The sequence below is a fragment of the Bubalus bubalis genome, chromosome 2 (genome assembly GCF_019923935.1).
Source record: "Bubalus bubalis isolate 160015118507 breed Murrah chromosome 2, NDDB_SH_1, whole genome shotgun sequence".
In the NCBI taxonomy this organism is placed as follows: Eukaryota; Metazoa; Chordata; class Mammalia; order Artiodactyla; family Bovidae; genus Bubalus; species Bubalus bubalis.
In genome coordinates, this window is record NC_059158.1 from 37499231 (window position 1) to 37570524 (window position 71294).

At 47.8% G+C, this 71294-nt stretch overlaps 1 protein-coding gene, 1 long non-coding RNA gene and 1 other non-coding gene across 4 annotated transcripts; 1 reads left to right on the plus strand and 2 right to left on the minus strand.

Moving 5' to 3' along the window:
- Positions 1 to 2937: 2937 nt before the first annotated feature.
- LRFN2 (leucine rich repeat and fibronectin type III domain containing 2) lies at positions 2938 to 44908 on the plus strand. The gene is made up of 2 exons (XM_025270474.3): positions 2938 to 4356; positions 43624 to 44908. The coding sequence occupies exons 1-2, from the start codon at positions 2957 to 2959 to the stop codon at positions 44585 to 44587; spliced, it is 2364 nt and encodes a 787-aa protein (XP_025126259.3). The 5' UTR covers positions 2938 to 2956; the 3' UTR covers positions 44588 to 44908.
- LOC112583059 lies at positions 28321 to 28423 on the minus strand. Its single transcript, XR_003107420.2, has one exon. It is a non-coding gene; the product is annotated as a U6 spliceosomal RNA (small nuclear RNA).
- A 13656-nt stretch (positions 44909 to 58564) lies between the features above and the next one.
- Positions 58565 to 60971, minus strand: LOC102395053. 2 transcript variants are annotated; one of them, XR_006543230.2, is made up of 4 exons: positions 60745 to 60971; positions 59881 to 59963; positions 59625 to 59694; positions 58565 to 59176 (listed from the first exon to the last, which is right to left on the minus strand). It is a non-coding gene; the product is annotated as an uncharacterized LOC102395053 (long non-coding RNA). The 2 variants fall into 2 exon arrangements; XR_328502.4 differs by lacking the exon at positions 60745 to 60971 and having other exon boundaries at positions 59881 to 60086.
- Between the last annotated feature and the right edge of the window lie 10323 nt (positions 60972 to 71294).

A 71294-nucleotide genomic window follows, 5' to 3' on the forward strand; every position in this document is an offset into this window, starting at 1 on the left:
GGAGAAGATTCCTGTTTGTGTTATTAGGACTAAGTTAAGTGTGAACCTAGAAGGTCAGACATATTTGCATGTTGAGGAAGTGGCAGGCAGACACCTCTAGCGTGGATGTGGCTGGGTGGTATCAGGGTCAGGGCAGGCTGGTACCCTTCATGGAAGAGGTCAACGAGAGCAGGGACTGGAAAGGTGGGCAGTTGCTCACGGGACTTCAGAGCAGAGTTGCATGGAATTAGGCATGTTGACAAAGACTTTTAATGAGGGTGACCATAATGAAGATGAAAAGGAGAGATATCCTGTGGAACAGAGGTAAGCAAATTTTTTCTATAAATGGCAAGACAATAAATATTTTAGGCTTTGCTGGCCCCATTCTATCTGTTGCAACTACTTACTCCCACCATTGTAGCATGAAAAAAAAAGCCATAGACAATATGCAGATGTGTGCAAGGCTGTGTTCTAATAAAACTTTATTGACAACAACAGGTGGCAGGGTATATTTGGCCCTTGGAATACACTTAGCTAACCCCTGCTCTAATGGTCCTGTCCAGTGTGGAAGCCCATAGCCACATAAGGCTATTGAGCGCTTGAAATGTTCTCTAAGTGTTAAATACTCTTAGATTTTGAAGACTTAGTACAAATGAAAAAGATTGCTACACACCTCATTCATAATTGTTTGTATTGATTACACATTGAAATAATATTTTAGATACAGTAGGCTAAATTAAATACCTGATCAAAATTGATTTCACTTGTTTCTTTTCACGTTTTTAATATGGGTGTATAATTTAAATGTAATTTAATATGTATGTAATTTAAAATTACATTTTTGGCTCACAGTACATTTCTATTAGACAGTATTATTCAGGAATAATCCTACAGATGAAATGTAGAGTAAGTTTCTAGCCCTAAAGGATCTCAGGTGGGAGATTTACCTTTAAGGAGATACAATGATGGAATTCAAATCTTCACAGTAAAGTAATATTCAATTTGAATAGGTTTTTTTAATTTACAAAGCATTTTTTAAAGAAAACCATAAATATTTACTGAGATGTAAAAAAAAAGTCTTGCTATATAAAGAGATGTCTCATATTTCATAGAAGATAGACTGACAAATATGTTAATTATTCTAAATTAATTTAGAATGGGTTTTTAAATTTACTATATATCTTGGTTTTTTTGTATCAGCTAGTTGTCTGCATCTGTGCTCCTCAAGCAGAGCAATGGAGCTCTGTTTTCTCAAGATATTAATAGTTGTTATGCAAAAAAGGAGTATATTTAACTAAAAAAAGAAGCCACACAGCATTAAACATTAATCCAAATTTCTTTACTGCCACAGAATTTCTCAACCCTTCTGAACTTGCTAGTGTGTAGAGAGCTTTCGCAAGAGAGGGTGTACTTCCCAATTCACTGGCCTTAGGCATCTTCCTTGTAGAACCCAATTCACACTCCTAGAAGGCAAATTGAGACGTGCTGGTCTGTGTGATGCAACAAAACCAGTGTGCACGATTTTCCAAAAGTCCAGCTCAGTGGATGTTTTTAGCACCACGTAAATACAGCCACACTGCATGCAACATGGAATAGTGAGAAACCTATACTATTCGAAGGTTCAAAGACCTGAACCAAAGCCCCATCCCTTCCTTCCCTGGTTAGCCATTCTTGCAAAAGCACATTCTATGTGCCAGGCGGCGCTTTAGGCCTTTTATTCAGTGGTGAATTAAAAACAAGTCCCAACTGTTTGGAGCTTTGTTGTCATTTAAGAAGACAAACGGTAACAAGACACATAGACTAAATATACAGTAAGGTAGATAGTGATTGATTCCAAGGAGAAAGCAGAGCGAGGAAGAGGGATGTGCACAGAGGGTAAGGCCTCGGTGAGAAAGTGACTTTTTCATAAGGACCTGAAGGAGGTTCTTAGGCTCCTTAGACAGACAAGTCCTCATCTATATACACTGATAAGTCCTTCCCTGTGAAGGGTGCTCCCAAAGCCCAGATGAGGTGATCTATACGAAGATCTGGGCAGGGGACCAGTATGTACTGAGTGCTCAGAAGAAGTTTATGCCTTGGTTTCCCATCCCACCCTCTTCACTCCCCTAAGCTCCCAGAGACTTACCCACTCTGTGGATTCTCCATGATAAAGAATTTATCCAAAGCCAGTTCCCCATTTACCCTGGCGACTCCCAGGGATAGCTCTCTCCTTGTTCACCTTCTTGTTCTTAGGGAATGCTGGTCCAATCTGATTTCACAGTGAGTCTAATCCAGTTAAGAAGGCAAAACCACTTCAAAAGGCTGCTATAATGTACGTTTCAAATCCAAAGATTACTAAACAAACCACTGGTATGGAATTATCCATCCATCCATGCATCCAACAAGTATTGAGCACCTACTGTGTTCCAAGCACTGTGCTAGATGAACTGTTGTGGTTTAGTCACCAAGTCATGCCCAACTCTTTGTGACTCCCAAGGACTGTAGCCCTCCAGGCTCCCCTGTCCATGGGATTTCCCTGGGCAAGAATACTGGAGTGGGCTGTCATTTCCTTCTCAAGGGGATCTTCCCAACCCAGGAATTGAACCTGTGTCTCCTGCATTGGCAGGCAGATTCCTTACCACTGAGCCACCTGGGAAGCGATTAGAGCGATGAACAGAACAGACAAAAGGGCCTGCCCTCCTGGGACTGACATTCTAGTTGGGGAGATAGAAAATATTCCATAAACATAATTAATAAGAAAATCAAGTAGGCTGTTCCAAGGTGATAAGAGCTAAGGAGAAAGGAAACATTAGAACTGTTATCAGCAGGATTGCTAGAAGAGATCACTCCTGCATGAGCTGATGCCATTCTCCACTGCTCCCTAGGGCAGCCGGTAGGTATGAGAGTGGGCGCTGCGGGTGAGGGTGTTAAGAAGTCGCTTCCCAACCCTGACCTTGTGTCCCTCCCTTCCAGGCACCACGGCCTGAGTGACCAGACCATGGAGATCCTGCTTGGTGGCCTGCTGGCGTTTGGCATGGCGTTTGCTGTGGTCGACGCCTGTCCCAAGTACTGCGTCTGTCAGAACCTGTCTGAGTCACTGGGGACCCTGTGCCCCTCCAAGGGGCTGCTCTTCGTGCCGCCAGACATTGATCGGCGGACAGTGGAGCTGCGTCTGGGTGGCAATTTCATCATCCACATTGGCCGCCAGGACTTCGCCAACATGACGGGGCTGGTGGACCTGACCCTGTCCAGGAACACTATCAGTCACATCCAGCCCTTCTCCTTCCTGGACCTGGAGAGCCTGCGCTCCCTGCACCTCGACAGCAACCGGCTGCCCAGCCTCGGGGAGGACACGCTGCGGGGCCTGGTCAACCTGCAGCATCTCATCGTGAACAACAACCAGCTGGGCGGCATCGCGGAGGAGGCCTTTGAGGACTTCCTGCTGACCCTGGAGGACTTGGACCTCTCTTACAACAACCTCCACGGGCTGCCCTGGGGCTCTGTGCGGCGCATGATCAACCTGCATCAGCTGAGCCTCGACCACAACCTGCTGGACCACATCGCCGAGGGCACCTTCACCGACCTGCAGAAACTGGCCCGCCTGGACCTCACCTCCAACCGGCTGCAAAAGCTGCCTCCGGACCCCATCTTCGCCCGCTCCCAGGCCTCAGCTCTGACTGCCACGCCCTTCGCCCCACCCCTGTCCTTTAGTTTCGGGGGCAACCCCCTGCACTGTAACTGTGAGCTTCTCTGGCTCCGCAGGCTGGAGCGGGACGACGACCTGGAGACGTGCGGCTCCCCGGGGGGCCTTAAGGGCCGCTACTTCTGGCACGTGCGCGAGGAGGAGTTTGTGTGCGAACCGCCACTCATCACCCAGCACACGCACAAGCTGCTTGTCCTGGAGGGCCAGGCGGCCACGCTCAAGTGCAAGGCCATCGGGGACCCCAGCCCCCTCATCCACTGGGTGGCCCCCGATGACCGCCTGGTGGGGAATTCCTCCAGGACCGCCGTGTATGACAATGGCACCCTGGACATTCTCATCACCACGTCTCAGGACAGCGGCGCCTTCACCTGCATCGCCGCCAATGCCGCCGGGGAGGCCACGGCCACGGTGGAGGTCTCCATTGTCCAGCTGCCGCACCTCAGCAACAGCACCAGCCGGGCGGCGCCCCCCAAGTCCCGCCTCTCGGACATCACCGGCTCCAGCAAGACCAGCCGCGGAGGTGGAGGAAGTGGGGGCGGGGAGCCTCCCAAAAGCCCCCCGGAACGGGCTGTGCTGGTGTCCGACGTGACCACCACCTCGGCCCTGGTCAAGTGGTCGGTCAGCAAGTCTGCCCCGCGCGTGAAAATGTACCAGCTGCAGTACAACTGCTCCGACGATGAGGTACTGATTTACAGGTGAGCCGGGGCTGCCGCAATGCAGGGAGGTGTCCAGATGGGCCTGGAGGAAGTAATGGGGAGGGTTTAGAGCTGTTCCTACCGATGCCGCCCCCCCATCCCCCCCACCCCCCCAGCGGTGTTTGTGCGATTCCAGGGACAAACTGTGCCATTTGTGCAGGTGAGGGGAAATAGAATGAACGTTATGCACAAGTTTAAGGAGAGGGTGCCCTACATGTGCAGCCTGAAGAGATGTGTATGTGGGAGGACAGTGCCTCCCAGAGGTCTGGCGGTGATTGGTGGTCTCAACGACTATGAGCTCCGAGTTTTCTTCTTCTTTTTTTTTAATTAATTAATTTTAATTGGAGGATAATTATTTTACAATATTGTGATGGTTTTTGTCATACATCAACCAACATGAATCAGCCACATTTGAGCCTTAGATGGAGGACACACAATAATAATAAGCAGATCTCTTGGCCAGAAGATCTGACTCCTCCAACAAAGGATGAATCTGGCCTTCACCTAGATTCATAGGCAGTCATGGCTAAGGTCAGGAAGTGTAGAATTCAGATCATCACTCTGCCATTTGCTAATCATTTAATTGTCTTGTCCTGCCTCAGTTTTCCTCATCTGTAAAATGGGGATAATCCACACCTGACTTAGTCTGCAGGTGAAAGTGAAACTGTCAGTTGCTCAGTTGTGTCCAAGTCTTCACAACCCCATGAACTGTAGCCACCAGACTCCTCTCTCCTTGGAATTCTCCAAGAATACTGGAGTGGATAGCCATTCCCTTCTCCAGGGGATCTTTCCAACCAAGGGATCAAACCTGAGTCTTCTGCACTGCAGGCAGATTGTTTACAGTGTGACCCACCAGGGAAGCCCACACTGGCTGAAAGAAGAAACAGGCAGAGGTAACTGAAACTCAGCATCCTGCCTCAGACCCAGCTAGATCAAAGGGCCCACAAGCATTCTGCACTCAGTTTCTTTGCTTCCCTAAGTTTTCTTTTCTTCTGTGTTTGGCTTCACCGTCACACACCTCTTTCCTCTGGGCAGCCCTAGAAGAAAAGCCTCCCTGTCCCAGTTGTTCCGTCAAAGTCCCGGATGAGCTCTGATTAACCAGAGCAGATCATGTGAGCCAGTGGATATTAGGTCATCCTGCCCAGCTGTCCTGACCTCTCCGGGTGTCAGTCTTTTCATCTGTAAAATGGAGACAATAGTGTTGACTTTGTCGATCTGCTATGAGGATCAAAGGGTCATTTCTTAGGCTGGTAGAAGGGAGGTGAAGACTCAAAAGCTGCAACAGAACTGTTTAAGTTGTTCAGAAGGAAGGCTCCATCAGATAATGGATCCAAGCTAAAGGGTCAGGGTCTGACCACAGGTGTGTTTCCTTTGCAGCCAGATTCCTGCTTGTGTTAAACATGACAGATGTGGCTTAGAGTCTTACAGCTCAAGGAATGTATGGTTTCCTTTGAAATCCTGTGTGTTTTATCTTATGCATTCAAAATGATTATTCTGAGAAGGGATCCCATAGACTTTACCAGACAGCTGAAGGGTCCATGGTGCAAGAGAGCTCAAGAACCTTGATCCATTGATGAGGTTTCTTCCAGCTCTGATTTTCTCACTTGATGAATAGGTCTCTGGATGGGAAGGTATGGGCAAAGAAAGGCATTTATTCACCAAATGAGATGGAGGGTAGGAGCCCCGTGGACTTTGGTGGAGCCAAGGAACTTCCCTTACCTTGCGTCACATATGTGGCTTGTCTGGGGGGCAGTTTCCTTCTCAGCATGTAAAGAAAATAGCAGTAGAACTTAACTGAAGTATATGCATTCATATTATATATATATGAAATTAAATAATACATATTGTTATATATGTGACATACATGTAAAATTAAACAATATGCATATGTATTTTTCTGCTTACAAAAGTAACAGTCTTTGTAGAAAATTTGGAACATTGACAAAATGATAAAGAGATAGAGAAAAATTGCCTGTAATCCCACCACTCATAGTTAACCAGAGCATTTGGTCTCTAAGTTTTATTTCAGTTTAAAACAATACTCATGATCAATCTAATGTGTCCTTTTGTTTCTTAATTCTTTCCACTCAGCATTGTACCTTGCTTATATCTCACAATATTAAAATATTTTTCATTTGGCTATAACATAATTTATTTAATCAATCTTTTATTTTTCAACATTTAGGCTGTTTCCATTTTTCAGTATTAAAAGCAAAAAAGCAGTAAAGCAGCAATGGATATATCTTTTTACATAAATATAGTTATGCAAAACTTCAGTGATTTCCTTAGCCTATTTTCCTAGGGGTTGAGTCACTGGTTTCATAGGTAAATAATGATCTTTATACATTGCATATAAACACTTAGTTATCCTCTCACCAGTGAGAGGTACCCATTTTGACCATACCCTTGCCAATTATAGATATATAATTACTTTCATTTTTGTCAATCTCATAGGTGAAAAATGGAACTTGTTTTACTTTGCATTTCTTTGATAGTGTGTAAGGTTGACCTTTTGAAAATAAGTATATTTCTTCACTTGTGAATTTATTATATGGTTTTGACTTTGATATAAACTTTAGTAAAGGCGAAAAGCTACCAGCTCTGAGGCCTACACAAGCATAGGATGAAAGGAAATGCAGTTTGCAAGGGAAGAGATGCTGGCATCAAGGTGGCAAAAAGCCAAGACAGCCAAGATAGAGCCCCTCCCTGGGGCATCTCAGAAATCCTGGGAGGACCCCCAAGAGGGGTCGGAGTTATGCTTCTGAAGCCACTCAAAGCTGAATTCAAACCACTTTTATTTGGTGATTGAGATCTTGGAGACACTAGGTTTATAAACAGAAATACAGGCAGACTTTGGAGATATTTTGGATTGGGTTCCAGACCATGGCAATAAAGCGAATATTGCAATAAAGCAAGCCACATCAATTTTTTGCTTTCCCAGTGCATATAAAAGTTATGCTGATACTATACTGTAGTCTGTTAAATGTGCAATAACATTATGTCTAAAAAAACAATGTACATATTTTAATTAAAAAATACCTTAATGCTAAAAAATACCAGCCATCATCTGAGCCTTCAGAGAATCATAGTAGTAACACCAAAGATCACTGGTCACGGACACCATAACAAATATAATAATGATGAAAAAAATTTGAAATTGTGAGAGAATTACTAAAGTGTGGCACAGAGACATGAAGTGAGAAAATGCTGTTAGAAAAACATCACCTATAGACTTCTTCAATGCAGCATTGCCTCAAATCTTCAATTTGTAAAAAATACAGCATTTGCCAAGTGTAATAAGCAAAGTGCAATAAAGAAAAGTAAATGGAAGCATCAGGAAGCTTAGGGAAAAAATGCAGATAACAGTGCTGACTTCCCCTTATTGAGGTCTTGAAGATTAGAAGAGAAACATCATGGAAAGCTTTCTGAATCGTGCAGGCACGTAGTAAGTGTTCAGGCAATATAAGTGATTATTGTTGTTGTTATTAGCAATTGGGGTAGGAGTAACAGTAATGGTGAGAGTGAGACCATTATCTTGTCTGCCATCTTGGGGGGCAAAGGGAAGAGGAAGGTTAGATACGCAGCTCAATCTTTAAGAAGCCAGATTTCCAAAATTTAAAGGAAAAGGACAGTGTGAGTCTGTAGCTAGTTAATAGTAACGGCAATCTACTAGACAACATTTTTGCCAGCTTACTGTGGGTTTTACACGTAGCTTTCCAAGAAGTAAGCATCTCATTTCATTCTCCTGGACATACCAGGAAGTATAAAAGACCAAGAGAATTAAACTCTCCCAAGGTCGCGCCCCTGGCTTCAGTTCCGAAATTCAGCCACCGTGGCCATTCTACCTTCGTCCTTACAGTGCAACTGGCTGTTAAGACAAATAGGAGACTCCAAGGAAGAGCAGTAGGTTTTTAGAAAGCGAACTGTCCCCACGGGAAAGAAGAGACACCAACCGGGCTGCACAGTGGCTCTGTGATATGCTCAGCCTTCAACAGCGACGTGCTCACACGAGGGGCAGAAAGGTTTCTACCCGAAGATGAATATGACAGCCCTCAGAAAACTATGATCACGGCGTCCAGGCCATCACTTCACGGCAAATAGATGGGAAGAAGTGGAAGCAGTGACAGATTTTATTTTCTTAGACTCCAGAATCACTGTGGATGGTGACTGCAGCCATGAATTTAAAAGACACTTGCTCCTTGGAAGAAAAGCTATGACAAACCTAGACAGCATGTTAAAAAGCAGAGACATCACTTCGCTGACAAAGGTCCGTGTAGTCAAAGCTATGGTTTTTCCAGTAATCATGTATGAATGTGAGAATTGGACCATAAAGAAGGCTGAGCACCAAAGAATTGAAGCTTTCAAACTGTGGTGCTAAAGAAGACTCCTGAGAGTCCCTTGGACCGCAAGGAGATCAAACTAGTAATTCTAAAGGAAATCAACCCTGAATGTTCATTGGAAAGACTGATGCTGAAGCTGAAATTCCAATACTTTGGCCACCTAATGGGAAGAGCTGACTCATTGAAAAAGACCCTGATGCTGGGTAAGGTTGAAAGCAGGAGGAGAAGGGGACGACAGAGGATGAGATGGTTCGATGGAATCACTGACTCAATGGACGTGAGTTTGAGCAAACTTTGGGAGATGGTGAAGGACAGGAAAGCCTGGCGTTCTGCAGTCCATGGGGTTGCAAAGAGTTGGACAGGACTGAGCGACTAAACAACAACAATATACGATACAGAGATGCTCACGGCAGGGCTTTTAATCCATGTTTGTCACAGGAAGGACAAACCTCCTGGCTGAGAAGGAGGCTGCGGGAAGACTAGACAAGAGCAGCAGGCAAAGCCACAGTTTCCAAATTGCCTCCCTTTCCCTGGCAAGAACAGCCACAGCAATAATGTTACAAATTTGCATTGAGAGCTTGTTTGAACCAGGCACTATTCTGAGGACTTGATACATACGAACTCAACAGTTTTCCCAAAACCCTGGGGTTTGAGAACTACCGTTATTCCACTTCCCATATAAGAAACTGGCTCAAGGTTTCAGAGACAGAACTTGAATCCAGGCCATGTGGAAAGGGCAAGACCAATACTCAGGGAGGGACCCGAGGACAACAGAGACACATCATACTGCCCTGTGTTTGTTCTGGTCCCCAAGCCCCAAGGGTCACGTCCCAGGACTAGAGGATACAAGCCAAGGTTCCAAGCCCATGGGAGTGAGCTTGAGACAGCACGGACAGAAAGAGGAGTGCCCAGGATGGGAAAAGTGCAGATACTCTGCTTTTGAAGACTAAACTCTATAAAGCATAGGATGCTAGGCTGGGCGTGGACAGTCCAAATTCCAGAAAGGATTGCTCAACAGATGTCTGTAAGCCCTTGGCAAAGAATGCCGATTGCCAGAATCCCATAAGGACTCCCAAGGGGCCAAATCATGCCCAGGTATTGAGTTGTCTTCAGGGGACACTGTGACCCAGTTCTTTTCTTTTTCATGTTTTAATTGAAGTATAGTTGATGTACATAATTTACAGATGTACAACATAGTGATTCACAGTTTTTAAAGGTTATATTCCATTTATAGCTCCTGCAAAATACTGGCTATATTCCCTGTGTTGTACAATGCATCGTTGTCGCTTATTTATTTTAAACGTTAATAGTTTAAATTATTCTTAATCTTTAAATCTTTAGTCTTCTTAATCCCCTATCCCAATCTTGCCCCTCCGCCGGACTGGTATAACCACTAGTTTGTTCTCTATATCCATGAGTCTTTCTTTTGTTATATTCACTATTTTGTGACCCACTAGTTCTTTTCATCTACCTCCCTCATCATTCACAAGGACAGCCCTTCGCAGTGACATCCCTCCTGACACGAGATTCTCTCCATGAGACGTGTTCATCCCCATGCGTCTCCATGGGGCAGGTGGACCAGAACCTCTGGGGTGGTAGATGCTGTCGGAAAGCATCCTAGCGGGTTTCCCGTGGCTGTGACTCAGCACCATAAACAGAGTGCATCACAAGTGTCGCGGACAGCGGACAAAAACCCCACCCTGAGTCTGGGCCAAAACGGAGATGTGTAAACTATGAAATGAACTTGTAACTGGTCAACCAGATTATTTTTTAGTTCCTTTTTTTCCAAAAATTTAGTTTTAATTGGAGAATAATCGCTGTACAATGTTGTGTCAGTTTCTGCCACGCGACAGTGTGAGTCGCCTGTAAGTATACATATGTTCCCTCCCTCGTGAGCCTCCCTTCCACCCCACCCCTATTGACACAATACACACTACCATGTGTAAATAGACAGCTAGTGGGAAGCTCCAGAGAGCTCAGGCTGGTGCCCTGGGGCCAGATTGCTTAACTAATTGCTGTGCACATGGGAGAAAGCCTCTGGCTTGTACCTCCGCACCTGCCCCATTCTGCACTGCTCAGTATATTTTCTTATTGACATGGATAATGACACAGAAAACATGTATTCTCTTTGGTTCAAAAACTCAGCTGCCATAGTTCAAGATGAAGAAAATCTGGCTTGATGGGAGTTTTGTGTGGCATCAGCTCAGAGTTTTAGCTGATCTCAAGGATGTTGTGGCTGAAAAGTGATGGAGCTGCCAAAAGACTCCTGTAATTGGGGGCTGTGTTAACAGAAGTCAAGTGCTGAGATCATCGGAGGTTGCGGTTTTAACCACTGAGTCATTTTGAGCTGGTCAGAGCAGAGCTGTAACACATTTACTATAGGAAGACACAGTCTTCAGAGATTATCTTCGCCAGTGGCAATATATCCAGAGATCCACTGATGAGAATGGGATTCTAGAATCTTGTGAGAGGGACAGAGGTTGGTGATGACAGGATTTGGGAAAGAAGTCATATATCCTTTAATTTATTCACAGAATGTACGAGTAGAAGAGAACACACACACACACTCTAAAGCAGGCATCGGCCCATTACAACAAAAAAATTCCAATAGCAGAACCTGTACATACCTCTCTTGTTGCTCTCCATCTGGCTGCAGAAGGACTTGGCTTGTATCTTTCTTCCTGTCTAACATGTGCCACTCATGCATACTCATCTCCGTATCCCCCGCTCCTAGCGAGACCTGGCCCACGACGGCTAGTGGGTCAATATCTGGTGAACTGAACAGAATGGAAGTGAACGTCAGGGCTGCCCGACAGCAGACAAAACAAGGGCTGCCACAAGGTAGTGAGCTGCCTGTACCAGGATGATTCAAGCTGATTCCACACCAGGGATGCCCAGTGGGCAGCCTGACTGTAACATTTGACTTAAACGATCCCACCCTGATGGTCTGTGACTCTGTTTAAGGCTTATTATCCCATGATCAAGACAATATGCTGACCAGTTGCCAGTTGGGGCCACATGGCGTCTTGCCTCCCAGGGTTAGGGTGCCCTGTCTCATAGGGGTTTGAGCCCAGGGCCTGAGGTCACAGACAGGGACCTTGGCAGAGGTTTAATTGTCCAACCAGATTGGACATGTTATTGACAGGTCACCACTGACTGACACCATGGTCCTGCAGAAACCCTGGGAGCTGGGAGCTGTGTGTGAACCATCAGGTTCCAGTCTATATATGTAGGCTTCCCTGGTAGCTCAGCAGTAAAGAATCTGCTTGCAATTCAGGAGAGGTGGGTTTGATCCCTGGGTCAGGAAGATGCCCTGGAAAAGGAAATGGCAACCTGCTCCAGTTGATTTGCCTGGGAAATCCAATGGACAGAGAATCCTGGTGGGCTATCGTCCATGGGGTTGAAAAAGAGTCAGATACGATTAGTGACTGAACAACGACAAACAACAATCTACATACTAGGTAGGGGAAGCAGAGGCCTGGTTAATCCCAAACCATGGATAACTCAGGATTTGAATTTGGCTATGAAATAGTGTCTTGCTTTTTTTTTATTATCAGATGATTAGCTCTCTAATTATCTAAGGGTTTTTGCTGACCTCCCAAGGCATTTGCCTTCCCTGAGTACCCATGACTGAGCCCTGCAGGCAGCTCTGGGTCATACTGGACACAGACAGTCCACAAGTGGGACCATGTGACTGGGGAAGACTGACTCCTGTATCTGTCAGCCCAGGGCCTGCCCTTTCAGGAAGTGACTAGCATTCATGGGAGCAGTGTCAGAAGCAGGGGAGTCAATGAGGGGAAGAAAGGTGGGAGAGATGAGTCAGAAAGAAGGGGCCTCCCCTCCCCAAGGAGAGAGCAACAGGGCATCCCCGCTGTGCCTCATCCCTGGTATGACATGGTAAGTTAAGTGTCCCGCATGTCATTATCAGCCCAAGTGACACTCACAAACACTTGTCTCTAAGAGTCATCAAGAACATCTGTCACCAGGCGTGATGTTGGAACAGTCCCCGGGAGGGCCAGGGGAACAGCCAGCTTACTTCTAAAGCACAGCATGGAATTACCCAGGATGCAGCCTTGTCTTCGTGAAGCTTATTCTGCTGTCATCATCTCCACGTAGCAAAAGTGAGGGCTTATGAGGCAAGAGACCCTGAAGGTGGTGGAAGATAGTAGCCATTCTATGACCCGCTGCAACTTTATCTTGAACCCCCTTCCCGTACCATATTCCTCCATGACATAATCCCCACCTTGAAGGAGGCTGGACCACCTTATTGAGTTTTGCAAGCCTAGAGTGGGGTATTTTTTAATTATTATTATTCCTGTTGGTCTGTCTCTCATCTAGGGAAAAAATAAGGAGGCAGATTCAATCTGCCTACTCCATCATTTTGAATCAATACCCCAGTGGATATTGCCCCTGCCCCCTGCCCTATGAAAATGCAGCTAATTGGAACTCCACAATAGGGTAGAGGGAAATTTACTAATGAACCTATGATCCTGTGGATATGGGGAGAAACTTCTGGGGAGGATGCTCCCTAAAGTGTTAGTCACTCAGTTGTGTCCAACTTTTTGTGACCCCATGGTCTATAGCCCACCAGGTGTCTCTGTCCGTGGAATTCTCTAGGTAAGGATACTGGAGTGGATAGTCATTCCCTTCTCTAGGGAATCTTCCCAACCCAGGGACTGAACCCGGTCTCCTGCATTGCAGGCAGATTCTTTACCATCTGAGCCACCAAGGAAGCCAGGGAGGGCTATACCAGATATAAGAGCTCCCATCTACGTAGGGGGAGGGTTCTTTGATTCAGCTGCTTCCACAGACATCTCAGCTTCTACTGAAAGGTTGAATTGGACCCGACTGTCAGGGAAAAAATGTGTAAAGGAGAAAGTTGGGGTGACTGGGGTAGAAAGATTCCCGGGAACTCCCTGGTTAGAGCCAAAATCAGCCTGCCTTGGATTTTATATTTTTTTTACACGGTCTGACTATTGAAATCTGACATCAACAAGCAGGGATGGCCAAAACAAATATTATACCCATTTTAAAGCTCATGAAACTGAGTCTTTAATGAATTGAGGAGATTTCCCAAGGTTCCACAAAGCAAAGACTAGAAATATCATACCCACATCCAATGCCAAGTACATGCTGTGTGAAACTTCTCACTAATATCCCAAGGAGTTTTCCTTAAGGCTGGAGACTTGGGCTGAGGGACACCAACTGTGACTTCTTTTTCTCGGAAGGATGGGGTAATTCACGGGGAGGCTGCTGAGATTTTCTCTTCCAGTTTTAGTGGCTTTCCTCACATTTCTAAGGCCTAGCCATAGCAATTAGGATGAACAGAAAACTCAACCAAAGGAGATTTAAATTCATATGGGTTTATGTCTCTTGTGTGAAAGAAGTCAGTGGAAGGGAGTTTAGTCTGGGTTTCTGGGCAGCCTGACCACCAAGGACCCAGCTCCTACCTTTCTGCTCAGCCATCCTCAGCACACAGATTCTGTCCTTGAGGTTTCCTCATGGTGAGAAATGGCTGCTGGCATGCTAGCTATCACATCTCCTTTCTATACACTGGGAAAGATGAAAAGCAGAAGGATAAGAGGGCAAAGGAGAGGGGGTTCTCCCTCCAGTAACTTCTGCTTCTATCTCTTTTGGCCGTATCTGTCTGCAAGGGAGGCTGAGAAATGTAGTTTTTTAAAGCTAGGCCAAATGCACTGCCAGTGATATAGCACTTCCAGGACCTGAGTTTGCACCCCAGCTCTACCATTTACTAGTCCTGGGACCATGGGCAAATCACTAAGCCACTCTCATATTTATACCAATAGTGGCATGAACTGAATGAGATCACATATGTGGAAGCACATTTACATGGTCAACTATGAAGTATCAGAAACATGTCAGTACTTACTGTTATTAGGAGCCTGACAACTTTCCCTACTTGGCCCCCTCTTCTTGTCCTTGTTCTCCAGGCTTCTTCTTGTGGCTCCATTCTTCAAAACTTACTCCAAGAGAGCTGTAAACTGGGAAAACAATCTGATAACGTTTTAAGAGATCAAGGTGTAAGACATAATCCCTTTCAGAAATCTTTGTAGTTCAATCGGAAACTCTGAAAGACCCAAAAGAGTGAATCTCTAAGGGTGTAATTTCAAAGCCCAGAGCAGGTTTCAGCATAGGAGAGACATTTTTCAGGGGTGCCTTCCAGGAGCATCTCAAATCACATCACTACTTTCTCATCCTGCCCCTCTTGCTCCACACAAGATGAACACCACTCAGACGCAAAACCTTCAGGGTATCAGTTCAGAGGTGACTGAATTCTCTACATGTCATTCCCTCTATTCTCCAAAAGTTCTGTCTGAAGACATCTCTGAAGAGAGAAAAATTAGCAAGAGTAAAATTATTACAGTGTGTATCCAGCCTGCTTTTCTTTTGGAATGTGGCTTTTCCCCCTTGTAGTGAAGGGAGAACCAGAGAGCCAACTCCGTTCAGCCTGATAACAGCTCCAGGAGAGCCGGAAGTCAGGCAGGTGGGAAACCCAGGCATTCTGACGCCAAACCTGGGGTTTCCCACCATCCTAGTGTTCCCCAAGCCTGGCTGTGCATTGGAATCTATGGGGAGCTGCATCCTGTCTCCAGGAGATCCCAAGCCAGCTTCAGGTGGGGCCCAAGCATCCGTGTTTTTAAAACTCCCCCAGTGACTCTGATGTGTGTTCCGCATCAGGCCCTTGTGCCTGGGGAATGGGCATTGCTGGGAGGCAAGCTGCTATAAGTCCCACAGGTGGGGCTTTGGTATCTGAACTTCTGGTGAGAGAAGTCAGCAGACCGGGGTTCCCACCCCGGCTCTCCCATGCCCTTGTCATCTCACCTCTCTTAGACTTTGTTTCATCTATAACACTGAAATACAAACTCTTTCAAACGGGATCATCTCCAAGGAGATAAAGTATGTGAAACATTCAGGAAGCAACAGCACCTTGTGCATTTTAGTTGCTGGAGTCATTTTTCTTGCCCTTCGGCTGAGGCTGAGTGATGAATACCAGGAGGCTAGAATCAGGGACTCCAGACGTGGGCTCTCATCTCCCCTCCCTGTCCTTCTCTGAGCCTCAGGCTTCTCATCTGTAAAATGGGGATGCTAGTGACTCCCAAAGGTGTTGTGAAATGGGAAGAGATGTAAGGCGTGAAAAAGAGCAGCTTCAGATAGTGCAAAGTGCTTCTTATCGCCAAGATCTGACTATAGCGGTTTGACCAAACTGGGGATTTGTTTCTGTCATGTAATGGAATTCCAGAGGGCTGGTGCTCAGGACTGGCATGGGAGTTCCATGGACCTCAGGGACTGAGGCTCCTTCTCAAGTTGCACAACCTTTCACATGTGGCTCTCTGCCTCTGGGCTTGCTGACCCTTCCCCCCAGGACTTCCTCCTGCGTGCCCAGCCCACAGAGAGGGCAGCTGAAGTGGAGGAGAGCTGATGTCCCCAGAAGCAGCCCCGGTCTATGCTGGGGAGGATTAACACCCCAGCTTCCTCCCCTAGTGGGGGAAGAAGGACAGCTGAGGCGTATTCTATGCAGTCCCCAGAGGGTCCCGATATGACTGAACCCAGATTGCTCACGATGGTAACTTGCTTAGCAACACACCCTGTATGGACCTTCTTCCCCAAAAGAAGAGAGTCCTGGGCCCAAATAAACTATTGGCACTCAAATCTTTGTCTTAGAGTCTGCTCCCGGGAAAGCCAGATGAAGGAAGACAGGCACCAACCATTCAGATGAGTCAGCCCCTTTATTTACTTAGTTTTTGAAAGTCTTTATTGAATTTGTTACAATACTGCTTCTGTTTTATGTTAGTTTTTTGGGGGGTTGGGGTGGGGCTGGGAGGTATGTAGGATCTTAGCTCTGCAACCAGGGATTGAACCCATAAGCCCTGCATTAGAAGGTGAAGTCTTAACCATCTAACTGCCAGAGAAGTCCCTGAGTCAGCCCACTGAAAGAATCCCCCAGGAATCCCACCCCATGACTCCCACTTCTATCCGTTGTATTTCCTCAGTCTGTATCAGAGGCTGAGAAAGTTGGCTGTTTGTTCAGGCATGTTGCTTTCCCAAATAAAGTCAGGGATCTGCTGAGGAGTCAGGGGAGGAGGATGGATGTCCGGCCGGTGTGCAGCCCCAGAGAGCTCTATGGGTGAAAGCATCAGTGTCATTCACATTTCTTGGCACCCACCTGCCCACATCATCCCAGGAGCCAGCAGCCTGCACGTGTAGCTGAATCCAGCCTGCAGAAGGGAGATGATCTGGGCTGCTTTTCTGCTCTGTATGAGCACTCTTTTCTCATCTCTAGAGACACTGAGACAGAGAAAGAAGCCGAGGGGGATGTCTGAGTCTTTGCCAATTAGACCTATGGTCTGGCAAGTGCGTGTGTGATGAGAGTGGGCACCCTGTGGGTGACAGAAGGGCTCCAGACGTGAAGTCAAATTAACGCCCATCATCTTCAGAGCCTCAGAGGTGGTGGGGGGTGGTGAGCGAGCAGGATCACACAGAACCACAGACTGTGATGTGCCAGCCCAGGGTGAGAGCGGGGCCATGGAGACGTGCAATGCGGATGAATAAGCTCATTAACTATTTACAAAGGAGAGCTATTTCTAGCGGGGGTGGGCTCCAGAGATGGCCTCCCACTTGTGCTGCGGCTGCAGTGCTGATGCTGTGGGGGGAGGAGTAAGGTTCCAGATGTGGGAGCTCAACTTCCACTGCCTTGTCAAGAAGGTACCTGTTCAGAGATTAAACGTCACACAGAACTATTAAACACTTAACCTTCTAACCAGGTAATTCATTAGTGATGATACTAAGTTAGGGGGCTGTGCAATTTAGTAATTGACCACCTAAAAGGTGAAAATGTAAATGAATTGCTTGGTGAAGTTGATCTACTCGAGCTTTTTCATGAGCTAATGGAAGTGCATCCACAAGCCTGGGTGGGGAGGGGTGTATTCTGTGGCTGGGTGGGCAGAGCTTCTGGAAGTAGGTGGAGTGGGCTATAAGCTGTGTCCTGGGGAGTAGGTGGGATTTGGAAGGAAGAGTGGAGGAGTTAGCTGTTTTAGGTGGAAGCAATAAGAAAGAGGCCAAGGCAGGAATGATCAGGCCCGGTCAAGGAGCCCTGAAAACCCTGGTGTATTAGTCAGTGCTGCCATAGTGGTAATGCTGCGTGACAAACAAGCCCAACATCTCAGTAGCTTACAGCTTCTTGAATCTTCTTCCTTGTGGGTGTGCAAGTTGGTTGGAATTCACTGGGTCTCAGCTGGGCTGGGCTCCAGGCTCCAAGTCTGGTTTAAATCTTCTCTGTGTATTTTATTCTGGAGCCCAGGTACAGGGGCAGTGGTCATCCAGAGTATGTTTTTCTCATGGTGATAGCAGAAATGAAGAGGGCAGGTGAAGAAGCAAACATCAAGCCTCCGCTAGCATTACATTGGCTAAATCCCATGGGGCAAAGCAAGTTACAAGGCCAAGCCCAGTCAAGGGGCAGGGCATGCACATCACCCACCATCAGGCCATGGCAAGACTGTGGAGATTTCATTTTATTGGTATTTAGTTGTTCATTCATATCTGACTCTTTTGCGACCCCATGGACTATAACCCACCAGGCTCCTCTGTCCATGGGATTCTCCAGGCAAGAATACTGGAGTGGGTTGCCATTTCCTTTATCCAGGGGATCTTCCTGACCCAGGGATCGGACCTGCATCTCCTGCATTGCAGGAGGATTCTTTACCACTGAACAACCGAGAAAGCCCAATTAAAGAGAAGTGAAGGAATAGGTCCAACAGCTCAGTCTACCACACCTGGCTTATTTGGTGGAAACGCTGTCTCTAGTGCAGTGGGTCTCAAACTTGAGCACACGTCAGAAGCACCTAACAAACAGCACTGTTAGCACAGCGCTGCAGGGCCCTACCCTCCTGGGTTTCTGACCCATTCGATCTGGAGTGGGGTCTGAGAATCTACAATTCTAACATATTCTCCCAGTGATGCTGATGCTGTTCATCCGGGGCCACTTTTGGATACCCTCTGGTCTATGGAAACAATAGGAGGTTTGTTCGGAGAGAATGGAAGAGAGTAGACTGTGGGTGGCCTGGAGTGTCACACACAGTAGCTGTATTTACTGAGCCTTAACTACATTCCGTGCTGTGATTCATGGGGTTGCAAAGAGTCAGACACGACTGAGCGACTGAACTGAACTACGTTCCAGGTACCATTCTAAAGATGTGCCGTGTACTTCATTCTCTTACGTGGTACTTTAAGCCATTTGACAGATGAAGACTCTGAAGGATAGGAAGGCATCGTGACTTACAAGATCTCCCAGCTTGGAGGTGGTAGAGCTAGACTTTGTAGCTGTCCTGACTTCAGGCTTTCTCCTTTTGGCCGTGGGGAGCCAGGGTCAAGCTCTGAGGGGAGAAACGACCTGTGACGGAAGAACTCCGGATTTGGAACTGGATGGTCTAGGCACAAACTGCACTTTGACTCTTGGTATCTAGGTTTTTTATTTATTCAACCAGTAAATACTTGTTGAGTGCTGGCTTTGGGGTAGAATCTACTCAAGACCATAGGGTTAGAACAAAAAACGCAAAGCCTTGGTCTACAAGGAGCTTACGTTCTTATGGAGGAGAGGGATGAAAAATGTTAAATGTGTGCTAGGAAAAGAAATAAGTAGTGTAAGGATGCACTGGGGAGCGCTGTTTTATATGGGTGGCCAGAGATGGCCTTCCTAAAGAGTGATATTGGAGCAGAGACCGGAATGGAGTGAGAGAAAGAGCAGGCAGTGAGGAAACAGCAACAACAAAGGCCCTGGGGTAGGATGTCCTTGTCCTGCTGGGAGACGCAGCCAGACTCCACTGCATCTGGAGGGAGAGTGACAGTGAGTGAGGTCATAGAATTGGATGTGGCTGGATCAGGTAGGGCCTCGCAGGCCATGGTGAGGCCTTGGACTTTATGTGGGATGAGATGGGAGTCATGGCGGGGATGAGCACAGGCGAGTGGCATGATGTGATTAAGAAAGACAATTCTGGCTGACTACAGAATCTGGAGACCACAGGGGGCAGGGGCGGAAGCAGGGAGACCAGGTACACCCTGGTTGTTGGAGTCTTAGCTATGTCCTGAGACCCTCCTGCTCCAGAATGCCCATATCCATAAAATGGGAGGAGGATCCCTTCCACTGAAGTTTCCCCTCCTGGGCTTGTTATAATAGTGGGAGGGAGGTCAGGGTGTGGGCATATGAATGAGCAGGAAATACTCAGGAAGGGAACAAAATGGCATCTTGTGATGATTTTTCTGGCAGAATCCTTGGAGCTGCGTCTGCCTGGCCCGGGAACCTCCCCGAGGCCCAGCCCACAGCCACGACGGAGAGAGGAGTTTCCCATCTCCCCCTCCAGAGCATCACAGCTCACCCATCACTCTCCCAGCTCCTCCAGTCAGCACCCCGCCCTCTCCCCCCAAGTCCTCTCACTCTGATAGGGGAGTAATTATTTATGTTCCTGTTTAATTAGCTCATTAGGCATGTGCTGCAGTATTTCTGAGACTAAATCTCCCTCTCTAGTGGCTCTTAAAAGCATTTTTGCTGGTGCCTGGCTGCAATGATTGGGGCGGCCCTTGTGGGTTTGAGGGTGGCCGGTGGTCAGGGGCTGGGTGACCCGTGTTCGGGTTCTGGGGTGTGTGTGTGTGTGTGTGTATGTGTGTGTGTGTGGACAGGTGGGGAGGCTGCTGAGGCCCTGGGCATGGAGACAGGATCTTGGAAACTGCGATGGTGGTAACAGCCGGCACTGAACACCAGAGAGATATTTTTACCACCCGTCAGAATGCCACTGCGTGTGAGCCATTGCCAAGGGCTGCTTCCAAAGGCTGCTTTCCCCTCAAGCTTTGATTGTCGATCAAAGAAAAGTCTGTGTGGAACAGGGAGGCTTTGAAAATTCCCAGGTCGGCTAGGCTGGTGCTCCGCAGTCCTTTCCTTCTGGCAGGGATGCTGGAAAGAAGCTTCAGTCCTGCAGCAAAAGTGAGTGGGTGGAGCCTGCCCTCCTGAGGTCAGGAAAGGAGTCCCCCCATTGTCCCTCATCTTTCCTAGAGGGGGCCTAGGAATAGAATCCCACCCAGAAATACTGCCTTCATGTAAGATCAGGAGGTTGACATTCCACCATTAGAGATGTGTTTCTTTCCATCTGTCATGGGAGATACTCACTCAGGCGGTTTCCTCTGGGCCTGACAGACAGTGGATACAGACATGACAGAGGCCGCAGTGGAGGCTCTAGCAGGAGGTGGCAGGGAGAGTCAGGAAGGCATCGTTAGGAAACCTCAAAGCCCAGTTGCCTTGTGTGGACTTATTGCTAAGGGCTTGAGAGCATTCAGGGAGGGGGGGGAAGTCAAGGTCTTGGGACTAATTCGGTTGTTCATTCTTTAAAACTCTTTTGTGACTCTTTAAAATGGGCATAGTTCTTGCTACTCCCATAGACTGAGAAAAGTCCAGAGTGAAAAGGGGACAGTTCAAGGTCATCCAGGCCCACCTTCTCATTTCTTCACCAGTCCTTACAATGCCCACCACCCTTCCTACCCATCATCCCCACCCCTACCACCTTCTTGGAATGCTGATTGGCCCCACATGAGGGATAACTTCCAGACACAAGAACCTGCCCTCCTTTTTATTCAAGAGCCCAGACCACCGCTGGGTGCCTTTAAGTTGAGAGGTTTTTTGTTTTTTTTTTCCCTTACAGGCCCCAAACTTTACCTCTCTCTACCACCTAGCCTTAGATTCTGTCTTCATCCTCATCAGGCATAAAACTCATTCTTCTTCCACAATATTTAATTTTTGCAGATAATTCTCCTGGCTCACCTAGTACTATTTGTTTTTTCAAATTCAAGATCCTCCCTCCCTGCTGCCTTCCACTTCTGCCTTTCACTTTTAGTCATCCTAGAGGTTTTCATCTGCTGCTTATGATGCCAGGTCTGGGCCACTCGTGGGGAAGACAACTGGGAACAGGACACCCTCACCCTTCTGCAGCTCATATTTCCCAGGGAGGGAGGCATTAAAGGACTGTGTACTTGTATAGTCTGATTCAGATACCATAGCTATGATAAGCTGTGTGAGGCTTGACAAGAGCAGATGCTGGGGAGGTCAGAGAAGGCTTCCTGGACGAGGTGACCCAGAAGGTCAAGTAGGAGCTCAATCAGGGAAGAAATGTGGGCGGCACTGCCGGTAAAGGACTGCCGTGTTTGTCCCTGGAGCAAGGAGGGACCTGGGCTGTGTCCCTTGCTTCAGATGCGTGTCAGGTCATGCCCTCCTGCATGTGTGGGATCCAGCAACTGGATGCAGCCTGACCAGAACAGAGTGGACTGCATCTGAAGTCCCCCACATCTGAAGGCAGCCTCAGGCCCCCTGGTCTCCTCTGATCCAACTCCCACACAGACAAGGTAGCCCTACAAAGCCACTCCCCTCACATGTTCTGAAGCCCCCACACCCCCTCCTCCCTGGGTTCTTCCCAGTCTGAAGTGGCCCCAGGGATGTGTGGCCACCTGGTTGGTATGTGGGCATTATAAGTGAGGTCAGTGTTTGGACATCACAACAAACATCCTGGCGTCCTCCAGTTCAAGCCTTCTTAATGACTTTTGATCTGCCATAAAACATTTTAAAAATTTACTCATCTTGTTTTACATGTTTTTATGTTGCAAGTCCTTGTATGCACTTGGTTGAAGGTCATACGTGTGTGCTTGGTCACTCAGTCATGTCCAACTCTGCAACCCCGTGGACTGTAGCCAGCCAGGCTCCTCTGTCCATGGAATTCTCCAGGCAAGAATACTGGAGTGGATTGCCATTCCCTTCTCCAGGGGATCTTCCTGACCCACGGATTGAACCCGTGTCTCCTGTATTGTAGGCGGATTCTCTACCATCTGAGCCACCAAGAGAGCCCTGGTTGCTCAGGTCAGTGGTCAGTGGAATTATAAGTCACAAAGGCAGTTGATGGGGGTTAGGTCAAAAGTACTGAGTGGTTGTGGGCGGTCTCTTCTCCAGCCATGACAATGAGAGTGAGAACCTACCTTTCTGAGAAATGGTTACATGCCAGGTACTCATCTAAGTTCATTCATTAACTCATTTAATTCTTGCAACATCCCAATGAAGAAGGTGCTGTTATGATCCTGATGAGAAAACTGAGATCCGAAGAGGTCAAGGTGTCTCACCTGGGATTTGACTCCGGAGCCTACACCTCGAGGCCTTGATAATACGTACTTAGCATCTGAGTGCTTGCTGTGTGCTTCTCGGGGCACCAAGCATGTGCACCACCCCTGGGAGGCAGCTGTTACGCCTAAGACCGCTTAACAGGGTAGGAATCTCTGGGATCAGAGAGGGTAAGTAAGCTGCCTAAGGTCTCCCAGCTTGAAAGTGGCAGAACCAGAATTCAAGTCTAGGTTGGCTGTGCTCCAGAGAGCTCCTGACCCTTCCTTTCCTTCCCAGGACATGAGTTAGGATGGAGAGGAGCAAGGCAAGTGTCTCGGGGTCACAGGTGGTGTGTTCAAAATAGAGGTCGGTGACCACATTTCCTTTCCAGACAGTGTAGCCGCTCCTTCCCAGCCACCTGGTCTATTAGCAAACCCAGGTCACTCAGAAGCACCAGGAGGAAACAGGGGGAATCTGAACCAGACCAGACCATCCCCCCCCAAACCATGCACACATAGAGGAGAGGCAGGATAGGGGAGTGCTTCAGGGAGGGGTCTCAGTTAAGACACAGGGAAGAACTTCCAGGCAGTCCTGGTGGTGTCTGGCGAGCAAAGCCAGGCTTCTTTGAGAGCAAGAGGCCTCGGCTGCCTGAAGGGCCTGGAGGGTTCCATCTGAGGCAGACAGGCTTTTTACTCCTTTATGCTGAAAAAAAAAAAAAAAACGATGGCCGTACCCTGGGCGTTCTAATGTGTGACTTGCCCTTTGAACACGGCTGCCTCCTCCCAGGGCTGAAATGAAACCTGGGTCATGAGTTCAGCCCTGGTGATGGGGGTGCTCCGGGGAGAGGAGGGAGATTTATGGCTCAGTCTCTGCCCTCCGTGAGCCGTCATCCCCTGGAGCAACCATGGCTGCTGCCTCCTCGGCCAAGCAAGGCCCAGGCCCAGCGCCAAGGGGCAGGGGGTTGTGGGGCGGGGAGGGGGCACCATGAGTCTCTGACAGCCCTGGGGCTCCCTGGCTCACAGAAGGCAGTGGAGGGAGCAGCCGATAGATCACAGCTGGGCTGTTGACCTTGAGTCTTAAGCAAAGTGAAGAATAAAAGGTCATATTTATTCCGTCAGAGCCACGGGAGCCGTGAAATATCGGAGTGTGAATAAAGACGGTGCTAAATCACTCACCACCGCTGGGGACTTGGCTGATCTGTCTTCTGGCCCCATCATCACCCACTGGGTGAGCTGGGGCTCAGTATACTCAGAGAAGGACGGAAAAGAAGAGATGGGGACTCCAGGGGACCCCTAACGGAATAGAGCGGTGCCAAGACCCCTGCGATTCATAGGCTTCTGGAGTGTAAGATATCCCTTGCCTCAAATGTCACCTCTAAATACCCCTGACCAGCCCACATGGAGCTGAGTCTGCCCTCCTTACCAGCCCCCAGCCCTTTCACCTTCTTTTAACCTGCTATGCTTTTTCTTTTTCCCATAGCACACTCCACTTTCTAACATATTATGTGATTTACCAGTTGTGTTCCTCACTTACTGTCTGCTTTCTCCCTGCCCGGAGTGTCAGCTCCACGGGGTGGAGACTTGTGTCTCCTGCTCATGGCTGTACCCCCAGCAGCAGTGGCACACGACAGATAGATGCCCCGTGAAAGTCAGATGAACAGATGAGTCTGGGAAGACTTTAGCAAAAGTCTAATCACAGCCTCTCACCAGGGAAGAGTGGCGACTCAGATTGGGGATGGGGCTTGCCCCAGGCCATCCAGCCTAGTGGGGGCTGCAGAGCTGGGAGATGAATCTGGGCACCTGCCTCCGGGGCTCAGGTGCTGTGTGGTCCAGGCTGCTCTCACGCCCATCAGAGGACGCGCTTGCCGGTCACATGCTATTAAATACCGGTAGGGCCCCAGAGCCGTGCAGCCTGGGGTGGGGTGGGCTGGAGTCTGGCTCGCTTCTTCCCTTGATTAAAACAAACAAACAAACAATGACAACCAGAAAAACCCCACACAGATAGTAAATTTACTGATAATTAGGTTCCTAACCCAAAAGGGGTCCAAAACTATGGGTTCCATGACTGGAGGATGTCAGGGAATTTTCCTTCCTGGGAATTTTCAAGGGGTAGAGGGGGAGTGAGGCGATAAGTGTGCATTAAGCACCTTCAGCCTCGCGTGGATCACTCACTCGGTTCCATCTCCCAGGCTGTGACGGAGTGTAGTGATAATAGGCAGCCTGAGCTCTGTGCCAAGCACAGTTATCGGTGCTTTTAGGTAATTCATTCATTTCCCTTGCCCAACAGCTCTTCAAAGTGGATAGCTTCTGTTATGGTCCTCATGGTACAGATGAGGAACTGGAGGCAAATACGCCATAAAATAAATGTTACTGTTCTGGGTGCTCTGGATGCAGTCAGCGAACAGAACACCCGGAGATCCTCAGCCTCATGGGGAACCGGCAACAAGCAGGATAAATGGGCAGATTATAGACATGCGGGGAGCAGTCAGTGCTCGGCCCAGAAGAATCCATCCACAGAGCAGGGTAAGGGGCACGGGGCTGGGGAGGGGTGTGGGCAGATGGCAATATTAAATAGTGGGGCTGGGCGGGCCTCCCTGAGAAGGTGAAGTGTGCAACGACTTGAAGGAGGTGAGTCAAGCAGGGGTCTGCAGGAAGGGCATTTCAGGCAGAGGGAACAGCCCGGGTGAGGCCTCAGGGTGGAGCATGTCTGGGGAGTAGCGGGAGCCAGGGTGGCTGCCGTAGAGGGAGACAGGGAGGGGCAGGGTCCGGGAGACTGGGCAGGGAGGTCGTGGGGCCAGACCACGTGGAGCCTTGCAGGTGCTTGGAGCATGTTTTCTCCACGTTCTGGCTTGTTCAAATGCTCGCCTCATCGAAATGCTCATGTTCACTGACAGCCTCAAGCCAGCACTCTCATCTCCTCACGCACTAATGAGGCTTCAACCCTAGCCAGTAGACATGCACACACAACACACCCACACACCTGCACACCAGTCAGTGGACACACACGCAGCTCCCCTGCCGGGCTTCACCCTCCATCCCACCTGTGTGGCTGGGAGAGTAGCAGGCAGCTCACCAGCCTAGCCCCCGCTGCAGCCGCAGCAGGGCCCCTCCCTGGCCCAACCAGGAGAGGGAGAAAGTGAGCCTGGGGCCTCGGACCTGTGCACCCCCAATAAACAGCGCTGGAGAGACTCCCAGGAAGCTCCAGAACTGTGTGCTGTGCTCACAGGATTACTTCCCTGCTGAGATCAGAGACCGAGGGCGGGCTGTCCTCCTGGGACCCTGAAGCACATTTGGAGGCTCATTGTCCCCACAGGAGCTGCTGCCCCCAGGCTGGGGGAGGGGGTGAGGGAGGGGAGGATACAAATACCGCTTTAAGTTGTTCCCAGTTAAAACCATGAGGATGCATGGCTAGGCCCAGGCCAGCCTCACCTGAAAACTCCCAACTCATGAGGAAGTCCCACAGTGAAGTTGATCTTCCCACTTAGTACAGGGGCAACAACCCCCAGACACCCCACCAATGTCCCCAGGCAGTTCACCTTTGCCACTGCAAGAGGTCCTACTGGGAGGTGGGTGGCTTGGATGGTGTTCATGTTCTCTATGACAACACTATGATGATAGTCAGATAGGTGATAGGTAGAAGACAGATAGATATGATAGATAAACAGATGATAGACGGATAGGTGATAAAGTAAGCATTCACTAGATACGTACATGATCTATTGACTATATATTGCATGTCAGCGCCTTCCTTAATTTAATTCTCATACGACTCTGCAGATTAGCTTTGCAGACTGCTTTTACAATCAAGACGACTAAGCTCTGGGAAGTTAAGCACTGGGGTAAAGATTATGCAGCCAGTAAGATGTGAGTCAGGACTGAAGCCCAGAGCCCAGGTCACTCTGGTGTCAAATCCCATTCAGAATTGGGGACCCGGTGCCCGAACTCCCACAGCCCTTTGATGACTGTGCCTGGCCTTCCCTCCTCCTGCCTCTCCCTCACTCCCATCACCCCTCTCCCGGTAATATTCTTGTGGAGTTCTAGATGTCAGAATTGGACACTGGAGCACAGAGAAGGAAGGTGACTTGCCCAAGGTCACACAGCAAGTTCATGAGAGAGCCAGGGTTAGAGCCTTGTCCCTCCAGCTGGACTGGAGAATATTTGGTGGGTGTGGACAGTTCCGCTTCTCCATCCACTGGACAGAGTGGCCTCCCCATTGCCCACAGAGGTTTTCTCCCTACACTGAGTCATCCCTTCCTGGTCAGCCTGCTTGTTAGAGGCAGAGATGTCCGGGGCAGGATCAGCAGAAGTGCAGGCTGGAGAAGTGCCGAGCGGGCTCCACGAGACCACCAGCTGAAAGGACATCTCTCCGTGGGGTAAGGCGGCAAGTACGATGGCCCTGCAGCTCAGTGAGCCGGAAGTCGAGCAGCCCCCTCGGTCGTGGGGTACAGCCTCAGGCACGTAACTTGGAGCACCTGTCAGTTTCTCAGTTCCTCATTCATGCAGAGCTGTTGAGGGTCCTCATAAAAAAAAAAAAATGACACCTCACCTTTGCAAGCACTTTACCGCGTGCAGACAGGAGCTTGGTAGGTTTTCCCAACAATCTCCTAGTCTCACTCAGCTAGTAGCTGCCAGGGCCAGGGTTTGAACTCGATCTTCAGGCACCAAATCCAAGTATCATCATGACTGCTTTTTTTCCCCAGTAAACTCTTGAGACCTCTAAGAAACAGCACAGAGAAACATTTATTGCTAAGTTGGTAAAGGTAATACTGATTACTGCTATTTTTTAAAAAAAATTTGTTGAAACATTAATTTAAAATGTGTTAATTTCTACTGATGGCTGCTTTTTATTGCACAAACATATCTTGAGCACTGTACTCAGTACTTAACAAATACTATTGTGTTTAAGTTTCACAAAGAGACTATAGGATCCATGCTATTAACCCATGTTGTAGGCAAGAAAACTGAGGGAGACTTAGAGATGTGAAGCGACTTACCTACATTGCATGGTCAATAAGCTTTTTTCACCCTAGCACAGACTTACCTAGAGAGTGATACAGTTCCCTTCTTCAAGAAGCTTCTGATCTGATAGAGGGAGGGGATTACAATGGGGGTAAAAGGCAACAAGCGTCTTTTTTGGCCACTTTGTTACTGTGCTAAAATATACATAGCATAAAATGTACCATTGTAACCATTTTTAAGTCTGTAGTGCAAGAACCTTAAGTATATTTGCATTGCTGTAGAATCCATCTTCACTTTTCCATCATCCTAAACTGAAACTCTGTGCCCATCTGATGCTAACTCCCCATTCCCTCCTCCCGCAGCCCCTAGCAAACATTTTTCTACTGTCAGTCTATGAATTTGACCACTCTAGGTACCTCCTGTAAGGGGAGACACGCGACATTTGTGTTTTGTGTCTGGCTTGTTTCACTCAGCATTATGTCCTCAAGATTCACCCAAGCTGTAACATGTGTCAACATTTCATAGAAATGCAGAATGCTTCATGAATTTGCATGTCATCCTTGTGCAAGGATCATCCTAATCTCTTCTGCATCATTCTGATTCAAGTATATTTGTAGCTTAAGTAAGCGCCGGCGTGACATTTTTAAGGAGTTGGCGCCACAGGTGACTTTGCCTCTGGGCGGTGCCCCTGGGAAATCACAGATCTGCTGGCTGGGCAGGGTTGTCTGATCGGGTATATCCCTGGGTGGCACTGACTTGGCATCTGCTGGCTGTTCTAGTGCGTTTGGAGGTGGCTGGTGGGGAATCTTCATTTTGTTCACTCCTGTGTTTACAACAAGGTATAATTGGTCTGACACCTTCTGTGTTTCTTCTGTAAGTGATGAATTGTTATTGAGCAAGTTTTTCTCAGCTCCTTGAGGAGATAAATGGCAATGATCATTGCCGTCGTCATTGTCGTTGGGGTACCGAGTGGCCCTGGAAAGGAGAGGAGGGGCAGTCATGTTTTCCCCAGCATACATCATGTCTCACACTGCAGGAGGTTGGTACTGCTCTCCCCATTTCTCATGTGAGCAAACTGAGGTTCAGAGAGAGGGAAAAAGACCCCGAGTTACACCATCAGTCGGGGGCAGAACCAGCCTTCAAAGAGAGGTTTCTGCCAGGTTCCAAAGACCACAGTTTTTTTCCCTGCGATGTGCCGACCTGGTGACTCAGATGATAAGGAATCTACCTGTGATGCAGGAGACCCAGGTTCAATTCCTGGGTCAGGGAAAATCCCCTGGAGAAGGGAATGGCTACCTGCTCCAGTATTCTTGCCTGGAGAATTCTGTGGACAGAGGAGCCTGTGGGCTGCAGTCCATGAGGTCGCAAAGAGTCAGACACGACAGAGTGACTAGCGCTTTGCATTTTGTATTGTGCTGACCCAATCCTCAGGGGCTGGAAGCCAAGGACAGTTAAATGCAGAGAAAAGTCCCATATCCATAGAAACGTGGATGAGGAGAGACAGAGAGAGAAGGATATACAGAGAGAGAGAGGCCTGGTGTGGGTAGGGGGCCTTGCCTGGGTGGGCTCAGCCGACAGTGGTGGAGACGTGACTTCAGGGAGCAGGATGGGAGCAGTATGGCTTAAACGTGGGTAATCTCAGGGCATTTCCATTAACCGCCTGCTCAGGGTGAGCTGTGGTTGCGATGTGGCTTCCCGAACGGAGTGGTGTCTTAGGGTGGGGGGCCTCAGGAAAAGTAGGGTCTACTTGAGGGAAATTGATGCTTTTCTAAGAGTTAAAACCCACCCCCGACACTCATACATGCAGAGAGGAGGGCCAAAGACAGATGGGCATGTGATCAGAGGGAAGCAGCTGGGGTGCAAGCTGGAGAGCAAGTCCCAAGGAGATGGTGGGGAGGGATGGAAATGTTCATTCCGGAGAAGTGGAAACGCAAGGCGGGGTGAGAGAGCTGCTGCACAGTTTGGGAAGCGCCAACATATGTTCAAGAAAGAAACGCCTTGTCCCGTGGGTGTCCCCATGGGGTTGAGTTGCGACTGGTGGGACCAAGCGGCAACTGTCAGACCTCAGCAGTGAGAGCAGGAATTCTGAGCTGCTCAGAGTTGCGTGAAGCTGGAGGTGGGGCTGTCTGGTGTGTCCGTGGAAGTGTGTGAGTGGAGGGCCAACAGCCAGAGGTGCCGATGGCCCCCTCGGCCCACCCTTCCTGTGATCTGAGAGTGGAGGTGGCAGAGGGAGGCCTAGAAGGAGCTGCAGCATCGTGGCGGGTCAAGCAGAGATAGGCCGGGCTGGAGGGCTGGCTGGGCCAGTGCAGAGTCCCACCACCAGAGCTCGGCCAGCATGCCTGAAGTAGGGCTGTGCACCTGCCTCCCCAGCTAGTATTTAATCTAACCTCATGCTGCGGATTCTTCTCTGGCCTCATTGGGACCAGATGACCCCCCTCGGTCAGAATCGGTAGCATCCTCTAAGCTCGTGATGGACCAGGGACAGTTTCAATTGCAGGCACTGGCTCACTTCATCCTCATAGCAAGCCAGTGAGGGAGGCTCTGTTGTCTGTCCCCCTCTACAAAGAGGTTAAGTGGTTTGCCCAAGGTCACAGAGCCAGTGAGCAATGGCACTGGGCTTGGAACTCTGGGGGTCCAGCCCCAGACTCACACGCTGACCTCTCGGCTTTACCCTCTTGATGAAGGGATGCCGTGGAACAGGGAGGAATTCCTGCCCTGACACTGTGGTCTCAGCCGAACACAGAGGCTGGTGGTTTCCCAAACCCTTGCCAGGTAGCTGGGTCTGTTGCAAGTGCCGGGTCATGGAGCAAAGGCAGGGCCTCCCCAGGTCAGATCCTCACCTGTCATCAGGTAAGTCCTGACCCTGGGGAGGTGGGTGAAGAGGCAGCTTGCTGGGACTTGGCTCCCTTTGGTTTATTTTCCAGTAATCTCCGCAATCACTCAGCCAGGGCTGAACGAACACTGTCACCAGGTATCATCTGAAAAAGACTTTTGGAGTCACATGCAGCAGGAGCATGGGGGATGGGATGGGGGGGGGGGGACATGCTGTTGAAGCCACGAGGGCTCCTGTTGGCCCAGCCAGGATCCAGGCACCTCCCACATCTCCCATGAGATGCTTGCAAGAGATTTGCCAGCCACGAACCCTTGAGGCTTGGATTTCCACTGTCAGAGATAAATGTTACTTTTAGCTCAGCATCACCCAGTCCTTTATATAACAAACTCTCCAGTGGCTCTTACTGTGCGCCAGACACTGATCCAGGTTCCCCATGAATCATGACTCATTTAAACTTTATAACATCCCCATAGAGGGGAGATTATAAATGCCTCATTTTACAGAAATAGGATATTTCTAGGAAAATAGGCCCCAAAAGGTAAAGAATTTGCCCCGCCTCCCACCACCAGTAAGTGATTTCAGCTACGAAGGGGCAGAAGCAGTGTTTGAACCCAGCATCCATCTATCTCCAGGATCACCACTGCCCTCTACCACCTCTCTTTCTAAAGGTGTCTATTCCTGAGAAGGGTGACAGTCATAATGGTGACTGGATTCATCAGGGACTTTTCTTAATAGAGATACAGCAGAAGTCTAAGGATAGCTAGTAAATGAAAAGTGGGAATGCAGGAATGTGCTATAGCAATAGGGAACCAGAGGGGCCAAAGCCTTTCTGGTTTGGCCTGGGGCTGGCCCAGCCTGTGGACCGTGGGTAAAGGGAGGCTGCTTGGAAAGGGGCTGGACCACAGGCTGAGTGAGAGGCAGAGAGGCAGAGCACTGTGGGGGAGGGGTGACAAGCTTGAGTCAGGCCTGGGGGAGCCCCAGAGAGACCCCAGTGAACCTAGAAGGCCCAGGAGCCAAGGGAAGCTGGAAGGGCTGAAAAGAAGGGCTGAAACTCTCCAGAGTCACGGAGAGAAGGCCTAGGAAGACAGAGCGCTCGGAGGCCTGGATTGAAGCCTACAAGATCAATTGTCCTTGTTTGGAGGGTGTCTGTGAGCCTGACAACACTCCCCGGCCTGGCCCACCTCTTTGGGGGTGCCGGGGCTCACGTGGGAGATGGCAGGACTCCTACCACCTGCTGGAGAGGGGCATAGAGCCTTGGTGAGTAGAACTCTGTGACGGTGGGCTGCTTCCCAGCTGCACTGTCCAGTGTAGTGGCCACTGGCCACTTGTGACCGTTGAGCCCTTGAAATATGCCTAGTGTGACGGAGGAACTGAACGGCCACGTATAGCTACTGCGTTTTATTTATTTTATTTGTTAGTCACTCAGTAACCCACTCTAGTACTCTTGCCTGGAGAATCCCATGGATGGAGGAGCTTGGTGGGCTACAGTCCACAGGTCGCAGAGTCGGACACGACTGAGCGACTTCACTTTCAGTTGTGTCTGACTCTTTGTGACTCCATGGACTGTAGCCCTCCAGGCTCCTCTGTCCGCAGGATTTTCCAGGCAAGAATACTAGAGTGGGTTGCCATTTCCTTCTCCAGGGGATCTTCCCCACCCTCCTACATTACAGGTGGATTCTTTACCAACAGAGCCACCTGGGAAGCCCAGCTACTGTATTGGGAAATGCCAATACAGAACATTCACTTCATTCAAAATGTTTTTGAGGGCCCACTATGTGCCAAGTATTGTTTGAGAGGCTGAGGAAATATCAGCGAACAAAGGAGACAAAAAACCCTTATCTTAACCCTGAACTGAGATTCTAGTGGAAGGAGAGAGAAAGAGATAATTAACAGGAAGCCTAGTAAATAAGCAAATGATAGTGACTGTCAGGCAATAAAAATGCAGTGGGAAAAGACAGAGCAGAGTAAGGGGCTTGCAGGGGGCAACAGATGGGGAAGCTGGCAGTGTTAAATAGGGCAGTTAGAGGAGGTGACGTTGGAGCAGAGTTGAAGGAGATGAGGCAGGGAGTGTAGGACATCTGGAGGAGGAGCATCCAGGTAAGGGCAACAGGCAGTGCAAAGGCCCTGTGGCAGGAGCACCCTTGGCAAGTCTGAGGGGTAGCAGGGAGGCCAGGAGACTGGTGCAGAGTGGGTGGGTTGAGTAGGATGAGGGGAACTGGGAGAGCTGAGAGGAGATCACAAAGGGCCTGTGGGGCACAAGAGACCCTGACCAGGTGAGACAGGCCTCACTGGGGGCATGGGGCAGAGGAAGGACTTGACCTGACCTGGGCCTTAACAGGACGCACTGGCCATTTGTAGAGGAGAGGTGGGGGTGGGTAGCCAGGGAGGTCATCTGAGGCCGGTGTAACCGGGAGTTTTGATCCCCAGCCCCGCCTGCTGTCCTCAGGGCTGTGGGAATGGATATTGGGGTTCTCTGCCTCGGAATCTCACTCCTGTTGAATGTGGCTCCTTTACTTTCTGATGGGCAAAATCATTGCCAATAAGACAGAGTGCCTCAGGCACCCAAGTGAGCCCCCGTGTTCTCAGGAGGGGCAGGGGCTGTGGGGCAGTGACTGAGCCTGGCCCCTGGCCCTTCTCAGAAGCTAATGAGAGGCTCTTGATTCTCGGAGCCCTCACTGAGTCGAGCCGGCTCTACAGGAATCCTGTTCTGAGAAGGAGCCACGGGCCTGCCCCTGTTATCACTCAGGGCCCTGCATTCAGGGAAGGCCAGCACCTGGCGCAAGACCAGAAGAGGGGATTCTGCGATACATATTGGTAATTACAGTCCTTCTCTCTAATTGCTCTCTGATCCCGAGATCAGAAACGACAAATACAAAAGACAGGTCCTTCCAGACCCACGGCAGTCTGTTCTGCTGAGTTTGAACACAGCCTCAGAATTCTTCTCAATACCAGCACTCGTCTAATCCTCGGAGCTGGCACACCAGACAAGGCCTCTAGAACCCAGCTCCTGGCTCCTAATTTGGTGATTTCATTTCCCACCACTCTCCCTTTCCATCACTCTGTTTTCGCCAAACCGGTCTTCTCAAGGTCCCTGCCTCAGGGCCTTTGCATTGGCAGCAGCTCCCTCTATGGGAAAACTGCCCACAGAGAACCAGGCAGCCCCCTCATTTCCTTCAGGCCTTCCCGAAGCTTTCAGAGCAGTAGGACAATGCTTACCACTCGTGGAACTCTCGTCTCTGATTAGCTCTGTGGCTTCAGGTCAATTCAGCTAATTCTTATCTCTAAAATGGGGAGCATTATTACGAGAGGTACTTCAGGGTTATCAAGAGCATTGATTGAGAGTGCTGGGTTCAAGTCTCGGCCAAGCACAAATGTTTTCTCTGTTGAGCAGATCACTTAACTCCTCTGAGCCTTGAGTTCTTCTTTTGTGTAAACTGGGGGTAATAGTACCTCCCTCATAGAGCTGCTGTGGGGATTAAATCAGTTAATACAGGTAGAGTGCTTAGAACACTGATTGGCATATAGTAAGTGTTCAATAAATGTTACCTGCCATTGTAGTAATATACATTTGTGTTTTTTGTGTTTTACTTGCTGTCAAACAGCTAGACACTGAGATTTGCTTCTGCCTTGATCTGATTCTGCCCAGTTGAGTTCAAGGTAATAATACGGTACAGGGAAGATCATGCTGGGTGGTCTGGCAGCCCTGGCTTACAAAGCTGGCTCAGCTGCCTTCCAGCTGTGTGAACTTGAGCAGGTGACTGATCTGCCTGAGCCTCAGTTTCTTCATCTGTAGTGTGCGGATAATTATTCCTACTCACAGAGTCAGTGTGCAGAATCAGAGAGACCCTGCCTATCAAGTTCTGGGTGCATAGTATGTACTCAATAAATCATATGCCATATAGACCCAGCCCCATGGTTCTCCTTCCTGGCAGCTGTGCAGGGAAGCCAACCGGCCCCTTTGGGACTGGCAGATAGAGGGAGGGGCTGGGGATCCAGGCTGCTTGCCTTGGTTTAATGAGGCCCTTTCATGTGCCCTGAGATGTCATGGCTGGCCAGGGAGCTTGGCAGGCTGGGGATTCTGTGAAGAGCCAGTAATGAGGGTGCAGAGCCAGCGAAGTGGAGTGGGGGCAGCTTGACGTGGTCTCCAAATTAGTGCCGGGGCTCAGCAGGAGGCTGGTGCATCGCTGATGGGGGAGTGGCGGGGGAGGGGGAGGAAGGGAGAGCACCTCAAAGTGCTGGGAGCTGAGGGGATGGAGGCTGGGGTGAAAGATGTGGTGTCTGCTCCCAACTCCAGGAAGGCAAGAATTGCATTTCTTGTGTAGACACCAGCACCAACTGCTTCCTCTTACACAAACACACACATTCCCCTTCAGTCACCTGCCCCCCCACACACACTCACCCCCTCTCTTTTTCTCTGTCACACACCTACACATAATGAACTCCTCAGGGTCACCTCATCATATCTGCAGGGGGCTGGATTAGTTAGGAGAGTCCAGCTCCTGGGGCAAATGGAGGCAAATGCAAAAGGCTCAAGCATGGGGGAGTTTGATGTTTTTCTCTCCCGGGGGTCCAGGGTGGTCTCCCGGGTTTGTCAGGAGGCCTTCCTCACATACAGACTTGGCAGGAGGCAGACCTCACATGCAGGTTTCCAGCACCCCTCGGGTGGGCCGAGGCTGGTCACCGCACCCAGGGTCCAGGGAGAATGGAGCAGGGACTCCCCCTGTTTCCGGGCCTGGCCCAGAGGTGTACACACTGCTGCTGCTGTGTCCCCTTTGCCAGAACTCACCACCTGGACACCGCCCAGGGCACAGGTGGCTGGGGAGTGTGGTCTGGAGTGAGCCCACGAAAGGGGGCCAGTCGTCAACGGTGGTCCGCTCACAGGCTTTGCCCCCAGGCTCAGGTGGCCTCTAAGAACCTCTCTCATCCCCATTCCCAGATGTTCCAGGAATAGTATAGCTTTAATGGTAGTAGTGGTAGTAAAGCTGCTGCTGCTGCTGCTAAGTCGCTTCAGTCGTGTCTGACTCTGTGCGACCCTATAGACGGCAGCCCACCAGGCTCCCCTGTCCCTGGGATTCTCCAGGCAAGAACACTGGAGCGGGTTGCCATTTCCTTCTCCAATGCATGAAAGTGAAAAGTGAAAGTGAAAGTGAAGTCGCTCAGTCGTGTCCGACTCTTAGCGACCCCATGGACTGCAGCCTACCAGGCTCCTCCATCCAGGGGATTTTCCAGGCAAGAGTACTGGAGTGGGGTGCCATGGCATTTTCCGGTAGTAAAGATAGCAGTAGCTTTAAAGGTAGCAGTTAGGGAAAAGTAGGCTTGGCCTGCAAGTGTCTCTGGGAGAGGTCATGTGGGGAGTCCCCTCAGAAGTACTGGGGGACATGTGGAGTCTCTGGGGCACTGAGGAAGCTGGGTAGAAGAGGGACATAGCAGTAACCAACGCTGGATGGAACCAGAACCTTTGTGTACCATTTGTATGTGAACACTTACACACACAAACACACACACACACACACACAAATACTCAGGCAGTCAACTCTCAAATGATAGACACACAGACATGTCTTCCACACATCTTTTCACACACACACACAGACACACACACATTCACTTGCACTCACACAGTCCAACACGTATCTACATGCAAGTTCATAAAGATTGTCAGGGGTGCCCTTCAAAGATGTAGAAAAATGCCTTTCCAGGAAGATTTCCTTTGGACCAGCCAGTGTCTGAGAGTCACCAGCCATCGTATTATATTTAACTAAGAATCCCTCAAATTTGTACAGGCCTTAACATTTAGCAAAGCGCTCTTTCATTCACTGCTCAACCATAGGGTAAATATTTACTCAGCCGTGACTCAAGGCCAGATACTATGAATTGGCAGAGGAGATGCAAAGATGAAGACACAGCCCATGTCCTCCAGGGAGACACGGGCATCTGTGGAGAAGGGCTCTATTGGAGGAAGGCAGGAGGGGCTGTGGGAGCAGAGAGTAGAGATGGGGTCGGAGGTGACGCTGAGTCAGGCCTCGAAAGACGAGGTCACCAGGTGGAAAAACACAAGTGATTTCCAGGATGAGGGTCTGCTCTGTGCAAAAGTGCCAGGTGGTAGATTTGGGGAGTGATGAGTGATTCCGAGAAGGCGGCAAAGTGCTGCCTTCAGCTGGAGTTCTACTAGATAAGATGTGATGCTACTGACATGAAGTAATGACAGTTTTCTCCGGAAAGGCAAGGAAAAAACAATTTTTTCCTTCTTGTCGTGTAAAGTATATGTTCTTATGTCACCTAGGATTCAGTCAAGGGAAAAAATGAGCACTCTAGATCTAAGAAGGAATCTGGTACTGGGGTGGGGTTACAGGTGATGGAATTGCTGAGGGGTGAGCATCGCAGAGATTAGCTATAGCCAGAAGCCACCGCCACCACCCAGCCCACCCCAGGACTTCAGGTACATGGAGGAGATGGTTTGATCAGAGCCTAAGATCCAGGTCGATCTGGCAGGAGCTAGAACCCCTGAAGGTGGGATCACAGAGGAGGCTCAGGAGCTGACAAGCAGATACCACTTGAAGCAGAAAAAGAGGAAGAAATACCTGGCTCTCCCCTCCTCCTACCTGCTAGGGCCTCCATTGGCCAACTCTACCTGGGAAGCAAAGGAGCTTGGGGGCAGGCAAGGGAGTCTGGGAAATGTAGTTCCTCGTCGTTCAGGAGTGGGCAGATGAAGGGAAGACAGATGGCAGAGAATAACCAGTATGAGAATGATGACCACTATGAGAGAGTAACCAATATGCCCCTGTGTGATTTCTTCTAAAACCTCTGCTATCAACTGTAGAAATCAGCTGTATATTTATTTGCTAGTGTTAAACTGAATGAACAAATACCAAAAGAATATTAATAGGGGGGGGAAAAAAAAAGGAGGAAAAACAGCTCAGAAGCAGCCACTTAACGCTTGTTTTGTTTTTCCTGGGTAAGTGCTTGGGGTGGCAGTTTTAAATTGTGCTTTAGAGCGTATGAGCTTAATTAAATTTAACACTTTGGAGCAACTTAAAATAGCAATTCATGTTTTCTACTAAAAGAGATGTTGCCAGTTTATGTGATGGAAAGAAATCTATCAGGATTTCAGGATGAGGCTTTCACAAAGAGGGCTATGACCCAATAGTTGTGCCAGACATCTTTTTTTTTTTTTTTTTTCTTGCCTCTCCAGATCCATTTGCCCCTTCTGCCCACTGCTGTGTGCCCTGAAAGGCTGACCAACGCGCGCCCATGAACTCTGGCTTTCAGCTGGGTTCGGTCATGGGGAGCAGTAGCAGAAGCCTGGGAAGAGGGAAGAGACTTGAGGCTGGGGTACCTGTCTGGTCCTCACCCTGTACCGTTGCCACTGGTTGTCTCTGTCCCTCAACCAAGTTTTCTAGACTGATGTGTCTCAACAGACGGTGATTCTGTCCCCAGATGGTAATGTCTGGAGACGTCTTTGGTTGTCATAACTGGGGAGGGGGGCTACTGGCACCCAGTGGGCAGAGGCCAGGGATGCTGCTAATAAACACATACAGTACACAGGACCGCCCCACCGCCAAAACTCATCACCCAAATGCCAGCAGTGCCAAGCCTGAGGCACCCTGCTCTGCCTAGGCCAGTGCTTCTCAAGGTATTTGTGGTGAACGACCAGCTTTCTTTTTTGCAGACCAATGCTTTTGTAAGAATATCATAGAAACACTTGATCAGAAAAAAATGATCACTCATTCAGGTGTCACAACCAGTGCTAAATGGCTGTAAAACATTCTTAAAGCTTACTCTCAACGTCTGTGCTGTCTGATCATGGACCAGGAACAAACAGCTCATGAACGACCACCCTCCTATGGGCCACACTCCGAGTAGTGCCGACCTGCGTGAGTCTCCTTCCTGAATCTGGAAACAGCTTGGCTGCGGCTAGCCCTGGGTCACTGCCTGTGCTCCGTGGTCCCCATCCCCTGTCCACGTCTTTGTAACGAGTCCCTTTACAAGTGGTCCTTTATCATCCCATTGCTCTGTGAGTGTGCCCTCTGCACCACAAGGCCTGACTGATTCTGAGTTGTTTTAAGAACATGGGCTAGGATGGGGGTGTGTGAGTGGAAGGGCAAGAATGGGATGGGAAGTCTGGACTGGGAGCCCAGCTCAGGACCCTGGACATCCCTTGTAGGTCATGGTTAGCCCTTGAAGACTGTTTCAGCGGCCAGGGGACACGTCCAGAGTTGTGCTTTAGCTGGAGCACTCTGGAAATGATGGTGCTGAGCACAGACTTCAAGGAAGCACAGCCAGAGGCGGGGAGGCCAGTTTGGAGAACATTGCATCCATCCAGACCAGACATGGCGAGGCCCAGGCAAAAGCATGAGTGTGGTGATGGAAAGTGGGAGAGGTTCAGAAGGCACAGCCTCCCAGCCAGAGTGCTAGTAGGGTGTGGGTAGGAGTGAAGTTGTTAATAACCTGGGTTCTTGGACTCTTTAATCAATGGAAATTGCTAAGGGTCAGATGAGAAATTCAGGCAGGGCTTTATTGGGGCTCCTGCTGCAGCACGAGGAAGCAGAAACAAGTACAGTTGCCCTTATTCACCCCCCGGCGGGGAGGGGGTTGAGCTGGTCCCTTAAATGGGACGAGCGTGGGATAGATTGGTGGATCAGGCTCAAAGGGTGGCTTGGGTGGTCTGCCCACCCCTGTGTTGGTGCTGCGTGCAGAGATCATGCACAGGACCCTGCTTTTGCTTCTAGCACCTCAGAAGTGGCAGTTGGGTTTTGGCCTTTTTGTAGCTTGTTATTTGCCCCAACTGTGCATGCACGAGTTACTTTCAGTCCCTTGTAGCTTCTTTGTCAGAGAAGGCAATGGCAACCCACTCCAGCACTCTTGCCTGGAAAATCCCATGGAGGGAGGAGCCTGGTGCGCTGCAGTCCATGGGGTCGCTAAGAGTTGGACACAACTGAGCGACTTCACTTTCATTTTTCACTTTCATGCATTGGAGAAGGAAATGGCAACCCACTCCAGTGTTCTTGCCTGGAGAATCCCAGGGACGGGGGAGCCTGGTGGGCTGCCGTCTATGGGGTCGCACAGAGTTGGACATGACTGAACCGACTTAGGAGCAGCAGCAACAGCTTCTTTGTTGGGCTTCCCTGGTGGCTCAGATGATGAAGAATCTGCCTGCAATGTGGGAGACCCCAGTTCAATCCCTGGGTCAGGAAGATCCCCTGGAGAAGGGAATCTTCTTTGTATGCCGTTGCTCGAGGAGACGTTTGTCCAGGGGCAAGCACTGCAGTGAAGGGCACCAGGTCCCAGTCTGTCTCAAAGAGGGATCCAGGCTCCCCAGGCCTAGCCTGGGGGCAGTCAGTAGTCAGGAACAAAATGGGGTGGACATGGCCACATGGGCAGCAGATGAGGTTGGTTCTGTCACTAGGGTTTGGATAGTGCCTGATTCACATGACTTTCTCACGCAGGCCATCCTTTCGCTGCCTGGAGTGGGGAGCAGTCTTGCTTGTGATTAAGAACCAGGCTCTGAATCCTAGATACAAATCTGGTCTCAGCTCCATTCCCCCAAGGGAAAGTGAAAACTGTTTAGCTTCCTCCTTTCCTAAGTGGGAATGATAGCTTATCATTGTCAGGAGGCTAAATGAGATACTACATGTAAACTGCCCAGCACAAGGTTAGCACTTGGTGAATGTTGGTTATTATTGTCAGCAAAGGAAAGCTTGACTTCCAAGGAGGTTTGAGCCAGCTGGTTCTAGTTCTCCTGTTAAGTCCACACACACACACACACACACACACACACACACCACCCCCACTCCCCAACCCCCCAGAGAAAACAAGAGCTGCTTTTCTGCTCTTAATCCTGGGAAGCAGGCTTTTCTATGTGGCCTTGCTTCTGATGGACCATTTACAGTGCAAGGATTTCCCCAGCCTGACCCTTCGTCCTCGGTGCCAGCTGCTTGCTAAGGATCAGCCTCACCCTGAAACACCTCCCTTAACAGCAGCCCAGTTGCAGCTTCATCGCATCATGATCTTCCCTGACTTGGGAAGCAAGGGGGATGGGGAGAGGCCGGGCAGGGTCCACACAACGTCGCCCCAGGGAGGGCAGGAAGACAGGGCAATGGCTGTGAGGCAGCAAGGCACAGCGATCAGGAGCGGAGGCTCTGGGGCCAGACTGTCTGGTTCGGATCCCAGCTCTGCCACGTACTAGCTCGGCACTCTCAGGCAGGCAACTTAACCTTTCTGTGCCTCAGGTTCTTACATGTAAAACAGTAATAATAATGACCTCCCAACAATTGTTGGATTAAATGAGTTAATCCTCTTAACGATCTTGGCACAGAGGAAGCCCTCAGTGTTGGCTACTCTTCGTAGTAGTAGTAGTAATAGCCGGGTCTGCTTCCAGGATAAGACAGCTAAATACTGAGATGATTTCTAGGCTCAGAGTCCCTCTCCTGTGTCCTGGGATTGTGGTGAGGTTTAAACACAATATTGAGTGTGAAAACCCTTGTCACATACCAGGGGTTCAATAAACCAGCCAACCCATCCCCGCCCTAAAGGGATATGTTCATTTATTGCTCATGACCCAGAGAGGTGGCTGAGTGAGGTGGGTCAGAGTGGACAGGAGCTGGACTGCCTGGGTTTGAATACTGACTTGGCCATGTTACGTTTGCCTAACACCTCTGCAGAAAAAAGACCACGACAGTAGCTGCTTCAGAGAGTCACTGTAGGGCTAAGCGAGTTGATAGACATAGGGTGCCTAAAGCACAGCCTGAACACACTTGCCTTGAAGCATTTGCTCTACTGTCGTCCGGCTTCCCAGGGGCGCTAGCGGTAAAGCACCTGCCTGCCAGTGCGTGAGACTGAGAGACACGGGTTCAACCCTGGGTTACAAAGATCCCCTGGAGGAGGGCATGGCAACCCACTCCAGTATTCTTGCCTGGAGAAACCCTATGGTCAGAGGAGCCTGGCAAGCTATAGTCCATAGGGTCGCAAAGAGTCGGACACAACTGAAGCGACTAAGCACACACCCTACTATTTGTCACCATTCTGGGTGTGCATAGCTCCTGCCGCTCCAACTCACGACGCTCACATCGCTACCCTGAGGTGGAAGGAAGTGGACTCTGCACAGCAGCGGGCCCAGCAGAACCGAGCTTCTGTTTGTGGAGGAGCGTGAGCCTCAGTGAGCTGAGTTGCTCCATGGAAGGGGCTGGCTGATCTGCAACAGGCCGGGGCAGGGTTTTCACTGAGATGAGGAAAATCATCCTCATTTGTGGAAAGGAATAAGCCCAGACTGTGGATCTAGAAGCTAGTGTCAAAGCCCCAACTGCCTCATCCTGGCAGTCCCAGCTGGGTGACCTCAGGCAAATCACTTAACCTCTCTGAGCCTTGGCCAGTCCTCTGTGATCTGAGGGCCCAGGCTTGCCATGACGCACAGGTGGGACAGATAGACCTAAGGGGCTGGGTGCAGGGCCTTTGCTGGATCCAGGCCCCCAACTCCTCCACTCACCTCTTCTGCCCCACGCACTGTAGCTATAGGATGGGGGTGGGCATGGGGCAGAGGACTCAATTTCTTCGTGTGGCTTCCCCAGCAGCCTAGAGGGGCCGAGAGTGAGGCGCGAGGCAGGAGCCTCCAGGGCTGCCCACTGACAAGACGTCAATACCTGCCTGTCAGTCCCAGCCTCCGTGCGCAGTTCCCAGGTGGAAGTCTTCAGGCTCCAGGATTTCATGTTTGAGGTCTCAATTAAGCTGCCTGGGTGTGAGCCATTGACGGGCACAGATGGCGCTGGAGTAGCAGGGGACAGGAGCACACCGGGCTCTTTGGGAGTGTTCGTCTGGGGGGCAGTGGGGGAGGCTGCAGGGAGATGTGGCTCCTTTCGGCCGAGGTGAGTATTTCTGCAAGAGTGTATGTGGGATGAGACAGGCGTCGTTTCTACGAACTCCCACCAGAAGGCATGCTGGAAGGGCTAAGGCTAGGGTGGACCGGCCCCAGTGTGGGGAGATTGCTGCCCTCTCTGACCCTCCCTTAAGGTGGAGGGAGCCGTAGAGGCCTCCCCAACCAGTGATACTGCCCCGGGGGTCTTTGGATGCCCTTGGCCTGCTATGGCAGTGATGGAGGACCCCTCCCCTCCCTCTGGGAAGCAGAGTTCCCCCCAGTCGTCAACGTTGCACCCTGCCCTTCCCCTCCAAGCAACACCCCTCTTCACGCCTCCAGTTTCCTTCTGCCTAGACCCCCCCACCCACCCCAACCCGTGTGCAGCAGTGAAGTTGTCCCTCCTGAGACGTGAGAAAGCCGTCTGGAGAGGAGGATGGCCTTGGCCCCCGAGGACAGGACCTTGTCGGTGACAGCACAGCTCAGGCTCGGAACGGCGCTCAGTCAGTGCTGGGGAATCTCCCAGGACAGACAGCGGGGTGCATGGCTGACCTGAGTCTCACCCCCATGGCCCAGAGACTGAGGGGCTGTTTGAAGCGGACAAGGCAGAATGGGGTGGGGAGTCCCTTTTGTTTAATTGCTGCTTCTTCACATCTTTAATCTCTCTGCCTCCCCCTCCGCCCCTCCCCCATGCCTCCTCTCTCTTCTCTCCCTTGAATCTCTCCCCTTTGGTCTCCGAACCTCCAACTCTTAACTGCTTTCCACCGTCAACTACCTCCTGTTCCATTCCCTTCTTGGTCACACTCAACATCGATTTATTTCCACATCTTCTGGGTTGTTTTCCGCACCTGGTTGCCGATGTCTCTTTCTCTGTGTATTTGGCTCTGACACATCTGCCCCCTTTCCCCCCATCTCTGTTCTCCTGCCTGGGTCCCCCTCCTCTCTGTCACGCCCTCTCTCCCTTTTCCTGTCTCTCCACCCGTCACCTCCCCTCTCTGCCTCATTCTTTCTGTGCCTGTGGCTCTCTCCTTCTCCACGTCTCCTCTCTGTCACCCTCTCTCTTTCTTCCACTTCTGCCCCTGTCCCCCCATCACCTGACTGCTCCTCACCATCCCTCCCCCTTTGGACCTATCCCCTCCACCTCCCAGGATGATCCCAGCCTCCAACAAGGCCTTTGTGGTCAACAACCTTGTGTCCGGGACTGGCTACGACCTGTGCGTGCTGGCCATGTGGGACGACACGGCCACCACGCTCACGGCTACCAACATCGTGGGCTGCGCCCAGTTCTTCACCAAGGCCGACTACCCGCAGTGCCAGTCCATGCACAGCCAGATCCTGGGCGGCACCATGATCCTGGTCATCGGCGGCATCATCGTGGCCACGCTGCTGGTCTTCATCGTCATCCTCATGGTGCGCTACAAGGTCTGCAACCAGGAGGGCGCGGGGAAGCCCGCGGCGGCCGTCACCAACGTGCACTCCCAGACCAACGGGGCCCAGCCGCCCGCTCTGGGCAGCGTGCCCAGCGGGGCCCCCGTGCCCGGACCGCCCAAGGTGGTGGTGCGCAACGAGCTCATGGACTTCAGTGCCAGCCTGGCCCGAGGCAGCGACTCCTCTTCCTCCAGTTCCCTGGGCATCGGGGAGGGGCTGGGACGGGGCCCCTGGAGGCTCCCACCCCCTGCCCCCCGCCCCAAGCCCAACCTTGACCGCCTCATGGGGGCCTTCGCCTCCTTGGACCTCAAAAGTCAGAGAAAGGAGGAGCTGCTGGACTCCAGGACTCCAGGCGGGAGGGGGTCTGGGACGTCGGCCAAGGGCCACCCCTCGGACCGAGAGCCACTGCTGGGGCCGCCCGCGGCCAGGGCCAGGAGCCTGCTCCCCTTGCCCCTGGAGGGCAAGGCCAAACGCAGCCACTCCTTCGACATGGGGGACTTTGCGGCCGCGGCTACCGGAGGGGTCGCCCCCGGTGGCTACAGCCCCCCACGGAGGGTCTCGAACATCTGGACAAAGCGCAGCCTCTCTGTAAATGGCATGCTCTTGCCCTTCGAGGAGAGTGGGCTGGTGGGGGCCCGAGGAACTTTTGGCAGCTCCGAGTGGGTGATGGAGAGCACGGTGTAGGCCTGGGGGTGGGCCTCCTCCCTCCCACCCTACCAGGGTGGGGGAAGGGGAAGCATCTTTACCCACAAGTCTTTGTGGAGTTTCCATGGTGATGTTTACATCCAGGGACCATTTTGTCTCCCTGTCAACGGCCTCCCCCCTCCCCACTACGCCACCCACACACACCTTCCCAGGCCCGTCCCCCACCACCCGTCGGGGTGTGCTCAGGGAAAGCGGACTCGATCGCTCACATGTCAGACTGAGCCCTGAGTGTTTGGAAAGGCAGGGCTCCTGCCCTTCTAATCACAAATGTAGCCTATAAGCAAGCGGCTTTGGATTGCGGATGGTTCCAGTGTTGTTTTTGTTTCTTAATTTATTTCTTCCACGTCCCAGACTCCTCCTCTTCAGTGACACAGATAATGGAGAATTTATGCTACACAAAAGCAGGTCCCAGCAGCCCTGGTAGTGGGCAGTTGCTGCCAACTGAGCAAAGCAGGGAATGATTTGGGTGGCACATTTGTTTGGGGGAAGATTGAAGTCCTCCACCTAGACTCTCTCATTACTCCCAAGTCCCCACACTCAGGAGGAGTGAGTGAACCCCCCATCACTGGCCCAGCTTCCTTTGCTTCTCAAACACAACGCCCCACACCCAGCACATCAGCTTAAACCAGAAGGGTAACTTCCAGGACTCTACATGCGGGAGAGGGAGAAGGGTTTTATGAGACCCATGGGTATAAGGTATGTTAACTTATGGAGGTGCTTTGGGATTTTTGCTTCTTTTAAGGGAAGCTGGGACGGGGTGGGGCATGGTTGTGAGGGGCTTGCCAAGAGGTTTTCTCTTAAGGGGAGCAGACTCGAAGGAGCAGAAGGAGCACTGGACACAGAGTCCAAAGCTGCGAGTCTGGGTTTCAGAGCCACCACCCAATACCCAGTTGAATACAGCAGGCAAGACCCTTTCTCTCTGGGACCTCAGGCTCCTAATTCATAAAATACCAAGAGTGTACCAAATCTCCAATCCCAGCTCGAAGGACTAAGGACTCTTCATAACTAAATGAGTTGTAGGATTTTGAAGATCGAAGAGGTGTTTGCGATCATTTCACCCTTAACCTTCTCTCTCCTTCCCGCCAGAGTCCAAGGGGGCCTGCCCAAGGTCACATAGTGAGTTAGTGACCAAGTCAGGGCAGGGCCCAAGACCACGTACCTCTTGGGGGTGGTGTCTGAAATCTGTTACCAAGTTTTCACCGTGGCTAGGGCGTTTCTGTGTCTAGAGCCTGTCCTTCGTTGTTCTTGAAGAAGGTGGCTCAGAGTGGGACACGGGGACACAAGGGCTGCCTTCCATGATGCCAGTCAGGAGGCGGATCTGTCATGGAAATGACAAGATGAGGAGGGGCACATGGGTTTCTGTCCATCTGGAGACTGAACCCCACACTCACAGACACTCGCGAGAGGAGACAGAGGACTTGTGGCCAGTGCGGAGGAAGGCATCTGGAAGCATCTGGAGGGTCTTCCCCAGCATCTCTGTCTCTCTTGGCCCCTGTCTATCCCAGGTCTCGCCTCACTGCCAACACACTACCTCTCCCCACCTCATTCCTTTCTCTCCCAAACCTCCACCACAGAGTCCTAGCCTCCGTCTCTCCCTCTCCCTCCTTCTGCCACTTGCCGACCACACAGCCTACAAAGCATACAGGTGAGCCCATTTGGGGCTGAAACGTTCTGATGGGCTCAGGCCTGGAGCTGAGCTGGTGATCTCCCAGCCCCGCCCAGAACACACAGGCAGAGGGCAGGGAACCGTCTATGCAGGACTGCCTTCTGGCTCCCGCCCAGGAGCCTCCAGACCCCATGCCTTCCTCCTTCCCTGCCCCCTCCTCTCTCTCCTCACCTTCCCTCCTCTCTCCTGTCTTCATTTCTTTTCTGCTGGTGCCTCTCTGCCTCCCCCCAGTCCCTTTCTGGTCCTGACCAGGTCATCAACAGACCGGGCCGGGCTCTTCCTGAGACCACAAGCTCACTTCCACTCCCAGCTCTGGAGCACAAGCTTTCTGCAGTCATGGGAGACCTCCAGCCTCGGTGGCGTGAAAGAAAATCTCCCCCACCCTCCCTTTCTCTGCCCCACTTTCCTGCTCTCCTTTTTCCCTCTGCACTTTCTCACTCAGCCTTTTCTAAATGTAGCCATTGAGGAGGTGACCCCAAGTGCCACTCTCTTTTTGCCTTTGGGTTCAGACGCCTAGAGGAAAAGGGGTAGACTTGGGAAGCGAGGGGAACCAACTGTCTGTTCTCGTCGGCGGCTCCAAGCTCTGTCGTGACATGATATGTTACTAGCACTTGTGTTTGTCAGGTTTGGAAAGCGACATCCCTGTGGGCAGAATACAAATGCCAACCTTCTCCTTTGCTAAAAAAAAAAAAAAAATAGTGTACAGTAAAATGTACAGTTTTAAAAACAACTAACCACACTTCTTCGGAGAGACAAAAAAAAAAAAGAACATTCCTGTGTCTGTGAAGTCTGCTGTTTATTTCTCTGGAAACTGTGGTTTTCTGAAGGTGGCCTTGAGATGGCATTTTTCTCTCACACCTATGTCTGGTTCTGCCTGGTGAGAGCCTGCTTCCTGCCAAGTTCACATAAAACACGGGAGCCTTCCGAACTAAGAGAGAATGGACGCACCCTCCTGGAGTAAAGGTCAGTAGAGGGTCTGGAATGAAGCTCCAGGCGAAGAAGGAATAGTTCAGTCTGTCCAGGCTACCTACCACCTGACGGCTCTGTCCTCTCACCTTCAGCCCTGCTTCCTTTTTCCTGGACAGTGGCCACCACCACACATGGCCACTAGGGGCGCCAGAGTGCCTTCCACCCACTCTGGGTGAGCCCAAGATGGCATTTGTTTTTTTCTAAAGGGTCTTTTACTGGGGAAGCAGGACAACAAGGTGGGGCTAGGGGTAAAGAACCTGCCGGCCAATGCAGGAGACATAAGAGACTCAGGTTCGATCCCTGGGTTGGGAAGATCCCTTGGAAGAGGGCATGGCAACCCACTCTAGTATTCTTGCCAGGAGAATCCCCATGGACAGAGGAGCCTGGCGGGCTACAGTCCACAGAGCCACAAAGAATCTGACACAACTGAAGTGACTGAGCACTCACGCATGCGAGACAACAAACCAAAGCACAGACCCACGGGAGAGAAACAAATGAGCTTCTGGAACACAGCTTCCCAACCCTATCTTCCTCTAGTGTCTAGGTCAGCACTGTCTAAGAGGTGTAAAGTCTGTGCTGCACTGTAATTTTAAATTTTCTAGAAGGCCATTAAATCAAGTATAGAGAACCAGGTGAAGTTAATATATAGTTTATTTAACCCAATATATTAAAATATTTTTATTTCAACATATAATCACTACAGAATTATTAATAAGATATTGTACCCTTTTTCTGTACATAGTGTTGGGAATCTGATGTGTGTTTCACACGGCACATCTCAGTTCAGACTAACTGGCTTTAAAGTGCTTGAGAACCGCACGGAGCTCGTACAGCCAGCTCTACGTGTACAGCCACTGACTTGCGAGCTCAGCTTCTGGAAGTGGAAGGAAGCTAACAGATACTGAGCTCCTACAGTTCTAGGTCCTGCGCTGCTGCTTCAGCTGCACGTATCACTAAACCCTCACGGCAGCCTCTCAAGGTAAATACTATTATGCCAGTCTTTCAGATGAAGGGCTGAGGCTCAGCGAGGTTAAGTAACTTGCACAAGGTCACACAGTAAGTCTGGCTGCAAACCCTTAGCTCCTCCCATGACATCACACTACCTCCCTCACTCTTTCTTCCTCCCTTCAACTCATTAGCTTCAGACAGTATTTTGTCCTGGCTGAAGTAGTCAAATTTATAGTCTAATCTGAAAGCCCTTGGTTTGGCCTCAAGGACTAAAATTCTCAGAATGTTGACTCAAGGTCCTCTTGGTTAAGTGGCTTCTTCTGACCCCACATTAGTCTTTTTGGCCTTTTTTGGCCAAAAAGTAGTACATTCCTACTCTGGCCAGGAAAATCCACCCAGGCTTCAGATGGTCCTGCCCAGACCTTACCATTCCTCCTCCTGGCCTGGTGACCTCTAGAGGTCCCTTGTTTAATAGTTTTCCACCTCCAGCATCATCTGGTCCTCTCTGCCCTGAAAGCCTGTAACTTTGTCTCCTAAAGACAGAAAACCTCACAATAGCTCACTCCAAAGACCAAACCCATCTTCCTGTCTCTTCCTAATTCAAAAACCTCTAACTGAAGAGGTGTTTGCCTACCAGATCCTCTTTCCTGATAGACAGAAGGCTTTAGCTCTCTGATCTCTTGCAGAAGAGAGGTAGCTGATACACTCTGAGCCTGGCTGAATTATTAATCTTTCTGGCAAGACTTCAACCCTCTCTCCCCAAGTTCAGTCCACAAATTGATACAGTCCACAGATTCTCCTCAAAGGAGATTTTTTTCATTTTGCCATGATTGCAGCACTAAAATTCCAAAAGAACTTAGACTTGCTTTTTTTTTTTTAAGTGATATCATTTTTAACCAGGTAAGAGGAAGGTCACTGTCTCAGATGTCCCCCTTTCCACATGGGTAGTAACTTTTCTCGCAGAGTCTGTGGGTATCGATTTTTTCTAAGTACAGGCTGAGTACTTCTGTGTCTTCTGTTGTCTGTTCTCAGTGTTTGCAGTAAAGGTCTCAGGGCTTCAGTAAACTGGGTGGGGCTTCCTTTGTTTTTGCAGCCATAGGGATTTCTGCAAACTGCTGCTGGTGAAATAGACACAGTTATCCAAAAGAAAGGGCTTCCCTGGTGGCTCAGACGGTAAAGAATTTGCCTGCAATGCAGGAAACCCAGGTTTGATTCCTGGGTAGGGAAAATCCCTTGGGAAGGGAATGGCTACCCAGTCAAGTATTCTTGTCTGAAGAATTCCATGGACAGAGGAGCCTGGTGGGCTATAGTCCATGGGGTTGCCAAGAGTCGGACATGACTGAGCGACTAAGCATGCATGCATCCGAAAAAAACCACTGTTGGCAAGGAGCAGGCAAAATCTAAACACATAGTTTTGCACATCACGCTTAGATCCCCAGACCCGTGTGATGCAGTTGGCGGCAGGAAAAGTTTGCTGTGAAAAGAAGGCTTCTCACAGGTAAACAACTGAGGTTTCTACCTTTGAATAATAAAATCAGACCCCTACATGGATTGCTCCGCAAACATCTCAAAGGAACACTACCCCCTTCTCAGTCTAAAAATATCTATTTGTGTTTTCAGCCTTTAAACCAAAGATCTTAGATTCTCAGCTTTCATTTTCTTATTTCAAGTTCCCAAGCTCACAGCAGTGAATGTTTACAAGGCTCATAGGTTTCCCTTCCCTGCAGCCTCTAGCAGAGGGAAATTAATATGTTTCCCAACAGACCAAAGAGGGAAGCTGACCTTTCCCTCTCCAGCTATCCTGTGATCCCCAGAAGGGCCATCCAGCGTCTTTGGACAAGTGCAGCGGTCTTGTCCCATGATCTTATTTGGAACAATGTTTGGCATCTTTCTTCTGCTCACTGACTCCGGGGAAACGGACCCAGATTGCAGGCTCTAGTCTGGTTATGGTCCTGCTTTGTTGGGATAAGGATCTTCTAATCCTTTTAGCCAACAGTTGAGTGTACTCCTGGTGAACACAGCCAGCATTCTCCCCACCACTGAGTGCTGGAGTCTCTCTGGGGCTGCGCTGAGGAAGATCTCACTATCCAGGCCCTTCCTGGGATGTCAGTGCAGCCTGCAGTTACTTACCTGGCTTCCTGTTGATGAGAGGGTGAATCTGGAATTTCACCCATCTCCATGGGATCCCCAAGCCCGTCTGGTCCACAGCCAGTCAGCCTACTGACCAACTTCCCATGGCCCTGGGCCCCTCCGTCCAGGCTGCCCATCTGGGGGGTGATGATGAGCATACCCCCTCTTCTTCTGTCACCTCCTCTGTAACATGTGTTCATTGGTCCTTTCTGGCACATCCAGCAGCGATATAAATCCAGAGTTTATATGTCTTTCCTGGGTGAATGTCTTTCCTTTGAATCCCCAGTGCTGTATCTGAGGTGTCCTTGGTTCCCCAAACCATGGTTACATCTATCAGCTGACCTTTCTGTGACCAATCCCACTTTCCCATGAGACAAAACCTCAGAGCCCCACACCTGTCCCCTCCATCTCTGACTTGGCATGTCCGGGTAACAAGCAAGTATCTTGTTCACCATTTGAGAAGGAATATTGCCAAGAAGAAGAGAATTAAGCCTTCAGTTACATCCAGTAATCTTGAATGTTACCCTCCTGGGTTTCCTATCATACCCTTTCCACACATTCCTTGGGGGATCTCTCGAGGATAATATTCTGCCTACCAGGGATTGGCTGGTTGCCTTAACTACCCTAATTATGGGAAAGTTCTCATCCATTCATAGGTTGACACAAGCTTGGTATTTTCCAAGCTGACGTTGAACTGCAAGATTACATTGATAATAGCTGACATTCATTGAATTTCCTGTGTGCCAGGCACTGTTCTAAGAGCTTCCTATAGATTGTCTCAATTTATCATCAAAACAATCCAATCAAATGGGTTACTATTATCATCCCCACTGGGGAAGCTAAGGTAGAGAGGGGTTAAATAACTTGCCCAAGGTCACACAGCTAGTGAGTGGCAGAGCTGGGTAAACATTCAATAAATTGATTTACACTGAAGTTACCTACAGAACTGCAGAGACCATTAGAGATGCAGAGCTTGCTGGGTTTTAGGTCAGAGCTTGAATCTTGGTATGTGAACCTTGAACTTGAGAAAATGAACCAGAATAAAAAGTGAGAGAGTTGGAGCAATCAGCACTGGGTGTTTTCAGCAAGCATCTGCTGACCTACTGCATGCCGAGCACGCTCTAGTGTGGAGAGAAATCAAAATAAAAGTGAAGGACACCGGGCACGCACTGGAGGGCCTTACACACTTCCTCAAGGGGCAGGGTTAAGCTGGTTTCCAGGTCTCTGGTTTTACAGAGGTGGCCTATTTTCATTCCTTAAAACTTATAGATCTACTACCCAGGAGGAGACGTATGGGTGGATGGATTGGCCTCAAGCCCACACGGCACCTCTGACTAGAAGAATTCACTAGATTTTAAGTTTCAAAGGGACCAGCATGGTGACGTGACTAGCTTTGGGTCAAAGGGACCCAGGCAGGACCAGAATCCTGTACTGGACAAGCAGGGGCAGAGGGATAACAACTGTGGCAATCCCAGGAACTTCTGAGGTGGCTGGGAGGAGGCCTGGAAGAGGGCAGATGGACAGCTGCGAAGAACTGGAGGGTCCTGAATAGCCTGAGGCAGGAGCACCTGCTCCTGGAGGAGGAGGGGCATCCAGTGTGAGGAGCTGGCTTCAGAGTCTGTTTTTTGGCCTGAGTTTTCTTTCTTATAAAGTAACAGTGGTAAGTATCATCTCTGGTATGTACGCCTGAGGAGTTACCATTTAGTTATATAGATCACACATCGGGTTGGGAAAGGCAGAGTGATAACGGTCATTATTATTAATGATATGCATCATTGAAAACATTATTATAAGTTACAGCATATTAGCAATAATATTAGGGATCTCAGGCTCACAGAATCTCAGGGCTCACAGAGCTATTAGAGGTCATCCACGCTAGCCTCCCTCAATGGGCATTAGAATCACCTGTTCAATATCCATGAAAACTATTCGTAATCTTATTACCGGTAAGCTCACGCATGATGAATTTCAGAATCCACCCCAGACAAGGAGCGGCTCCCTGTACTCCAGTCAGACCAGTGCCTGATGGTTATGCTTCCTGGTGGGCCCTTGCAGAGCCGTCATTCCTTCCTTCACAAGAAATCCAGAGCCCAGAGAGAAAGTAGCTCGCAGACACTGCTGTGGCCCAACAATGGTAGGAAACCAGCTATAGAGCCACAGTCCTGCAGGGAAAATCGCCCCTGGGTGCAGTCAGGGGAGGGGAGGAGCTGCTGTTTCCTTGCTGAATCAACCCTGGTCATGTCATTGAGAGAAGGAAGGAGGCAGGAAAGGAGCAGAAAGTACATGGTAGCCTCTGCAGTCCCTGATGCTCCTTTAATTTCTGAGATCCACTGTCCCAGCAGTTAGAAGGACCTGGAAGATTCCAGACCTCTTCCCTAGGTTCCCTCACGCATCGATTCCCCAATCCCTGCTCCCCCTTCACCCTTGTCCCAGGTCTGACATAATGATGAAAATCAAACCATCAGGGCTCTGGAATGACAAGTGCTGCCACTGAAAACCTCCCACTGGCTTTTCCTTATTCCTTTGGGTGAGAAGACCCTTCTACAATGTAAGTACTTATAGGAAGACTCTGTCAGGTGCCAGGTAAACAGGGAGAGGCTGGCTCTGTACAAGAAAGTAGAGGGGCCAGAGGGTCCCCTTTGGAGTCAGGTGATGAGTACTCCCAAGGGGTGATGGGATGACCCCAGGCAGCCCTCTCCCCAGCCCCCTCTGCCTCTCCTTAACATCCAGGTCTCCTGTAGCAAAAACATCCATCTGCTTGGGGTGGAAAGATCATAATTGGCTCCCAGTTTGGTTTTTACTTCTGAAACATCACACTAGTCCCAGCTTGAATGAAGAAAGAGTGTTAGAGAAACATCTCACCCACTCTGGAGGTGGAGGGGCTGGCTGGAGCGTGCAGAGCTCTCCCCTTGTGAGCGCTGCCAGCACACAGGTGCTTCAGGAAGGGCAGCAGGACACGATGCTGGGGATCAGTGACCCCCACACCCTAAGAGCTTGGCTTCCATGTCGAAAAATAAATGGAGACAACTGTGGGTCACCTTGAGGTCTGGGAGGAGGTGGGGAGTGCTGCGACAGCGATCAAGGGGCCTCATTCTTCCTGTATCTTCACACTTTTAAGCCTTCTGTTGAGATTCTACCTTCTGAGGAATCCTTCAAACGGCTGTAGGTTAATTCAGCCCTGCCCTGCTAGGGAAGCGGAGGCTGGGACTTTTCCTGGGACTTTTCTGTTGAGCTCTAGGGCCCTCCGTCCTCCTTGAGATTTATGGGAAAATGGGGGTCTGTGCCAGGCATGATAAAATCCCCTTGCCTGAGCTGCCTCCATCTTTGGTTTGGAGTAAAATACAAGACGGAGCGGGCCTAGGCAAGAGTATCCAAGTCTACTCTGGAGGAGTAAATGGCAACCCACTCCAGTATTCTTGCCTGGAAAAAACCCCATGGACAGAGGAGCCTCGTGGGCTATAGTCCGTGGAGTTGTAAAGAGTTGCACACGACTGAGCGCTCACTCACACCATGGCTTCTTTGGTGAGCCGTGTTCTTTTTCAGGTGCCTTGGCTAAGATTTTAAAATCACACACACACACACTTCTACACATTTGAGATTTTGATTGGCATCGCAGTGAATCTGAAGACCAGATCCAGTGACCTGCCATCGTTGCAATATTGACTCATAACTCAAACATGGTGTCTCACTCCACTAATTTAGGTCTCTGTAATTTCCTCCAATGTTTCCCCCACTTTCTGCATAAAGGGCTTGTATATCTTCTGTTAGGTTTATTCCAAGGAATTTGATGTTTTGATATGGTATAAATGGTAAAATTTCAAAATTCCAAAATTTTCATTTCATACTCTTTAAAAGACTGTTTGCTGTTTAAAACTATAATACTTTCAATGTATCATGGGGTTCATAACATGTTGAAGTAACCTATATAACACTGATAATACAATATTAAGAAAAGATCAATAAAATTATAATTAGGGGAAAAATAAATAAAATTATAATTAAAGAGTATCCAATTCCAGGGGTGGTCAACCAGTGTTCCTTCCCCACATCCAACTTTGTCTGCAGAATGGTGGAGGATGAAATGTAACTGGAGACACTTATGATACATAAAGTCAGCAGCAGAGGTAGAGAGCCTGTGTGGCATCTCACTATCAAAAAACGAATTCTTTCACATGGTTTACCATTGCCTCCATTCCTTACCTAAAAACTCCAACTTATACATTACTTCTTTCCCCACTTTAGAGATGTTCCAAACTGAGGATGAAAGTTGCCCATTTCCCCCCAAGTTCTTATAGAGCTTATGAAGCAGAGTGGGTCTCAAACTAAATTTTCTGACCCCACAATTGGAGTTGCCTTCACATGACACCCCCAACACTCAGCCATCACAGTGCTGGCTGCCACAACAGGAAGGCAGGCAGCCAGAGGTAGGAAAGACAACCACACAGGCAGGTCTTGGAGAGGCAGGCAAAGGCTACAGGACCCTAGGAAGTTGAGAGATGGGGCTGAGAAGGGCAGCTCTGCAGGAATTCTATGTGGATATGAGGCTTGGCCCACTGGGGACAGCCCAGATGGGAGAGGGGTCATAGACTCTAATCCATCTTGGGATAAGCAAAAAAGAACGGATGTGAGAGGGGTCCAAGCAAGGATGAGCAGGACAGGAATGCAGGGCAGGATAGGAAGAGTAGTTGGGAGGACAGCTGTGCAGGTCCAAGGTGTGGATCCAGTCCATCGACCATCCTCATCTAGAACAGGGGGAAGGAGCAGAAGGCTGGGGTGCACTCCACAAGGAGTGCCCTTGAGGGCCCTCTACCCAGTGAAGCCAGGAGGCGAGCAGGGCCCACCAAGGAGTTGGTTGTTTTTAGGATTTGAGTGATTGTGCGGTAAGCTTTGAGGCTCTGATTTCTCAAAGGAACCAGTCTTGCAAAGATTCTTGACCCATGTAGTAAGAGAGTGAAAGTGAAGTTGCTCAGTCGTGTCTGACTCTTTGCGACCCCATGGACTGAGGAGCCTGCAGGCTCCTCAGTCCATGGGATTTTCCAGGTAAGAATACTGGAGTGGGTTGTCATTAAATCGTGGCTATGTCTGCACCTGTATTTCAAGGTCTACTGAAGGAAGAAAGGGCTGGCTTCTCCATGATACTGGAGACTTTGGGGCACAGCTGCACCATCAAACCCACTTGCCTCTTCCAGGTCTCCACGAGGGGATGGCTGGAGACTAGATGAGTGGAGAATGATGGAAGGTCATGAGCCCCAGGCCTTTCAGATTGTTCCAGAATGCACTGACCTGCCACAGCCAGTATCTGGGAAGAGGGCTGCTGCACAGAAAGATGGAAATCTTTCATAAAGTTTTACAGAATCTGGGTTGGCCTTGAACCAGCTTGGGGAGGGAGGACTTGGGACTGCCTTCCTTTTGGTTGTGATACACCCTAAATAGGCTAGTTCTTTTCAGAATACAAAGGATTGTCCAAGCAGGAGCGAGGGAACTAGCGTTATTTATCAAACAGTGTGGTAAGCATCTCATATACTTCATGTATTGTTCCTCATAGTCTTCACCCATCCTGGTGACCTAGGGGTTAGATTATCCATTTTCTGAGAAAACAGATACAGAGATGTTAATGACTGGCTGTAGGTCATACAACTAGTTAGGGAGAGGGCTGGAGATTTAATCACTCAATAACTGCAGTTGCCCCCAAAGTAACCTATGCAACAGCTAATGACATTAGAATTTCAGTGAATTTTCTGGAAGGTGAGCAATGAAGACGGACTCTGACATTAAAAAGTAGAAGACATGGAGAGATGCACTGAGCAAGTATCTAGTGACTTCTCCGTGCCTCTCCCTTGCTTCTTGAGTCAAACTTTGCCCTGACAAACTAAGCACTAAATAAACCCCATGTCACTGTTTGTGTTTTTTGTTTTCACTTTCTTTTTTTTTTTTTAATTTTATTTTATTTTAAACTTTACATAACTGTATTAGTTTTGCCAAATATCAAAATGAATCCGCCACAGGTATACATGTGTTCCCCATCGTGTAAGGGTTGGAAAGAGGAGAGAAGTAATATAGAGCAATTAGGCAAGCGCACTGCACACCCCTCCCTTCAAAGGAGTTGGGTCTTTTTCCCATTTCAGAAATGCTCCTCTGTAAAATGGCCATAGTATCTACCTCCAAATCACAGAGCTCTCTACAGCACAAATAAACCCATAGGATTTGAGAAGTTACAGATTCATGATGCTGGAGAAGGCAATGGCAACCCACTCCACTACTCTTGCCTGGAAAATCCCATGGACAGAGGAGCCTGGTAGGCTGCAGCCCATGGGGTCGCTACAAGTCGGACACGACTGAGCGACTTCTTTCACTTTTCACTTTCATGCATTGGAGAAGGAAATGGCAACCCACTCCAGTGCTCTTGCCTGGAGAATCCCAGGGACGGGGAGCCTGGTGGGCTGCCGTCTATGGGGTCGCACAGAGTTGAACATGACTGAAGCGACTTAGCAGCAGCAGCAGCAGCAGATTCATGATGATTAATGATATGGATCAATGGTAACACTGTTACCAGGCAAGAGTAGTGGAGTGGGTTGCCATTGCCTTCTCCAGCATCATGAATCTGTAACTTCTCAAATCCTATGGGTTTATTTGTGCTGTAGAGAGCTCTGTGATTTGGAGGTAGAGAGATACTATGGCCATTTTACAGATGAGCATTTCTGAAATGGGAAAAAGACCCAACTCCTTTGAAGGGAGGGGTGTGCAGTGCGCTTGCCTAATTGCTCTATTTCAGGCCACTAGTGATTATTATCTTTCCCAGCATCAGGTTCTTTTCCAATGAGTCAGTTCTTTGCATCAGGTGGCCAAAGTATTGGAGTCTCAGCTTCAACATCAGTCCTTCTAATGAACACCCAGGACTGATCTCCTTTAGGATGGACTGGTTGGATCTCTTTGCAGTCCAAGGGACTCTCAAGTCTTCTCCAACATCACAGTTCAAAAGCATCAATTCTTCAGCACTCAGCTTTCTTCACAGTCCAACTCTCACATCCATACCTGACTACTGGAAAAAACCGTAGCCTTGATGGAGGAGAAGGGGACAACAGAGGATGAGATGGTTGGGTGGCATCACTGACTCAATGAACATAAATGAGTAGACTCTGGGAGTTGGTGATGGACAGGGAGGCCTGGTGCGCTGCAGTCCATGGGGTCGAAAAGAGTTGGACATGACTGAGTGACTGGACTATTATTATATGCATATTAGGCCCAGAGTCTCAAGGCTGGAAAGATCAGAGGTTTCCAAAGAAGCCCTCCTCCACTCACCAGTATTCCTGCTGGGTGGCGTGATTATACACAGGTCCATACCTTACATTCCTAAGTGCACCAAGGAACAGACAGATGAAGCATACTCTGTGCTTCAAGGAGCTCCAGGTTTATCCAGACTCCACCATTCCTCCTCTTTAAAAGGTGGCCAGAGCCATTACAGAAGACAACTCCAAGAATATTCTGTGATCATCACTGACATAGAAAAACACAGAACCAGGGCCCCAGAAGGAAAGTCTTAGGGAGGTCTGTTCTCTTGCCACATCAGTTCTGGTATCCATGGTACACAGGGAAGATAGGCATGGGAGAGAGGCAGAGGCACTGGGCAACCTCTGAGGCCCCAGGAAGCAGATGTTTGTGTTCCAGGACTGCCACTCCCACCTGCAGGATCCAGGGATGTTGCCCACACCTCCCAGGTGCACCTCACAGGCCAGTGATGTGATACCTGCGCTCTTCCATCCCTGCTCGAATGAGGACAAAGACCCCCCTCCTCCACCCTTTTCCCACCACCAATTTGTTCCTTTACAATTCTCCATTTATCCTCCATCAAGGACTAAAAGAACAAAGTTATAAAAATAGCAACTAATAAAATTCTAGGGCCTTAATATGAATCACTGTTTACCTGCTTCCTCTGACCTGACTTTCTGGTGGATAAATTTGTTCCCTTTTAGTTCCTGCCCTATTACAATGCAAATACTCAGAAAACTCTGCCAGGTGTCTAGTAAACCAGGTAATTCCAGGTCCCTAGAGGAGACAGTGATGAGTTTTATTCAAAGGCAGGGGTGGGCAGGCTGGGGTGCCCATTATAACATCCCCTCTACCCACCTCGAATTGCTTATTTCCCTGGGGATGCAAACCCCTTCCACCTGGTTTGAGTGGGAAGGATAAAAATGATCCCTATGAGTCTTCATTTCTGAATCAGCACACTGAACACAAGCTACAACAGTCAAGAAGTAATGACATCTTTATTAAACTTCTCCACATTACCAGTGGTCTGAGGCTTTGGGGGAGCCTGGGTGACTGGCCAGGCCCCTTGAGTCCCACAAGCCTCCTTCATGAAAAGGCAGTTTTTGGGAACAGGATGATGCACAAAAGAGGGAAAATATACCTATATGAAGAGTCAAGTTTCCATGTTGATGGTAAACAGAAAAGCTTTGGGGTTATAGCAGAACTCTGGGACAAACAGGGAAAAGAAGAGTGAGGAAGGGAAGGCAGTGGCCCAGATCTCTTAACCAAGGATCTTGGGAACCTTGGCCTTAGAGGGAACCAAAGCCCTTGAAGGTTTGGTTTTCTCCTGTTGCCTGAAGTTCAAGTCTCCTTCCTGAAGGCAAAGTACTGGATATCTGGAGGGAAGGCTTATGGGTGTGAACAAAAGTCCCAGGTCCTACCAGCAGCTCTTTTTCCAGATGGCTAATGCCACAGCAAAGGCTGGGAAGGAAGAACTGGGGAAGTCCACTGGAGCAGGGACCCGGGAAGGGTGCTTCCTAGTTCCTAGAAGATGACAGGGTGAACAAAGGGACTGGCTCCATGCTCTGTTATGGCTTGACTGACCCATCCTGTGGGAGGAAAAAGGCAGAAACCTCGTACACAGAAAAGACAGCAGCTGCGGGGAGGGCATCGGGAAGAACAGAGTTAAAACCCCAATAAGGAATTTGCAGCACATCTGTTTTCCAAAGACACTGACATAATCACTCCCGCTCTCACGGTGATTCAATGAGCATTATGATTTTTGTCACTTTCCAGGTGAGAACACACACTCATGAAAGGGTCAGTAAATTTCCCACGATCACACAGAGCTCGTAGGGGCATCTTTGGACTTGAAACTGATCCCGGACCCCCCACCCCTCACCCCCCAGATCTCCAGTTCATCCACCCCAACCCTTCACCAATCACAGCAGAGAGGAAGGTGATAGATGAGACTAAGAAGTTAGGAAAGATACCCGCAAACCGGGAAAGGGAGGCCGGGGAAAAGCCCGGGGAGCACAGAGATGGGCCGGCACATACCTGTCCTCGGAGTCCCTGTGTCTTTCAGGACATTCGAGTGGCTCTCCTCCTTGGGATGGAAGAATGGAATCTTTCCACAAGAGAGACACAGAGGTAAAGGGAGAAAAGAGCGGAGAAATGCTAGGATGAGCCCCGAGGTGAGGGGGAAGGGGCTTGTGAAGGACTTGGGGCCCGTCTCCAACCACCGCCCATCTCCTGGCGGGACCCGGAGCACCAAACCCCTTGCACCCCTCCCTCCACAACGTCTACAACCAACCGGCGGTGAGGGACGGGGCGCCCGGTTCTCCACATCCTGGGCCTCAGGGGTTTTCCTGAATCCTTATAGCAGTTCTCATCTTCCTGAAAGGGAAGATCCCCATAAGCCCGTTCTCCAACTAAGTCAGCTTCATGCCATCTTAGAGAAAAATGAGCCAAGTGCCGCTGGAACTTAACGGATCCCAACGACTTCTTCAGGGGCCGTTGGACACGCCCACCGCCCCGCCCTCTCACCAAGCCTCCTCCAATCAGAGGCCTCCCTCCCTCTCTGCTCCTTTCGCCCTGCTGTTGTGTAGGAGGTAGTGCGGGGGAGGGGCTCTGCCCCTGCCAGAACGTTCCACAGCTTCTGGGGAATTTCCCTAGTGGCTCCTGCGGTAGAGTCTGCCTGCAGTGCAGGAGACCCGGGTTCGATCCCTGGGTAGGGAAGAGCCCCTGAAGGAGGAAATGGCAACCCACTCCAGTATCCTTGCCTGGAAAATTCCATGGACGGAGGAGCCTGCCAGGCTACAGTCTACGGGGTCGCAAAAAGAGTTGGACCCGACTGGGCAACTTCACTTCAGACCAGCTGTCCCAGGGCAAGAGTGTAAGGAAAGAAACCTGCTGGACTCCGTGTAGTTTGGGGGCTTCTGGGAAACGTCTGTGTCTCGGATGAGCCAAGCACTGTGGGAAGGAGGTGGAGGTGTGGGGTGAGGGCGGCAGAAGGGGAAGTAGGAGAGGGACTGTGAGCCCCCAGAACCTTCCAGGATATAGATAAGCTACAGTCTGGCCTCTGAGAGCAGTGGCCCGCTTTATAGTTAGCAGACCAGCAAACCACACTGATGATGATGTGATGCCTCTGATCCCAGAGTCCTCACTTCTATTTTACCTCAGAGAAAAGCACCATCCAGAAGGCCCTGAGGTTGAGGCCTCGTGAGGGTTAGGGGCAGAGGTGGCTTCAGATCCTGCTAATGACAACTTTCGACCTCCTCCCACCAACCAAGGCCCTGTCACAATAAACGAAGCTTTCACCAGTCTCAGCCAGCTTTGGGGACCCAGAGTCTTCTAGGACTAGTTGCCATTATCCCCTGCCTCCTTGTATCCCTGCAGCAGGACCTGGGGAACCCGGGTCCTTAATCAGAGTCGTGGTTTCAAGCCAATGGGAGCGAGTTGCTGAGCAGATGAGGATTCCTCTGACTTCCTAGAGAAGAGGCCCATGTGTTACTATTTGGGGCTTCCCTGGTGGCTCAGACGGTGAAGAATCTTCCTGCAATGCAGGAGACCGTTTTTATTGGGCACTTATTTTGAAAGACTCAGTCCTGAAAAGTTCAAAATACATCATTGTATTTGAGCATCTCATATTAATTATTTAAAAATTGAAATAAGGAGTTCTCTAGTAGTCTAGTGGTTAGGATTCCATGCTTTAACTGCAGAGGTCAGGGTTCAGCCCTGGTGGGGGAACTGAGATCCCATTAAAAAAATGGAAATAGAATTCACATAACATAAGGTTTATAATTTTAACCATTTTTTAAGTGTATGATTCAGTGGCATATAGTACATTCACAGTACTGTCCAATAATTCCCACTACTTATTAATAATTCCAGGACATTTTTTATACATCTCCACCTCCAGGAATTCCACACACATTAAGCAGTTCATCCCCATTCTCACCTCCTGTTAGCCTCTGGCAACCTCGCATCAGCTTTCTACTTTGATGGATTTGGCTATTCTAGACTTTCTATGTAAGTGAAAACACAAGGTATATAACTTTGTGTCTGGCTTTTTAAATTATTATTAATACTTAGCATAGTATTTTCAAGATTTATCCATGTTGTAGCATGTATCACTACTTCCTTCTGTTTAAGGCTAAATAATATTCCCCTGCACAGATATACCATATTACATTTATCTGTTTCATGTTGATGGACATTTTGGATTGCTTCCACCTTTTGGTGATGAATAGTTTTGCTGTAACATTCGTGTACATGTTTTTTGTTTGAACCTAGGTTTTCAGTTCCCTCAGATGTATACCAAGGAGTGGAACTACTGGGTCCTAATTGTTTAACTTTTGACGAGCTGCCATCATGCAGTTGATGTACCATTTTATAGCCTTACCAGCAAGGTACAAGGCTTCCAGTTTCTCCACATCCTCATCACTTTTTATTTTAAAAAGTTATAGCCATCTGAGTAAGCATGGAGTGGGCATCTCATTGTGGTTTTGATTTGCATTTCCCTTGCTTTTTGTTTTGTGACTTTTCTGCACTTGTAAAGTTTGTATCCTTTGTCATATGTGGTCATTAAAGTCTGTTCTGTTCGATTAATGGTCAGCCACCAGCTGCCCTGGTGGCTCAAACGGTAAAGAATCCACCTGCAATGCAGGAGACCTGGGTTCAATCCCTGGGTTGGGACGATCCCCTGAAGGAGGGCCTGGCAACCCACTCCAGTATTCTTGCCTGGAGAATCACCGTGGACAGAAGAGCTTGGCAGGCTACAGTCCATGGGGTTGCAAAGAGTCAAACATGACTGAGCGACTAAGCACACACAGTGATTCAAGAGAAATTTCCTTATGCCCTTAGAACTAAAAGAAAAAAAAAAAAACATCCCAGTCTTTGCAGATGGACTGTGCGTGTGTGTGTGTGTGTACATGCATTCAGCACTCGGCCAAGCAGATTACAACTTGCCATAAGCCTTCACTCCTTGCTCCTGCAGAGCCTGAAGTCAGCCAGAGGTAAGAGCCTAGGACCTTCTCAGGTCTTTTCTGAGCATGTGTCCAGCCGTGAATGTGGGCATGGACTTCTAGATTCCCAGAAACAGGTGACAGCTTTTCAAAATCCTTATTCCCCAAAGCATCTCCTTCCCTAGCCTTTCCTTCCAAGCTTTCAGGTTATTGTTTTCCCCAACTATTATTCCCAGTTTCCAGAAGCAACTGTGTAAGTATGCATGTATATACATACATGCATACATGCATTTGCCTTTAAATGTTTTGAGGAAAGTTTTTCTAGGTAGCTGCTTCAACCCTGGGAATGTTCTTAGGTGAAAATAAGCAAGCCATTTAAGACAGTTTTTCAAGGAACCACCAAGTAGGTTAAAACAAAAACCACATTTGCGAATAAGGCCTGTTCTGCTCCCTCTGGTACCAGGTACACACTGGGAATGCCAGCCATTGTCTTCAGGCCACTGCAAGCTGGGAAGCAGGAGGTGGTATTGTACCATGGTAAGTTAAAATGTCTCAAAGCTGTCTTATCTAGACTCATCTGGTTTTTTCTCCTTAATTATTTAATTATTTCCCTGCTTGTGGTTAAATTTTGATTTGATTCCAGAGTTCTGAAAAAAGTTGATTCTCAGCAGTTTTTGCCAGTTCATTCATTGCCTTTGTGGAAAACAAACTTTTGGAGTTCCTACTGCTCATTTTTTGTGGGTGTCATCTTCCCCATATTCCTTTGAAGTAAGTGCTTATTAGGAGCTAAGTTCTGAGGAAGTTCAGTAACCTGTCCGTGTTGCATGAAGAAACACTAAGAGCCAGGATTTGACTTGTCAGACTTTAGAGCCAATTTTATCCAATTATACATTTATTCTCTAATTCAAGAGTATCTATCTTCCCTCTATGAAATGCTAGGTACATTGTTGTAGAAATAGGATTTCTTCATTGTACACAATAGCAAAGATTCCTATCACTGAGAACTTGTATTTTTATGGAGAGAGATTCATAATACACAAACTATGTATTTGATATTAGAACTTAAGTGTTATGAAATTAAAAAATTGGGATACTTAAGGTACAGAAGGGAATCTTTGCTATAGGAGTGGTATGAATACAATTATTTAACATGTATCTTGTTTTAGTTGCCAATTTATAGAAAAGTCCCAAGGATAGTACATGAATTGCTGTCTATGCATACTTAGATCTATTCATGGTTAACATTTTGCTGTATTTGCTTTATCATTCCGTCTCTCTCATTGAGTAATTTCATCGTGCCTGTTTACTCCTTTATAATTATTTTTTTCCTAACAATAAGGAAATTCTGTTGTATAAGCTCAGAATTGCTAACAATCAGGAAAGTTACCATCTATACAATACTAGTATTTAATCAACAATTTATATTCTAATTTCCTCTATTATTCAAGCAGTGTCCTTTACACCAATTATGTTTTCCAGCCCAGGATTCAATTCAGCATAACTATTTGCATTTAGTTGTTCCAAGCGTCTTCAATTTGAAACAGTTCCCTCTTCTTTTGTATTTTATTACATGTGGATTGGATTCAGTTAATGTATTCTTGGCAGAAACTCGGCTTAAGTGAATTTTGTCAGTGAAATACAGGAGAGGGCCATGATGTTGGCTTGTCCCATTATTGATAGTGCTAATGTTCATCACTTCAAAATGTTTTTAAGCCAGATTTAACCATTGTAAAGTTGTTACTTTTTTCTTTTGTAACTAATAAGTAATTTGTTGGAAGATACCTAGAGATGATGTAAATATCTTTTCCCTCATGTTGTTTCAATTTTATTCTTTGAATATGTAAAATGTTAACATGATTCTAAATTTCAAACCATATACAATGCATAATCAGTGAATTTTTACTCAATCCCCTACTCTTTCCACCCAGTTCATTTGCATATGTGTGTAAAAAGGGGCACTTTTTTTTTTTAGTGTTCATTTTCTTTATTTGGCTGCACCAGGTAGGAAATGGCAACCTGCTCCAGTATTCTTGCCTGGGGAATCCCATGGACAGAGGAGCCTGGCAAGCTACAGTCCATGGGGTTGAAAAAGACTCAGACACGACTTAGTGACTCAGCAACAAAAACAAGGTCTTAATTGTGGCAGACGTGTGGGATCTAGTTCCCTGGTCAGGGTTCGTTCGAACCTGGGCACCCTGTGTCAAGAGCACAGGGTCTTAGCCACTGAACTACCAGGGAAGTCTATATATCAATGGTTATTTCTTCCTTGTCAATTCTTATTATATAAATTCATGCTTTTCTATTTTGTTCTAAATTAGATGAATTACTATTTTGTCTCCATTGTTAATTTCCAAAACACCCTGGGATTATATTTATTGTTTAGCTTTACTACTGCCCTGTTGTCTGTCTGAGCTATTTATGTATTTAGCTTTATTATTTTCTTTTTCTGGGCTTTTTAGGGGTAATTCATTGTTTTGGTTTTTGAGGTGAAATTTTAATTGTATTATTTTTATTCTGCTCTTTTGAGTGATATATGTGTTTATGACTGAATTTTCCTCTTATCTATGCGTTAAATATGTTTTGATAGGATATTTAGTGTTTTAATTATCTTTTATTTTTCCAGAATTCTCTATTTCCTGTTGGCATTTTTGTAATCACTTAAGAATTGTTTAATAAAAGATTGTTCTTCAATTCCAGTCAGAAGGACATATTACAAATATTTTTTGATCTGAAAGTCTTTTCTTAGCAGTTTTATTGAGGTATAATTAATAGAAGAAATTGCATATATTTAAGTACAATTTGATAAGTTCTGACAATTATAAACACCAGTGAAATCATCACCATTACAATCAAGTTAGTGAGCAATTAAACTCAAGTTTGTTTGTATCCCTTTGTAATTTCTCTCACCCCTCATTCCTTCAAGCAACCACTGACCTGCTTTGTTACTGTAGATTACTTGGCATTCATAGAATTTTATATAAATGGAATCATAAAGGATGCAGTCTTTTATTATCTGGCTTTTTTGATTCAGCATAATTATTTTGATACGCATCCATGTTTTAGTGTTCATTTCTTCCTATTGCAGAACAGAATCAAATTGGAAATATGTACAACAATTTGTTTATCTATCAATATTTATCAGCTGATGATGAGCGCTTGTGTTGTTTCCAGTTTAGTTAAAACAAATAAAGCTGCTCTGAACATTAGTGTAAAATTTGTAAGGACATATGCTTTCATTCTCTTGATTAAATACCTAGGAATAGAATGACTGGCTCATATGATGTATCTATGTTGTAAAAATTGCGAAGTTATTTTCCAAATAGTCTGTGGTTTTTATGTTCCCTGGAGAGTATATGAGAGTTTCAGTTCCTCCACGTTCTCACCAACACTTAGCACAGTTTGTTTTGTTTTTAATTTTAGCCATTATATAATGTGTGTAGTAGTATCTTGTTTTGGTTTTAATTTGCATTTCTTTAATGACTGCTGATGGTAAGTATCTTTTAAGGTGCTTTTTTGCCATCCGTGTATCTTCTTTGGTGGAGTGTCCAAGTTATTTGCCCATTTTCTTATAGATTTGTACGGTTTATGTTTTGAGAGATTTTATATATTCTGTATATAAATTCTTTGTCAGGAATAGAATTCACAAGTATTTATTCTGATGTGTAGCTTGTCTTTTCATTCTCTTAGGAATATAAGAACAGATGTTTTTAATTCTGATGAAGTACAATTTATAAATTTGTTCTCTTATGGGTCATGGTTTTGACATCATATGTGAAAAATCTTTGCCTCACCAAAGGTTGCAAATGCTTTCTCCTATGTTTTCTTTAGAAGCATTTTGCTTTTAGATTTCACATTTAGTTATACAACCTATTTTTAAGTTAACTCTCGTCTATGATGCAAGGTATGGACAGAAAATTATTATTTTTTGCATATGGATATCCTATTGTTCCAAGACCATTTGTTGAAAAGGCTATTCCTTCTCCACTTAATTGTTATATGCATCTTTGTCAAAAGTAATTTGTTCACATATATGTAGGCTTATCTCTAGACTTTCTGTTCTGTTCCACTGACTTATTTGCCTATTTTTATACCAATGCTGGGCTTCCCAGGTAGCTCAGTAGGTGAAGAATCCGCCTGCAACACAGGAGACCCAGGTTTGATCCCTGGTTTGGGAAGATACCCTGGAGGAGGGCATGGCAACCTGCTCCAGTATTCTTTCCTGGAGAATCCCACGAACAGAGGAGCCTGGTGGGCTACAGTCCATAGCCTCACAAAGAGTGGGACACAACTAAAGCAACCGAGCATACAAGCATGCATAACAATGCTACATTGTCTTCAACTTTATAATAAGTCTTGAAATCAGGTAGCATTAATCCACCAACTTTATCCTTCTTTTCAAAAGTTGGTTTGGCTATTCTGGGTTCTTTAGTTCCCATGTGATATAGGAAGTCAGCCTGTGAATTCTGACCAAAAAAAACCCCAAAACACTGTTGACATTTGGATTAGAATTGCTTTGAGTCTAATGTAAATTGGAGAATTCACATTTTAACAATATTGAGTCTTCTAAATTATGAACATAACATATCTCTTTATTTACTCATGTCTGTTTTAATTTGCCTCAGCAGTGATTTATAGGCTTCAGTATACAGGTCTTGGTCATCTTTTGTCAAACTTATTTCTAAGTATTTCACATTTTGAATACCATTGTAAATGGTATTGATTTAATTTCAATTTTCTATTGTTCGTTACTAATATATAGAGATAAAATTGATTTTTTCTACTTCCTTGTGTCATACAAACTTGCTAAACTCACTTATTCTAGTAACTATTTTTATGGATTCCATAGAATTTCTACATAGAAAATAATGTAGAAATCTTCTACAAATACAGACAGTTTTATTTCTTCCTTTGTAATCTGGATGCTTTTTTTTTTCTTTGCCTTATTGCTCTGGCTAGAACCTTCAAGTACGGAGAAGGCAATGGCAACCCACTCCAGTACTCTTGCCTGGAAAATCCCATGGACAGAGGAGCCTGGTTGGCTGCAGTCCATGGGGTCGCTAAGAGTCAGATACGACTGAGCGGCTTCACTTTCACTTTTCACTTTCACTTTTCACTTTCATGCATTGGAGAGGGAAATGGCAGCCCACTCTAGTGTTCTTGCCTGGAGAATCCCAGAGGCGGGGGAGCCTAGTGGGCTGCCATCTATGGGGTCACACAGAGTTGGACACGACCGAAGTGATTTAACAGCAGCAGCAGCAGAACCTTCAAGAAGAAAAATAACCTGTGTTATTTTAAAATTTTAACTTCTAATTAGAAACCTTCAAATAAAAATCCTTTCATCCCAAGTAGCTTCACCGGTGAATCCTATTGACACTCAGGGAGGAAATAATAACAATTCAACAGCAACTTTTCCAGAACATTATAAAGAAGAGAGTATTACTTAACTTATTTTATGAGGCCAGTATAACCTTGATAAAAATAAGCAAGGACATTATAAGAAAGCAAAACTAAAGACTAATAACTGTTGGGTTTCCCTGGTCATCCAGTGGTTAAGATTCTGTTCTTCCAATGCAGAGGGCATGGGTTCAAACTCTGGTTAGGAAAGATCACGCATGTTGCATGGTGCAGCCAAAAAGTAAGGGAAAATAAAAGACTAATATCTGTCATAAAAACAGATGCAAAAATTATTAAAAATATTTTAAATCAAAGTCACCAAAATATTAAAAAGATAATGTGTTATGACCAAGTGGGATTTATCCCAAGAATTCAAGTCTGGTTTAACATTTAAAAAAACAATATAATTTACCATATTAAGAAACTAAAAGGTAAAAGTTATATGATCATTTTTGTGGATTCAGAAAGTCACTTGAAAAAAGGCAAACATCCATTCCTGATAAAAACTCTTAAGCAAAGTAAGAAGAGAAGAAGACTTCCATAACCTGATAAAGAATATCATTGGAAAACTTACAAGCATAATCACACTTAAAAGTGAAAAACTAAATACTTTCCCATGAAAAGAAGGAAAGAAGATAAGGAAGTTGGTCTTATCATTTCTCATTCCTTTACCTTAACTTCTTTGTGTCTTTGTATTTAAAGTGAGGTTTGTGTAGGCAGCAATACTGGGGATTGCTTTTTTATCCATTTTAACGATCTCGGCCTCTTTATTGTTTACAGGTAATGTGGTTCTTGATATAGTTAGGTTTAAGTACATCATCTTGCAATCTGTTCTGTTTTTCCCCATATCCTTTATTTTTACTTTGTTCTTTTCTTGCTTTCTAATTATTTGAATTTTTACTCCCATTTTTCTATCCTTCAGTGGCATGTGGTTTATAATTCTTTGTTTTGCTATTTTAGTGGTTGTTTTAGGATTTATAGTATGCATCATTAACTCATCACAACCTATCTTCAAATGATTTTATATTACATCATGTATATTATAAATCTCTCAATAGCATATTTCCATTTATCTACTTGAAGCCTTTATGATATCTCTGTCACAGAGTTCACTTTTACACATATTATAAACTCTACAGTGTTTTCTTAAAACTGATTATCTTTCAAAGGGATTTAAGTAATAAGAAATATATCTTATTATTTATCCATATAGCAACCATTTTCAGTGTTCTTCAATTTTTTGTGTAATTTGTATTTCCATCTGGTATTCTTTTCTTCTGCCTGAAGGACTTTTAGCAAATCTTGCAGTGTGGTCCTGCAGGGCGTGAATTCTTCATTTGCATTAGTTTTCAAAAGATACTTTCACTGGGTATTGAATTCTAGGTTGACATTTAACTTCTTTCAGTATTTTGAAGATGCTGCTTCAAGTCTTGCTTGTATTGTTTTTGACTTTTATCTGGTTGTTTTTAAACTTTTCTCTTTACCTTTGGTTTTGAGTAAATTTATTATGATTTGACTTAGTCTTGTTTCTTTGTGTTTCTTGTGCTTGGGGTTTGTTGACCTTCTTGAGTCTGTGGATTAGTATTTTTAATCATATTTTTAATATTTTAAGCCAGTATTTTTTTCAGATTTTTTTGGTCTTTCTCTATCCTGTCCTCTGGGGACTCCAATCATAGGTATAATAGGCAGCATGAAGTTGTCCTACAGCTCACTGATGGTCTTTTCATTTTTTTTTAATTATGATTTTGCTGAGTGTTTTGTTTTAGGTTGTTTCTATTGCTGTGTCTTAAAAAATTTACTAATCTTCTCTAATGTCTATTCTGTATTAATCCCATCCATTGTATTTGTTAATTCTAACATTTGCTGCCAATTCTGGTTGGTTTTATTGATTTTTTCTCCTCATTATGGGTTATATTTTCCTGCTTCTTTGTACATCAGGTAATTTTTATTAGACGCTAGACATTAGGAATTTTAATTTATTGTGTTTTGGATATTTCTGTATTCCTATAAATATTCCTGAGCTTTGTTCTGGGTTTCTGTTAAGTTACTTGGAAAAAGTCCAGTCCTTTCAGGTCTTAGTTTAAAGATTTGTCAGATAGAGCCATTGCAGTGTTTAGTCTAGGGCTAATTATTCCCCACCTTTGAGGCAAGATCCTTCTGAGTACACTATATAATTTACATGAAATTATATTATGGGGTTTTCCAGTTCAGCTGGCTAGACCAGACACTACTCTTCGTTCTTTGAGAATATCTGGCAGTGTTTCTTTTTTATCATTTTAGGAGGCTTTGGGCAGTGCTTTTGGTTTGATCGTTTGTGTCAACCTCCAGCCTCTCCCTGGCAAATTCTTATGTTGAAATTCTAGCCCCCAGAGGTGATGGCATTAGTGGGTGGGGCATTTGGAAGGTGCCTAAGTCCTGAGGATTGAACTCTCCTAGGAAATTACTGTCTTAAAAGAGAGGTTCTAGAGAGCTTCCTAGCACTTCCAACCATGTGAGGCTACAGTGAGAAGTCTGAGACCTGAAGAGGGCTCCCACCAGACCATCCTGGTACTCAGGTCTCAGACTTCCAGCCTCCAGAATTATAGGAAATAAGCTCCTGTTACGTGCAAGCTTCCCAGTCTTTGGTATTTTGCTACAATGATCTGACTAGACTAAGGTGGTTTCCTCACATGTGTGGGCCGATCAGCATTCTGCTGAATATTTGAGGGGAACTCTCATCGATTGTTCTCTCTCTGGTAGTCTGAACTCTGGTGACCTTGATCTCCTCGAACTCTAAATTTCTCAAATCAGGGAGTTCACTTGGCTCTGCCTAGCTTTAGCGTTCCTGTGCCTGGAAACCCTCTCCAGGCACCAAACCGGTGGGATTGTAGAATGCGTCTCATTTGTTCCCCAGTTCTTTGGGATCATTATTCTTCAGGGTTTGATGTCTGGTGTCTTGAAAACCATTGTTTCATGCAGTATTTTGTTTAGATATTTTTGCTGTTGCTTTAGGTGGGAGAGTAAAGGCAGTCCTCTTTTCTCCATCTTTGGAAGGACATTTAATTTTTTATTTTTTCTTTTCATTTCTACTTTTACTGCATTGTGATCAGAAATTTCTGTTTGTAATATTTCTACTATGGAACCTACTTATGTTTCTTTTGTGATATAATATATGATCAATTTCACTGTTTCCTGTCTGCTTGAGAAGAAAGGATATTTTTTATTAAAGGGTGCAGCGTTTAATACATTTTATGATATCTAATTTATGATTCATGTTAAACTCTTCTCTATTCACACTTATTTTTTGTTCACGTACCCCTCTCATCCTGAGTGGTGTGTAAAGCTCTCTTATCAATATTATTTCTATTTCTCCTTATATTGCTCTAAT

Coding starts and splice junctions, on each gene's coding strand:
- LRFN2 (XM_025270474.3), top strand. CDS start 2,957: ATGGAGATCCTGCTTGGTGGCCTGCTGGCGTTTGGCATGGCGTTTGCT. Junction 4,357..43,623: donor GATGAGGTACTGATTTACAG/GTGAGCCGGGGC, acceptor TCCACCTCCCAG/GATGATCCCAGCCTCCAACA.